This window comes from Drosophila santomea, chromosome 2R (genome assembly GCF_016746245.2).
Source record: "Drosophila santomea strain STO CAGO 1482 chromosome 2R, Prin_Dsan_1.1, whole genome shotgun sequence".
NCBI lineage: Eukaryota > Metazoa > Arthropoda > Insecta > Diptera > Drosophilidae > Drosophila > Drosophila santomea.
The window spans coordinates 827,597-899,685 of record NC_053017.2 but is presented as its reverse complement, the minus strand read 5'-3'; the positions used below and the strand labels follow the sequence as shown (position 1 = coordinate 899,685).

At 38.2% G+C, this 72,089-nt stretch overlaps 1 protein-coding gene across 7 annotated transcripts; it reads right to left on the bottom strand.

The window, feature by feature from the left end:
• Positions 1-18,976: 18,976 nt before the first annotated feature.
• On the bottom strand, positions 18,977-55,288 carry LOC120445602 (probable chitinase 10). 7 transcript variants are annotated; one of them, XM_039626103.2, is made up of 9 exons: positions 54,745-55,288; positions 54,167-54,225; positions 38,224-38,273; positions 34,572-38,156; positions 34,335-34,520; positions 32,534-32,813; positions 31,103-32,482; positions 30,858-31,044; positions 18,977-20,375 (listed from the first exon to the last, which is right to left on the bottom strand). In XM_039626103.2, exons 3-9 carry the CDS (start codon positions 38,251-38,253, stop codon positions 19,079-19,081), a joined length of 6,945 nt encoding a protein of 2,314 aa, XP_039482037.1. In that variant the 5' UTR covers positions 38,254-38,273; positions 54,167-54,225; positions 54,745-55,288; the 3' UTR covers positions 18,977-19,078. The 7 variants fall into 7 exon arrangements, with proteins under 7 accessions (XP_039482037.1, XP_039482035.1, XP_039482039.1 ...); XM_039626101.1 differs by having other exon boundaries at positions 54,171-54,225; positions 54,921-54,980; XM_039626105.1 differs by having other exon boundaries at positions 31,103-32,473; positions 54,171-54,225; positions 54,921-54,980.
• Positions 55,289-72,089: the final 16,801 nt, after the last annotated feature.

Below are 72,089 nucleotides of genomic sequence, written 5' to 3'. Positions count from 1 at the left end.
GTTCACTTAAGGCATAAGTCTCGACATACTGCAGCAGTCTGTGAACAAGAACATTACTTCGGCAAATACGCCAAGTACCGAAATTATCTGGAGACCCATCAAATCTCAGCTCGTTCATCAGACGTATCGAATACCTGTTGAACTTATACCCTTCAAACGACGCTCGACAGAAGGCGGTAATATTTGGAGCCATCAAACTTCAAATTGTCGGAGATGCGGAAAAGGTTACCCAATTTGGAATGCACAACGAATGGACAACTTTAAGAGACGCCCTAATCACGGAATTCAAGACTCAGACGCCCCTGGAGGAACTACTAGGAAGATTGTATCGCACACCTTTTAAGGGTAACTTACGTCTATTCTGTGAACAATTAGAAGATAAGTCCAGTGTAATTATAAATAAGTTAGCATTATAGAATGACCGAAATAATATGGTGGTTTATACACAAGCAATGGCAACCACAATAAAAAATACAATTCAACGCTCACTCCCTGATAGGTTGTTCATGACCTTAGCGAGGTATGACATTTCAACCGTTCAAAAATTAAGGCAAACCGCCCAACAAGAAGGTCTATACGAAGACCCAATTTCAAAAACATTCGATAGTCAGCCAAAACTTAACTCAAATTCACCTAACACCTATAAACATACAAACATTAACCAAATCAAAAACACTCACCCCAACCAACGATTCATTCGCCCCTTTATTCCATTAAATCCCACACAGACCCAAAACACTAACGTAAACAATCAAACCCCTCTTAGACAAATTCCTCCGACCAGACAACAGCAACTTAATCAGTACAGAAATTTATACAACGGATTCAGAACAGACTTACTTCAGGACCGTCAAAACGACACCCGAAACTACTATCAGCCCCCCCAACAACCAAGAGTGCCAAATAAGCGTTTTAGAGAAAGCAGCGAACAATCGCGTATGCAGACAAATGAAAATTTTCACCAGCACGAATTAGATTACGATAACGAAACTGAACACTACATTAATAACGACGAACAGTTCCACGAAGATCAATTACAGAATACTCAGACAGAATTGTTTACAGATCAGCAATATCAACAAGCTGAAAATTTTCCAATACCAGCCTGCTATCCCACCAATACATAGAGATCATGTTTAATAACCACAGATATAGATGCATAGTTGATACTGGCTCTTCGATAAACTTGATGAGCTCAAACTTTTTCAATCTTCAAGTTAAAGATAAACAAATAACTGTCCGAAGTATGACAGGCTATTCTAAATAAAATAAATATGTAGAACTTCCAGCCAACGGTCTTTTTCAACAAACGCAAAAATTCTATATTCATTCATTTTCACCTTATTATGATATTCTGTTAGGAAGAAAAATACTAATAGAGAATAACGGTTTAATAGACTACTCTCGGAAAGAAACAATAATTAACGAAAGAACATTCATTCACAAAGAACTAGATCCATGGGATGAGAACTCTTCGGAAAACTTTAATGCACTCTTACAAGAAAACAACTTTACATCAGAAATAAACTATGCCATGGACAACAACATAGACTCAGAACACACATACAGACTAGAACATTTAAATAGTGAAGAAAAATACAGACTTACAAATTTATTAAAAGAGTTCAATGACATTCAATATTCCAAAAATGAAAACCTTACAAATATAAAAAACTCTCATGAAAACCCAGTTTACAAAAGACCATACTCGTACCCGTTTTCCTACGAAGCAGAAGTAAATAAGCAAATTGAGGAAATGTTAAAACAAGGCATTATACGCGAAAGCGACTCCCCTTATTGCAGTCCATTATGGATCGTCCCCAAAAAGATGGATGCCTCTGGCAAACCGAAATTCAGGTTGGTCGTGAACTATCGAAATCTAAATAAAATAACAATAAATGATAAATTTCCGATTCCTAACATGGACGAAATACTAGGCAAATTAGGAAAATGCCAGTATTTTACTACAATTGACTTAGCAAAAGGCTTTCATCAAATCGAAATGGACCCTAAGTCTATACCAAAAACGGCGTTTTCGACCAAACATGGTCACTATGAGTACACTCGCATGCCATTTGGCTTAAAAAATGCTCCTGCAACCTTCCAACGGAGCATGAATTACGTCCTAAAAGACCTCATAAATAAGCATTGCCTTGTTTATTTAGATGATGTGATCATCTATTCAACATCTCTGAACGAACACCTAGACTCACTGAGGAAGGTTTTCGAGAAACTTAAAGAAGCCAATCTTAAACTCCAATTGAACAAATGCGAATTTTTAAAAAAGGAAACAAATTTCTTAGGTCATATTATAAGTCCAGAAGGCATACGACCTAATAAAGAGAAAGTTAAGGCAATCGAAAAATTTGCTTTCCCAAAGACACCAAAAGAAATCAAATCTTTCTTAGGCTTATGCGGATACTACCGTAAGTTCATTCCAGACTTTGCAAAGATTGCAAAACCTCTGACAATATTTCTAAAAAAAGGAGCTAAAATAGACACAAGAAACGAAGAATACAATAAATCATTTGAAAAATTGAAAACACTCATAATGAACTACCCAATTTTGATTTGCCCTGATTTCACAAAAACATTTCAAGTCCCTACTGACGCTAGCAATTTCGCCATAGGAGCCGTGTTATCACAAGACAATAAGCCAGTAAGCTTTGCAAGTAGAACATTAAATGATCATGAACAAAATTATAGCACTATTGAAAAAGAACTACTAGCAATCGTTTGGGCAACCAAATATTTCCGCCTATATGGAATCCCCTTTGAGATTTTGAGCGATCACAAACCCCTTGTTTGGCTATATAATATTAAAGAGTCTAACATAAAACTACAACGCTGGCGAATTAGACTTAGCGAATATAATTTCAAAATCAAATATTTAGAAGGTAAACTTAATCATGTAGCAGACGCTTTATCTCGCGTCAAAATTGAAGAAAACATGGTAGGCGAAGAAGAAAATATTTCAACAGCAGCAACAATACACAGTTCATCAGAAAGCAACGAAACCTACATTGAAATTACAGAAAAACCCATAAACTATTTTGCAAGACAAATTGAATTTATAAAAGATAGCGTAGACCAAGTAGAGACAACGAAATACTTTTCCAAAATAAAACTGACCATCAAATACACTGGCATGACTCCATTCCTAACTCTCATTCGGGATATTAACTTTATCACATTCCTTACTCTCATTCAGGAACCGTTTCTTATTAGTCTCCTTACTCTCATTCAGGATATAAATTTCACTTTTTGCAACACTAGAATTGACCATATTTATTTAGTCTACGATTACATCTCTTGCGACAATGAATTTTGTATTATTTACCCCCTATTTTTTAACCATTGGGTTCATAACCAACTAAAATAGTTTTGTATGACTTTTCATCAAATTTTCTTTTTCTATTCCTTACATGCACATACAATGTAGTTAGCCGGCGCGCCCAAATGGGCTGAATTAATAGAAAAGAAGGACACAAAGGGGCTCCAAGTTTCCCCGTATGCCTTAATAAATAAAAATTATTATTACTAAAAAAAAAAAAAAAAAAAAAAAAAAACTGTTGAATATTTTTAAATATTTTTAGAAGAGTTTTCTATTGTGCCATGCTTCATACGGGGGTTTTCAACAATTATCTTGGGCTCTAGTTGGAATCCTATTAATAAAAATAGGTGGCTGTCAAAACAGCCTCTCCCTAGAAGCTCTTTTCTAATTTAGCACTATTAACCATGTTACATGCTTTTTTAGTTATCGTCCTGATCATTCTTGCTTCTTTTGATAAGCCGTTCAATTGCGGTGTATACGGCACAGTCAAGTGATAACTTATCCCTTTCTCTATACAATATTGACGCACGTCACAAGAAAGGTATTCCCTACCATTATCTTTTTAAAAATTAACAATTTTAAGGTTGAAATGCGCCTTACTTTTTGCTACAAAATCCCTAAGCATTGTAGAAACATCAGATTTGTGTTTCATTAAATATGTCACACAATAATGTGTGTATTGGTCAATAAATATAATGTAGTAGTTTTTGTCGTCAATCGAAACAGGTGTTATCGGGCCACATACTTACGAATGTTTACAAACAGGGATCTACTTATGTATTGTTTATTTTTATATTTTTCAAGACGCAATCTTTCTTGTTTAACGATATCTAGAAGATTGTTGTCACTAAACAAATTATTTTTTTTATATTTAGCAATTTGCCTTTACTAATGGGACCTAATCTCTCATGCCATAACCGATATTCATTCTTTTTATTTTCCATTTAATGGATAGGCTTTAAATTCAAGAATCGGGGTATTGAACGTACCTGAGTTTTCAGCAACAACAGATCCATTTTTGAATATTTTCACACCGTTATTGCCAAACAAAACGGTCATGCCAGCCTCTTGAAGTCGCTTCACAGATATTAAATTTTCTGTAACATCCTGGCAATAAAGCACATGATCAAGCGTGATTTGATTTCTATTGTTGAGTCCAACAATTCCACGATTCGTTGCATAAATAAATTCGCCATGTTTGGCAACTGCAATTTTTATATGCGCCTCCAGGTTAATGCAATCCAAGAAAAGTTTCTCGTCATTTACGAGATGGTCGGAAGCACCAGAATCCAAAATAAATTTAACTTTTTCTTTGCCAGTTTGGATTTATTGTTTTCGAAACGATTTAACATAAACGCGGAGCCAGGTTGGGTTGTAGCTGTGTTTGCTTGCTTGTTATTTTCTTAATTTTTATCATTTATAATTATTTTTAATGAATAACAATATTTTTGACCTTCCTTTTCACTGTAATAACACTTTATATTAAATTTCCCTTTTAAAGTAGTTCGTAACTGTTTAAGATTTGTACTTTTTTTGTTGTTATTATATCCCACTGCATTCATCACTTTCCTACTTGTGTCCCTGCTATCGTTTTTAATCACGATTTATCACGTGACGGTCACCGCAAGAGTCACGGTATGTCACATAGGGGGGGAGGGGGTCAAAGTAGCCCAAAATTAGCGTCACGAGGTTTATGGACGGCCCCTTTACGAAAACTAAAGTAAGATTTTCCTTAGCTAGGGTCTCAATCGTGTAGCGAAGCCTGAAGAGTACATAAGTAATTAAAGGATGGTGCCTGAAAGTATGCAGCGAATTTCTGTAACAAGAGCATCTGAGAGTAGGCAGTACTTTTAAAGTAGCATTTTTGTATCTCTGGCTTGACTTCGGATAAAAGCTTCGAAGATTAAATAATATCCGAAGCTTAGCTTTAGGATAAGGCCATAAAACTGCACTTTGGTGCATTTTTTCTTAGAGCGATCTTTTCTATTCTGATCGTCAAAGCGAAAAGAAAACTCTAGAGCCTTGGCAGTCTGTGGAGCAGCAGGTTACAGAGAGTATAGCTGTGCAACGATTTAACTCGACGCTGAAAATTGTCCTCAACTCCCACCTAAAAGTAGGCAATCAAGCCCATTCCCCGATTGTCCATTGGAGCACCTTTACACCTCTGGTCCATCGGAGCACCTTTACACCTCTGGTCCATCGGAGCACCTTTTGCACCGATTGTTTGTAGGAGCGTCTCGGTGCCACAAGAGCACCACTCTGCGCTTCTTGCCCATAGGAGCACCCTTGGCTGCAAGTGCCTGAGGGCTCATGTCAGCCGGGCAAAAGTGACCTAACCTGACCTAACCAGTCCAGCACTTAATTATCCATTCTTCTTAATTTAACTCAATTCAACAAAATCAAATGCGACGAGAAAACTAAAAAGAACCAACAACAAAAAAATGATTTAATTTATCGAGCCGCGCCTAAAAGTCTACCTTGATGTTCCTGCATATGCAGAAGGGAATCTAAATCTAACGCTATCATAGCAATGAGCTTTTAGGGCAAAGCAAGAGTAGTTAAATTTCAATATAAAACGAATAAATGTTAAATAATTTTTAGTTAGGGAAATTATGCTCAGCTCATGTTATGAAAAATGTTAATATGTAATCTTAAAATGGGCAGCAGCAACAAAACACCAAAAATTCAACTATTTCCTCGGAGGAAGATCGATCTTTCGTCGATGGAATTTGAGCGCGGTGAGTCCGTTCCTTTTATGAACTTATTCTTTTTCTTTATATTTTGTGCATGCATAGTATTTCAAAAAATTATGTTATTACATGATCTGCAAAGCATTCCCTCCACAATTAATACAAACTAAAAAAATGAATACAATGAATTCCATTTACACAAGAAAGTAAAAGTTATAAAAAAAAAAACAATTGATAATGAAGCGTTCAGTTAGCCAAAATATGATAAATTAATTTAATCTTTAAACAAGCATTAAATGAAATAATATTTGATAGCTCTCTCTTGCTCTATCGTTCCTATACTCGATATACTCTAAATTTAAAATTTTTTAACTATACTTACTACATACTTAACATTTATAAAACACATATGTAAAACATTCGTCATAGAAAAGAATTAGTTTAAGCTACCCCCTCATTCAAAATTATTAATGGGTTTTTAGTAGAGTTCCCTAGGCTTGTCCGATTTTCTTTTTTCGCAGATATTACCGTGATGGATGACGCCCGATGCTCCTCTGCGCCGGTCGGAATCTATTATGAGATGACGTTCTGCTAAGTTATTAGTTTGAACTCATGCTGATGGTTCCGCTGTTGTAGGGGACAAAGGGGTCACCAGAGCCATGCTCTCAGATGGGTGACCGTAGGTACGGTGGGCACTTGCGACCACAATAACATCTGTGGCTTCCCTTTCACCAATTTCCTGTCCGTTTGACGATCTTCTATCATCTTCTTCTCCTTTTATAAGCTCTTCCGGTTCTCTTAACTAGCTTGTTTATGTCGCAGAACGTTCATTCTGATCTTAGTTATAATAATTTAGTGTATCCGGTATGAGATCTGTGCAATCAAGACCTTGCACGTTACAGTTAGTAACGTATTATTACATTATTATCATTGAGATTTACTCTTTGAGATTCATCAATCAATATATTCAAATATTCTCTCGTTTCCTTTCTTCTTCTTCTTCATTTTCAAATTCTTTTCAATTTCTTAATTCCGTAAAAAAAAAATAAAAGTTGTTTTGCCTAGTTACCTTTATTTGCTTTGGAATACAGTAAAAACGATTATCAGTCGTATTATGTCCACAATTAAAAGTTTTTAGACAAAGATTTCCTCTGCTATGCTTTAGTGCTCAGGTATTACTAAGTTTGCGGAATACGGAAGAAAGTCTAACTTAGGTTGACCTGTCGGCCCAAAATAAGATACTGCATTATTGGCACAGCAAATCTGTCAATTACTTCAATTAAAATGTTTGAATAATCAAGCACTTGGAATATAATTGCGTTGCTTCCGAGCGTTACTCTATCCGTGTTTGTAGTTCGATTGTTTTATTTTGAGCCTATCTGATTCGTTATGTTGAAAGCTGGAATACAGATGAGTATGTTTCGAACGTCCACTGTCCGCGCAACTAACGACTATTACCCTTCGCTTTCTATACTTTTATCGGCAAGAAAAAATGGTAAAAATTAAATGTTAATCTCCTACTATACGCGAAACATTATGCACTGAGCTATATTTTCATATAAAAAAAAAGAAAAATTTATTAATTAAAATATCGTTTATTGTTGATTCCTTTCAAAAATTAATGTGTTCGCTTTGATTTTGGTTTTCGAGTTTTGAGTTTATAAGTAACGGTTATAAATATCTGCAACATGGGGCTCGACCGATCCTCCGATAAAATAGCCTCTGAAGCAGAGCCAAAATCTGTATGTTTGTTATGCGAGACTCAAATTAATTCACTTTCTGAAATATATAGAACATGTTGTGAGCACGATTTTCATAAAAAATGCATTGCAGTGCAGACGCCGTCTGTCAGCCTGAAGGCTGTAAACATTCCCAGTGTTCCTATTGATGATAATAGGGCTTCCACCTCAGCGAATGCTGCAAAATCTACTAGCAATAGAATAAGTTAGTTACAATGGAGCGCAGGCTTCTCAACACGCTGTCTGCGAAAAAGAGTGAAGTCGTACAAAATACGGTCCTTAGGCAACTTCAAATAGTACTCGAGCATAAGAAAACCCTCGATCACAAGAAAACCCTTTAGAGCAGTTAGGTTCTTTCTCAGCAGTCGAAACACAACGAGCTCAAAACGCAGGATCTCCCTTTTCAAATAGATCCCATAATTCAGATCCACTAAATCGTCCTGATAAAGTTGTCCGCATCTTAAACGGATGGAAACTTAAATTCTCAGGTCCTGGTTTCTTAACAAGCGATAATTTTATTTATCGTGTAGAAGCCCTTACCGTGCAGACTTAGACGGAAATTTCTCTATTTTGTGCAAAAACGCAAGCGTGCTATTTGAGGGTAAGGCCAATGAAATTTATTGGCGCTATCACAAGTCTGTAAACGAGGTTAGATGGGATCAATTGTGTGCAGCTTTGCGTTTGCAATTTCGGCAAGAACGGGATCGAAGAGCTTATCCGAAGTAGGAAACAGAAAGTTAATGATAACTTTGATAGCTTCTTTGCTAGCATATCCGTACTGCTAGACCAGTTAGAGCAACCATTATCGTCTCAGAAATTGGTACGTCTCTTCAAAAACAATTTAAGACCTGAAATAAGGCATAAACTATTAAATGTAGATATTTAAACCGTATCAGCATTAAGAGACATTTGTCGTCGACGTGAGATCTTTTTAGAAGATGTAAAGAGTTCGCAAGGATATATGAAAGGTAAAACTCTTCGACGAGAATTTTCGGAATTGGGGCAGGAAGAAATCGTTGTTGAATCCGATTCAGATTCTCAGGCGGTCGAAGTTTAAGCATTAACATTAATATGTTGGAATTGTCACCAAGAGGGACATAGGTACCAAAATTGTTTAGCTGAGAAATGAGTTTTTTGTTACGGTTGTGGTGCAACCAACACCTACAAACCAGATTGTATAAATAGTTAAAAAAACTCCAAAAGCTGCATGCAGAAGTCGCTACCCAAACCGAAGACTTCGAGTGCGCAGCGAAATCAGGAAACAATGACCGACCGAATTAAGGTAGCTCTAGATACACCACCAGATTTACTTATATTACCAGATTTACGCACAAACACTGACTTAACTCTTCTTCATCAGAAAATCAAAAATCAGCTGATTGTAGCTCACAGCGCATAATAGGTAAATTGAAACTAAATGTAGAATATGGAAAACAAGAAAAATCCCTGAATATGTACATAGTTCCCTCGCTGCAACAAGAGTTATATCTTGGAATCGATTTTTTGAGGATTTTTGGCATATTTCTTAAAGAATTAGAAATCGCCGAATTAAATTTGAAGGATAAAGATGTTCCCAAGTCGGAGGTAGAACAACATGCCTTAACTACAGATCAACAAGCAAAACTCCAACTGGTGATCAATTGCTTTCCCTCGTTTTCGGAAGAAGGTTTAGAAAAAACCAATTTAATAACGCATTCCATTGACGTAGGCAATACTAAGCCGGTGAAGCAACGACATTTTCCGGTCTCTCCAACTGTGGATAAGGAAATGTACGCAGAAATTGACAGAATGCTTAGTCTTGGTGTAATAGAAAAGTCAGATAGCGCTTGGTCTTCACCTATTGTAATGGTGACCAAACCAGGAAAGGTTAGGATTTGTTTAGACTGCCGCAAAATCAATTCGTTTACTGAGGAGGACGCTTATCCACTTCCTCAGATAAGCGGCATACTGAGCCGGTTGCCAAAGGCTGAGTATATTAGTAGTTTAGATTTGAAAGACGCTTACTGGCAAGTTCCACTAGAGCAGCAATCCCGCGATAAAACTGCCTTCACAGTACCTGGTAGGCCACTTTACCAGTTCAAGGTTATGCCTTTTGGTTTGTGCAACGCTACCAGCACCATGTCTCGTTTGATGGATAAAGTGGTTCCATTCCAACTCAGGGATGAGGGGTTTATCTATTTAGAAGATTTGCTCATAGTTTTCTCTAGTTTTGAAAGACATCTAGAAGTTCTCAGAGAGATTGCTCTCCACATAAAGTGCGCAGGATTGACGTTTAACGTTGGGAAAAGTCATTTCTGCATGCGGCGTGTGCGTTATTTAGGTCACATAATTGAAGACGGCGGAATTCGAACTGATCCTGAAAAGGTGTCGGCGATTACACAGTTCCCCATTCCTAAAACCCTTCGGAGCTTGAGAAGATGCATGGGAATGTGTGGGTGGTTCCGTAAATTCGTTCATAATTTCGCAATACTAGCTTCCCCGTTGACCGATTTGATGATATTGGAAATGGAGGAGTAAAACGCGAGGCGATTTAGTTAAAGTTTAATAATTGTTTTATTTGACATAAGCGTGACAGCGTTGTGAGTCGTTCGGAAGTTAACACAAGAAGAAAGAAGTTCTCAGAAAAACAAAAAGAATAGATTCAATATCAGTGTTACCAAATTTCAGTATATGGTTGTTGCCAAATTAACATACACAATATTTTTTAGTATTTCAATACCCTTCTCAACAACATATTCAGAAACAATTCATTTCAGTTATACATTTTAAATGCTTGTTTTTCTGTAGGTTTTTTGTTAATATATCTGATAACATGTCATTTGTACATATATATTTTACATCAATTTCCTTTTTGGAATAAAGTTCCCTAACATAGTGGTACTTTATGTCGATATGCTTACTTCTATTATGTAATACTGGATTCTTAGCTAAACATAAAGCACTCTGATTATCGCAAAAAATTAAAATTGAGTGATCTATCAAAAAACCCATTTCCTTCAGAAACTTTTTTATAAATACTTCTTCTCTTGCTGCAATGGACAATGCAACATATTCGGCCTCCGTGCTGGATAATGCCACCAGACTTTGCTTCTTGGACTCCCAGGATATTGGACCAGCTGCGTTTATGAAGACATATCCACTGTAGGATTTACGATCCGATGTGTCATTTGCCCAATCTGCGTCGACGTAGCCGCATAAGCAAAACGAAAAGCGGTACAAATTGAGATCACGAGAGGTGAACTTTGTAGAAGGTCAAGAAGTTTTCAGACGCAATTTTAAACAAATTGGCTTTGCGACTGGTTACAACTCGAAATTTGGTCCGTCCTTTGTAAAGTCTCGAGTAAGAAAAAAAATTGGAAATTCTTACTGTGAGCTGGAAGATATGCAGGGCCGAACGCTGAGAAACTATCACGCGAAAGATATACGACAGTCATAGTGCTTCAGGCGGTATCTGTCTAGGGTATCTTCGAGAAATACCCTAGTCAGATTGTATCGGGGGGCCTTTGTAGCGGCGCCTGAAGAGTACATAAGTAATTTAAGGATGGTGCCTGAAAGTATACAGCGAATAACAAGAGCATCTGAAAGTAGGCAGTACTTTTAAAGTAGCTATTGTGGATCGTCGGCTTGACTTTGGATAAAAGATTCGAAGATCGAATAATATCCGAAGCTTAGCTTTAAGATAAGGCCATAAAACTGCACTTTGGTGCATTATCTGACCGAAAAAAAGCACACCCAGCGTGGTTTAGCCGTAGCTTTTTTTCTTAGAGCGATCTTTTCTATTCTGATCGTCAAAGCAAAAAAACGTCTTTTGTTAAGAAAATTAGGAAAAGAAAATTTTTGTATATACACGTGATTGGAAAAATTCCTAACCCAAAGTGCAAAATCAAATTTTACCAGTGAAGAGTTTAAAAGAAAACCAAAAGCCTTCGTCGCCCACCTAAGTGAGAATTTGTTTTAAACAAAACCTATGGAAAAGGCAAAACAAATTAAAAAAAAAAACCCTAGAGCCTCGGCAGTCTGTGGAGCAGCAGGCTGCAGCGAATATAGCTGTGCAACGATTTAACTCGACGCTGAAAATTTTCCTCCACTCCCACCTAAAAGTAGGCAATCAAGCCCGTTCCGCGATTGTCCATTTTAGCACCTTTACACCTCTGGTCCATCGGAGCACCTTTACACCTCTGGTCCATCGGAGCACCTTTACACCTCTGGTCCATCGGAGCACCTTTACCCCTTTTGCCCATAGGAGCACCTTTTGCACCGATTGTTTGTAGGAGCGCCTCGGTGCCACAAGAGCACCACTCTGCGCTTCGTGCCCATAGGAGCACCCTTGGCTGCAAGTGCCCGAGGGCTCATGTCAGCCGGGCAAAAGTGACATAACCTGAAAGTAAAATTTTCTTCGGCACACGTGGAGATGGCCACCTAGGCATTCGCGGGACCAGTCCAGCACTTATTAATCCATTCTTCTTAATTTAACTTAATTCAACAAAATCAAATGCGACGAGAAAACTAAAACGAACCAACAACAAAAAAATGATTTAATTTATCGTGCCGCGCCTAAAAGTCTACCTTGATGTTCCTGCATATGAAGAAGGGAATCTAAATGTAACGCTATCATAGCAATGAGCTTTTTGGGCAAAGCAAGAGTAGTTAAATTTCAATATAAAACGAATAAATGTTAAATAATTTTTAGTTAGGGAAATTATGCTCAGCTCAGGTTATAAAAAATGTTAATATGAAATCTTAAAAACACAAAAAATTCAACTATTTCCTCGGAGCCGGAAGATCGATCTTTCGTCGATGGAATTTTAGCGCGGTGAGTCCGTTCCTTTTATGAACTTATTATACCCGTTACTCGTAGAGTAAAAGGGTATACTAGATTCGTTGAAAAGTATGTAACAGGCAGAAGAAAGCGTTTCCGACCATATAAAGTATATATATTCTTGATCAGGATCAATAGCCGAGTCGATTTGGCCATGTCCGTCCGTCTGTCCGTCCGTCTGTCCGTCCGTATGAACGTCGAGATCTCAGGAACTACAAAAGCTAGAAAGTTGAGATTAAACATACAGACTCCAGAGACATAGAAGCAGCGCAAGTTTGTCGATTCAGGTTTCCACGCCCACTCAAACGCCCACAAACCGCCAAAAACTGCCACGCCCACACTTTTGAAAAATGTTTTAATATTTTTTTATTTGTCTTGTAAGTTTCTATCAATTTGCAAAAAAACTTTTTGCCACGCCCACTCTAACGCCCACAAACCGCCCAAAGCTGCCACGCCCACACTTTTGCAAAATGGTTTGATATTTTTTATTTTTTGTATTAGTCTTGTAAATTTTTATCGATTTGGCAAAAAACTTTTTGCCACGCCCACTCTAACGCCCACAAACCGCCAAAAACTGTCAGTGTTGAAGACTCTCCTTTGCACTTCCACTAGCTGAGTAACGGGTATCAGATAGTCGGGGAACTCGACTATAGCGTTCTCTCTTGTTTCATTTTTGTATTGGTCTTGTAAATTTCTATCGATTTTCAAAAAACTTTTTGCCACGCCCACTCTAACGCCCACAAACCGCCAAAAACTGTCAGTGTTGAAGACTTCTTCGCACTTCTACTAGCTGAGTAACGGGTATTAGATAGTCGGTGAACTCGACTATAGCGTTCTCTATTGTTTTTTTTCTTTATATTTTGTGCAAGCATATTATTTCAAAAAAAAATTTTTTTACATGACCTGCAAAGCATTCCCTCCACAATTAATACAAACTAAAAAAATGAATACAATGAATTCCACTTACACAAGAAAGTACAAATTATAAAAAAAAAAACCAATTGATAATGAAGAGTTCAGTTAGCCAAAATATGATAAATTAATTTAATCTTTAAAAAAGCATTAAATGAAATAATATTTGATAGCTGTCTCTTGCTCTATCGTTCCTATACTCGATATACTCTAAATTTAAAATTTTTTAACTATACTTACTACATACTTAACATTTATAAAACACATAATTAAAACATTCGTCATAGAAAAGAAGTAGTTTAAGCTACCCCCTCATTCAAAATTATTAATGGGTTTTTTTAGTGGAGTTCCCTAGGCTTGTCCGATTTTCTTTTTTCGCAGATATTACCGTGATGGATGACGCCCGATGCTTCTCTGCGCCGTTCGGAATCTATGATGAGATGACGTTCTGCTAAGTAATTAGTTTGAACTCATGCTGATGATTCCGCGGTCGTAGGGGACAAAGGGGTCACCAGAGCCATGCTCTCAGGTGGGTGACCGTAGGTAGGGTGGGCACTTGCGACCACAATAACACCCGTGGATTCGCTTTCACCAATTTCTCTTGTCCGTTTGCCGATCTTCTATCATCTTCTTCTTATATTACTACTTTTACTTTTGAATCCTTTTATAAGCTCTTCCGGTTCTCTTAACTAGCTTGTTTATGTCGCAGAACGTTCATTCTGATCATAGTTATGATAATTTAGTGTAGCCGGTATAAGATCTGTGCAAGCAAGACCTCTACCCCCAAAGCCGACGAGCTTGAGCCGGAGCCCCGCCAGTACAGATCGTCCGTAAAACACATACCGTTGCCCGTTACAATCGCAATTTTTACCCTATTGTATAACGATGGCAAGGTCAAAAGTAAGTGAGACACTGTGTCCATCTCTTCGATTATCGCTTCAGACGCTTGCAATTCACTCATCAACTCATCGGACGTATTAAAATGAGAAAGCCGTATCTTTTAAAAAATTCAATTCTGCGAATAGGGCTCCGATTCTAAATATCCACAAGGAATACTTTTCCGTCAAAAGACTTTATTTTGCGTTTCGTCATTTTTATTTTTTGTGTAAAAATGCAGACATAAATATGTATGGCGATAATATATCAAAACCGATATATAAATAAAATACTTTAATACAAATTTTAAGTTCCATTTATCTAGCCGAACCCCCTTTGGTTCTGGAGCGTGAAACGTAAGACTGCGATCTAACTAGGACTGGTATGCGGTGCTACGCATTGTTGATGTATCTGCTGTGGAGTGGCCATTCGTCTGGGCTCCCTTAATCGATGCATGCGAAACTTGTTCTGCTCGGGGTGCCTTGATGCCTTAGAAAGCTATCCGTGGGATTTCTTGGTAGTCCAGGTGGTGGTGCCATTCTTGGTTGTTCCGTAAGGGTTTCTGCGGCTTATTTGAGCGCTTGTTTCCAATTGCGTATCTCTACTTTGTCTCACTAAATCCATCAGTTCTCTTTCCCGCCTGTCGGTAGCATTAGCTTTTACTTCTTCTAAATAGTAAAAGAAATAATAGGCGCGATCACTCTCTACTTAAGTCCAATATTTTATAAATAGTCAAATTAATAATGACATTAAAAGATGAAAGTTATGCCAATTTAGGTGCCCTAATCCTTAAATACAGAAATCTAATTTGTCGAACCTAATAAGGCTATTCCTTAATAAAAACAACAAATCCTTGCGTTGGGGGTCAATTCTGTTACGTCGGCGTATCAGTGCCCGGGTCCTGAGTAAGGACTAAGGCCGAGGGAGAGGCATCCGATGTTCAGGCACCAGGTTGCCAGCGCAAACTCGTCGATTTTCGGTTGTGGGATCTTGGTAAGCCCCTGACCCCTCCAAGTGCCTGTAAAAGTTCGTACCCGTCGTCAGCAGTCCTCACTGCCCCACAAGCTGTAGCTTGATCGTAAAACGATCAGGCAATGTTTTGGCCACATTCCCTCCCTCATGCGTCCGCATGCCTGATGGACCGTCGAGCGCCGCGCAATTAGATCCCATTTTGTCAAGGCTGTCCGTAAATCGTTATGTCATCTTTTGTGACCCACTCCACTTCTCGCTCCACGTCAGCACCCCTTTTGGAAATGTTTACCTACTCATTTTGATATAGTTTTAGCGGTGAGTATCGAATTCATCGCCGGACAACGGTGCGCGTCAACCAAAATTGTTGGCTATTTACGACTACAAACGTCGCACTGAGGGCACTTGTCTTTGCATATCAAAAACAAGGCGGATACTCGCCGCTAAAAAGGTATTATTCTTTAAACAATATTGAAAATTAAACCTTTAATCTCAATCAATAAAATACATTGCCTAAAAGAGTCTAACAATAAAATATTTTTTGAACCTGCCACCCTGTTACCCTACCACACCCGCTATGCACTAATAGTGTTGCGGAATACTTGATACGATCCTTTCCAGCTGTCCTCCGCTGCGCTTGGGAGAGCCTAGCTAATTAGAATAAGCTTCAGTGTAAAACCTATCTTCGCCGAATAAACATACTCCCGGTCGCGCCCGCGCATTTACGAAAAGTCAAGTGTTCGCTTTCTTTTTTTTGAATTTATGTGGGATAGGCGAATGACTACAAAAAAAACTAATACTGTTTGCAGTTAGAATATTTATTTGAAGATTGTTTTTTTTTAACTTTTCTATCTGAGTCTTTTTTTTTCTTTTCTTTTATTTAATCACATTATCCTAACACTTTAATAATGTGTGCTGCTTAGGTAGTATGATGATAATTTTAAATGTTTTAAGTTAAGTGTTGTTTTTAATTGATTTTTTTTCATTGTAAATCATTCTAGTTGTCATTAAATTTCCATCCTGTCGGTTTTACTTTATTTAAAATTAATAATTTACTCTCTATGATTTCAGTTTTCAACTATACTTTCTTTCAGATTTTATGATGATGGGAAAAATAAATCAACATCCAAGTTTAACAGAAAATTTTTTACTTTTTAGCTTGGCGGCCACGAGGTAAAATAATGGTGCCAAAAAAAATTCTTTATCTGTAGAGAAATTTTGAAAGGCCGTACCCGTGAGCTATAAAGCTTTAGAGCTTCAGAGCTGTGCGTACTAAGTGCAGAATATTATGAAAAACTTAATCCGAAAACATTATGTAGTATCGTATAATTTAAAGCTGGGCTTACGAAGTGAAAAGCGGCTTAGAAAATTAGTCAAAACCCAAGTATACGAGGGCTGCTATATATGTATATATTGGATAAAGATATTTAATATATATTTTAGATAGAGTTTAGATCGAGCGCACTACACATTGTATGCGAACATAAATACACGCAAATGTTATATAACTAAGGAAATGAAAAAGGTAAAAAGGAATGGGACTAGGTGGCTTTTCTATAGGACGGCGGATGTGACTTGGAGAACGCAAGAAAGAGAATATTTTATGTTATCGTCTTTTGTTTTTTCTTATGTAAAATACAACACATTAGATGAACATTGATCAGGGGAACGAATTTTTTTTTAGTGAATGGAATTTTACTTCAGGTTTTAATTCTGCAGACACAACTTGAGCCGGTAATCCGGACTTAATATTCCACTGATGCATTAAACTAATCAAGACAACTGGAATCCCTGGTTGTGAAACCTTTTCTGACAAGTCCGAATTTCTAGCGGTCTCTAGCTACACACCCTCAACCGCGAATTCATCGGATTGCTGCAAATCTTTTTTAGCTGCCGATCTTAGCAACAATCGAGAGTTTGCTTGGTGTATGTTTGGTGTTCATCTTAGGTATATTGATTGAAAATTAAAAACAAATTTGCTTTGGCGTTATAGTGCATTATAGCGTTATAGTTCTGAAACAATCGCGCATAGACGTTGCATGCTATATCTCAAGTTCATAACTATAATTCCCAAAGTCATCTTTTTCTTTTTGTTCTTTATCCAATTTTCACTCAAAACTTAATTTGATAACAGTGACCTTATTTTACAGAAAATTTCCATTATTCGCTAGGGATATTCTATAAAAGTTCCCTTAAAACCGATAAAAAAAATGTTTGAGAAGTTGATGCTTTGAGCAAAAGCATTTGTTTTTTAGTCTTTAGGCTGATAACATTTTTGCCTGTTCTGGTTTTTAATAAAGCAATTGTATACAATTGTATGCAAGAAGTCGAAGCAAGAAGACAAAAACACTTATTTCCAAATATTTTTAAATTGACATCAGATGCTGGGCAGCACTAGTAAATTTCTAACGGGGTATTGTAAAATAAAAGCACTCGTATAGTTTTTGACAGATTTTTGCTACATAAATTTGACCAACAAAGAATGGCGAAGATGGCAGATGTTTAGCGGTAGCTCAACCGGCAGTAGGTTACTCTTATTTATAAAATAGTAAAAAATTGGAACTTGTAAGTATTGTAAAATAAAAAAAATCAGGAAAACGTTATTGGTTGATAATTTATTGATAATAAATTATAATAGTTTTAACTCTGTTAGTAGTATTATATTCAGAAAATCGATTCATTGCTAAGATTCATTAAAAGATAAGTGTCTGCGTCTCAATGCTTTCTTTTCTTCTGCACCCAAATGTATAGGAAATATAAGGGCTTGTCACATTGTGAAAATGTTTGTAGATATTTAAATTTAAGTGCACAAATGTAAGCTTACCTTTTTCCATCCAGAGATGTCATCTATAGACTTTCATCATTAAGGTGTTTGGTTAATGCAATCCACTTGACATCTACCTTTCGCCTTTAACAAACACATTTGCTATTTCTTTCTTTTCTCCCATAAACATTAGGAATATGTTATCATGGGCTAATATTTGTGTGCTGTTTGAGAATGTATTCCCATATAACATAATTAATTATAAATCAAATATGATTATAATTAAATATTTTATGATACAGTAATAAAGGAATTTTATAAAAATGTTATTTCTATGCAAAGCTAACGCAAATTATTTAAAACAAAAAATTAAATTTCGAGTGCAAATACGCGTACTGAATGAGTTAATGGGGCAATAATAACAGACGTATAGTCCAAACCGTTTAAATATTTTCGAAGTAAGTCTGAAAACAATCCAGATATATTTTTTATCCCTGGTTCAAGCCGGAACCTCGTTCCATCATATCAACCGTTATGTTTATGGATATATGGATCTATTTAACTTTTACTTATATATGGAAAATATTTGATGTGGACCTAACCGAACGTTATAAATTAAATCTTATAAATTATGTAGTATAATAATTTATTGATTCTTACATATTTAAGTCCTTCGCAAAATAAATGAAACGGACTTGCCTAAACTGTCATACTCAACTTGTACTAATATTATTACGAATTTTATTGTGTGTGCTGCAAAAGGTGTGGTGTCACAAAATTTTGTTTTCTTAGAAAAAGAGCAAGCTTAAGCGCTTTATCCCAATTTTTATGTTGCTAATTAGCTCATCGATTTGAATGCGATCGAAGCGTGCGTAATGTTTTAAAACTCTTTATTTAAAAAGTTATATTTATAAATATGTGGTTTTTTAAAATAAATTAAAATAGATTACAAGCCAAGCTTGTGTGCAAAAATTATTAAGTACAATCCTCAGCCTTTTGTCCAGAAATGCCTAGCAGCTCCTGATTTAGAGTTCGGAGTAATGGGTGCTTGCCACAACCGCAAAGGCCACGAAAGTCATCTAAATCGAGAGCCCAAATCATGCCACCACCTAGCTGCATGTTCTTAATAAACTGAGCTTTTCTTCGAATAGTTGTCACATCATCGTATGATATCCACTGGTTGCCACTGTATGCATAGGATCCGAATATTCCTTCTTTATCCCTCACCACTTCCCAGTCACCATTACCGACTTTTTCGCAGATTTCATAGAATGCCAAAAACCCATTCGCTCTAGTAAAGGTTCCTGCCTTGCCCGGACCCACTGTTTTATCATTTAAGGACCGGCGGTTTTGGTCAGCCAGCGTGAACGTCTGACCGTACATTGGCATTCCCATAATCAGCTTTTCCCGTGGAATACCTCGTTCCAACCAGTAGTGGATGCTGAAGTTTCCATTAAGATATAACTTTGCGTCGTCACCCATTTTGTGAAAGAGCGGGGATGCTTGGCCAGTCCGCATAACCCAGTGCCCGTGAAAGTCGTACGTCATGACGGCCACCCAGTCAAAGTGTGGAGAGAGCTCAGACACGTTGTATCCGGTATCAATAACCATTTTACTGGGCGAGACTGCTGCCGAAAGAATAAGGCCTTTTTCCTTAAAGGCTTGGGACAGTTCCTTGACAAGAGCAACAAATCCTTCCTTTTCCGCGGGATTACCTTTGTCACAGTCCACTTGCCAACACACCGGGAACTCCCACGCTAGGTCCAGACCCTCAAACCCGTATTGTTCCAAAAAACTTAAAACACTCACGACAAAGCGCCTCCTGGATTGTGGATCAAGTACAAGGCGTGCGTACTTGCTGCCCATCGAGTCATTCCATCCACCGATGGCTAACATGACTCGAAGGCCTCTTTGCTTGTATTTTACAACACGCTCATAGAAACGGTTGTCAATATCGGTCCAGGAGTCATCCGTTTTAATGGTTAACGAGTTGCTGTCGAGCACCGCGAAGCCGTATATGATGTGGGTGCAAAAGTTAGCGTCTATATCCTCAGGCACATACTTGCCGTGGGACGGGCGATACCATGCCCAGTTCGTAAAATAGCAAACTACTTTGTATGCGTTATTGGTAATTGAATGCTCTGTGATGGCCCTTGTAGGACTTGGGCGATTTATCGATGGTTCCAAAATTCTCTGGTCTGTTTGCAATGAGCATTGGACATTGGTAGGCCAGTCGCAGTAGTTTTTATTCCATTGAAGTCCCAGAGGGCAGCTGAAAAAAAATATCGATAAATACAAGATAATTTTCATTCTTTATACTTTTTACTCTATGAAGCAAACGGTTAATGATATAAAACCCGGTATTTCGTTACTCGTCCAGTAAAAGGGTATACTACATTCGTTGAAAAGTATGTAACATACAGAAGGAAGCGTTTCCGACCATATAAAGTACGTATATTCTTGATCAGGATCAATAGCCGAGTCGATCTGGCCATGACCGCCTGTCCGTCCGTCTGTCTGTCCGTATGAACGTCGAGATCTCAGGAACTATAAAAGCTAGAAAGATTTAGGATGCAGACTCCAGAGACATAGACGCATCGGAAGTTTGTTGACTCATATTGCCACGTCGACTCTAACGCTTTTGAAAAATCTTTTTATATTTTTTTCACATTTTTGTTAGTTTTGTAAATATGTCTCGATTTTCCAAAAAACTTTTTGTCACGCCCACTCTAACGCCCACTTTTTATAAAGACTTTGGCATAATATGAATTTAAATACATGCAGACACCAAAGTCACTGTTTCCGGAATACGTTTATTGCTTATCACTTTTTTAGTGTACAGGCTTAAACAATTTTTAGCTTCGGGCAGAATTTAAAGGTAAGGACGTTAAAGTTGTTTAAAGCATTTTTTTATTTATTGCATCTGCTTCTTAAGGAGACTAATGATAAGTGTATGAAATCTTAAATTCAAATTTAAGTAGCAGTAACAACTTAGTGTCTCTAATAGTTACGTTGTTGGCCGGTTTGCCAGATGTTTTTGATGAAGTGTTAATTTTGAGTGCTTGAATATTTAATTTTTTACGGGTTAGATACCAAGTTCTCTATGACTGTCGATTCAAATATACCGTAGTGCCTCAAATATACTTATCAGGACTTTGGATTGAAGTTGATGTTACTGCTACTTGCGTAGATTTGTAAACAGGAAGTTCAAGCAGAATGGTGATGTTTATAAGCAAATAGAGGCTATAAGCCTTTAGTTTTATGTATGTAATGTAAGTCGACGGTCTAGGTGGACGCCAAAGTACGTTATATCGATGGCTTGTAATATTTGCATGTTATTTAAGGTTAGTAACGTCATGAAATATCTTACTGCAGTATTCCCGATTTGCAAAGGCCGTTCGTTTTTCTGTAAACTTGCTCTATAGCTCTATAGTGAAAGGCAAAGCCGGGATAGCACTCTGCGCACTTAAAAAGGCGATTAAACTCTTTATAGCCTTTTTTGAGACACCAGAATAAGATCATTGGTCTATAAGGCGCGGGTATTGCATTTATATAAAAGTTAGAAAATTAAGATTCAGCATGCAGACTTCCATAGACGCAGCACAAGTTTTTTGACCCATGCCCACGGCCACTCTTAACGGCCAACACCCTTTAAGCTCCTAAAACTGTCACGCATACACTTTTGAAACATTTAAAATTTTTTCATTTAATTATTTTTTTCCCTATTTTTATCAATATTCAAGATAAATTTCAAAGTTTCTTGTTCGCAATGTCGCTAGCTGAGTAACGGGTATTTGATAGTCGGGGAACTCGACTATAGCGTTCTCTCTTGTTTTTCTTTTGGACACAGCGCCTAGTGACTTTTTGGATTTTAATGGGTCTGAACTGGTATGTAACCAGCTAATAATATACGCGCTTTTACAATTATTATATTGCGAGAATAATTTAAGGTCACTATCGAGAAGATTTTTATAATCTGTCTGACTGCCTGGTTGCTTGTGTGGTAGCAAACGAAAGATTTAATGATGATCAACCTGCTTTCGCAAATAAAACTTCTGGAGTCGTTTGTGATTCAGTATTTTGTAATTTTTGAATCGAGACGTTGACGCACGTTGCATTTAACTTTTCAGCTCCTCGTTAACTGTACTGCCTTTGTACTGTGCAATGTGGTTTCCTCCAGTTTCCATACTTTATAATTATAAGGATTTTCTTGTTAACAGAGCACAGTTTTGAGTTTCGGAGTGTCCACGAGCTACACAGGTATAGAGTGCAGTAAAACCTGGTCGACATACTTCTGGAAATTTGATGACAGCACTGGCCCGAATCGCTTGTGCGGATCTTTAACTGTAATTTTACGATTCCAGAAGTATTGCAGTTTGTATATCGAGTGAACTTCGTATTGTTTACAAGGTTTTGTTAGCCGCTTCTAACTTGACCTTAAAGGTGTTTTTTTTTCGAATACATTATGTTCCTCACAGTTTATGCAGAAAATTATGACTCTGTGATTTCAGAGAGATTCCCATCAGGTTGAATACCTTTCAGCACAACGTGCAAGCGACGAATCTGGAAGATCTTTAAATTTAAAATATGAATATTATTCCTATAAATGATGAAATTTGTGCACTTAAAACACTGAAACTAGAGACCATTTTTTTTATCTTAACATAAATTATTGAAATTTTTAAATTAAATATATTAATGGGTTTATATAAAAACAAGAGAGAACGCTATAGGCGAGTTCCCCGACTATCTGATACCCGTTACTCAGCTAGTGAAAGTGCAAAGGAGGTCTTCAACACTGACAGTTTTTGGCGGTTTGTGGGCGTTAGAGTGGGCGTGGCAAAAAGTTTTTTGGCAAATCGATAGAAATTTACAAAACTAATACAAAAATGAAAAAATATCAAAACATTTTTCAAAAGTCTGGGCGTGACAGCTTTGGGCGGTTTGTGGGCGTTAGAGTGGGCGTGGCAAAAAAGTTTTTTGGCAAATCGATAAAAATTTACAACACCAATAAAAAAATGAAAAAATATTAAAGCATTTTTCAAAAGTGTGGGCGTGGCAGTTTTGGGCGGTTTGTGGGCGTAACAGTAGGCGTGGCAAAAAGTGTTTTTGGCAAATCAATAGAAATTTACGAGACTAATACAAAAATGAAAAAATATCTAAACATTTTTCAAAAGTGTGGGCGTGGCAGCTTCGGGCGGTTTGTGGGCGTTAGAGTGGGCGTGGCAAAAAGTGTTTTTGGCAAATCAATAGAAATTTACAAGACTAATACAAAAATGAAAAAATATCTAAACATTTTTCAAAAGTGTGGGCGTGGCAGCTTCTGGCGGTTTGTGGGCGTTAGAGTGGGCGTGGCAAAAAGTGTTTTTGGCAAATCAATAGAAATTTACAAGACTAATACAAAAATGAAAAAATATCTAAACATTTTTCAAAAGTGTGGGCGTGGCAGCTTCGGGCGGTTTGTGGCCGTTAGAGTGGGCGTGGCAAAACGTTTTTTGGCAAATCGATAGAAATTTACAAGACCAATACAAAATTGAAAAAATATCAAAACATTTTTCAAAAGTGTGGGCGTGGCAGTTTTGGGCGGTTTGTGGGCGTTAAAGTGGGCGTGGCAACATGAATCGACAAACTTGCGCTGCGTCTATGTCTCTGGAGTCTGTATGCCTAATCTAAACTTTCTAGCTTTTGTAGTTCCTGAGATCTCAGCGTTCATACGGACGGACAGACGGACATGGCCAGATCGACTCGACTATTGATCCTGATCAAGAATATATATACTTTATATGGTCGGAAACGCTTCCTTCTGCCTGTTACATACTTTTCAACGAATCTAGTATATCCTTTTACTCTACGAGTAACGGGTATAAAAATTAAAATAAACACCGTGTATCCAGAAACTACAAATACACCATGGCAGTTTCGAAACTTTCGGAAACCCACCTAAATCAAATAATAAATCAAATTAAAGAACTGAACTACTACGATGGCTGTCTGGGTTTGTTAACCAGGTCGAGCAGCTACTCAACTTATACCCAACCCAAGATGCCAGACAAGCACACGTTATCTACGGAGCAGTAAAACGGTTACTAGTGGATGCAGCATTGGAGGTCGTGACCCAAGAAAGAGTAAATACATGGCTGGATACAAAGACTTCCCTGGCGATGGCATTCAAGAATCATAGGCCCTAAATAACACTTATAGAATAGCTGTAAGATACATCATACCCCGAAGGCATATGTAAGTTCATCGAGAAGCTTGAATCGCAATATTGGATTATGTTTGACAAGTTAAAATTTGAAAGCGACCCTGTCGATAAATCAAATTACACTGAAATGTTAAAAAGAACTGTTAAATCTGTAATAGATAGAAAATTGCCGGATAGAATTTATATGTCATTGGCACGCAAAGATATTGATACTATTTATAAATTAAAACAAGCTTCAATGGAGGTAGGCCTCTATGACGCCAGTCCAGGAAATCAGCGTTCTAATAGATCAGAAGAGAACAGACGCAGGAACAGGGGAAATCATAGTCAAAGCAATAATCAAAGATATTACAATAATAGAAATTACAATCACAGCAATTATTATCCTGGAACGAATCAGAATAACAATACGCAACCTCAAAATTCGAATCAACCTACAATAATAAATAAATAAATAAATAATAAATAAATTTAATAAATCAAAATCAGTATTCCACTCGTCCCATACCGGTTAATCAAAGGGGAAATTGTTACACGTTTAGAAGGGAGTTAACACAAGGCCAACAAAACAATCCTCTTAACAATTCCCTTAATTTCCAACCTTCAACTTCAAATAATACTAACGGTCAGATTCCGGTAAAAAGACAACGCGAGAGTCAAAGTGGCCAAAGCAGAATGGATGTAAATTTTCATCAAACTGCCTCGGACACTCAAGTGACACAGGAGGACGTACCAGTCCCCATGTAAGAATAGGTTATCATAACAAAATTTACAAGGGAATGATCACAGGTTCATCCATCAATATCATAAGGGAAAATTTTGAAAATTTAGAAGAAAAAGAAGAAGATCTAACAGTGTATACCATTAAAGGGGCAATAAAATTAAAGAAAAGCATAATAATGAAACCCACTTCAGTATGTCCGTCTGTTCAGAAATTCTTTATCCACAAATTTTCCGACAATTATGATTTCCTGTTTAGTCGAAAGTATCTAGAGGATACGAAAGCTAAGATAGATTATGATAACGAGACGGTAACTTTAGGTTCAAGAACCTTTAAGTTTGTGTATGGAGAAAGGAAGGGCGAGACCGCAGCTAAATGCCTCGACCCACAGCAAAAGGATGATTCTGCTCCAGTGGAGGAAATCAATCCAAAGATGCAAAAGGTTAAGACCGCACCTAAATGCCTTAAACCAAAGCATCAACAACAGAAGAAGGAGACCGCATTACCAAAATGCCTCACTTCAAAAGTTGTTAGTGACACAGTGGACAATGATGTAACACATCTCGATCCCATGTCCGTTGACAACGATATAGTCAACTTCGCGATCAACAATGAGTTACGCGAATGTAACGAGTAAAGACTCGAACACCTAAATGTAGAGGAAATTTAATGTTTAAAGAAAGTTCTATACGAATATAGAGACATTCAGTACAAGGAAGGCGAAAATTTGACCTTCACCAGTACTATTAACCATGTCATCCAGACTCAGCATGACGATCCAGTTTACCGTAAACCCTATATGTACCCCCAAAGTGTTGACCAGAACAACAAAGAAGTCAACAAACAAATCAAAGAAATGATAGAACAAGGGATCGTTCGCAAATCGAAGTCCCCTTATTGTTCTCCTATTTGGGTGGTCCCCAAGAAGGCAGACGCCTCTGGGAAACAAAAATTTTGGTTGGTAGTTGATTACAGGAATCTAAACGAGATAACTGTTAATGACAAAATCCCCATTCCACGAATGGATGAGATATTGTATAAATTGGGTAGATGCCAATATTTTACCACCATTGATCTAGCTAAGGGTTTTTACCAAATCCAGATGGACGAAAATTCTATTGCAAAAACAGCTTTTTCAACTAAGCATGGGCATTACGAATATACACGTATGCCTTTTGGCCTAAAGAATGCTCCAGCTACTTTTCAGAGATGTATGAATAATCTTTTAGAAGATTTGATCTACAAAGATTGTTTAGTCTATTTGGACGATATTATTGTTTACTCCACTTCATTGGAGGAACATATTTTATCTCTAAAGAAAGTCTTTGAGAAACTGAGAGAAACAAATGGCATTAAACCAAACCCAAACAAAACTAATGCAATCACAAATTTTCCGTTACCTAAAACACCTAAACAGATAAAATCATTTTTGGGATTATGTGGGTTCTATCGCAAGTTTATTCCTAACTTTGCCAAGATATTGACCCTCAAACTAAAGAAAGGTGCTGTAATAGATATTTAATGTAAAGACTACATCGAATCATTTGAAAGACTAAAGGTTTTGATAACTTCAGATCCGATATTAATCTACCGCGATTTTTCGAAGCTCTTTTCTCTAACAACCGATGCGAGTAATGTAGCTATTGGTGCAGTGCTATCACAGAACCATAAGCCCGTTTGTTATGCCAGCAGAACGCTGAACGAACACGAAATCAACTATGCTACCATTGAAAAAGAATTGTTAGCTATAGTTTGGGCGACAAAATATTTCAGGTCATACTTATTCGGCAGGCCATTTGAAATAATGAGTGATCACAAGCCATTGGTATGGCTGAATAATATCAAGGAGCCGAACATGAAATGAAAGGTGGAAAATCAAACTTAATGAATTCTATTATAAAATAAAATATCTTCCAGGCAAAGAAAACTATGTCGCGGATGCTCTTTCCCGCACAAAGATAGAAGAAGTCATGGTTGGCGAAGTCGCAAACAGCGCAGACGCAACTATAAATAGTGCTAATGAAGATAATTTAAATTATATATCCATAACGGAGAGACCAATCAATTTCTTCTCTAGGCAAATAGAGATAGAAAAAGCCGACAGTGACACAAGTGTAAGCCACTACTTTCAAAAACTAAAGATTAAAATAATCTATAAAGAAATGACACTTGAACTCGCCAAAACCCTCATTAAGGAATATGTATGCACCAAGAAAAGCGCAATTTACTTCCCTTATGATGAGGATTTTCTGATCTTCCAGAGGGCATTTACCGAAATCATAAGCCCTAACAATTTCACAAAACTATTGAGATGTACCACGAAGCTAATTGATATACTAACTTATGCGGAATTTAAGGATTTAATCCTAAGAAGACATAAGGTAGTTTTACATCCAGGCATTGAAAAAACCATTAATTGGTTTAAAGAAAAATACTATTACCCAGATAGTCAAAATTGACATTTGAAACAACACCAGAAATATTTAACACAAGGGAAAAATACGTGGTAGATTTTTATCTCATGGGTAACCAGGTCTTCTTATCTTGTATTGATATTTATTCAAAATTTGCCTCACTAGTTGAAGTAAAAAGTAGAGATTGGCTACAAGCGAAAAGAGCCATTACCAAAATATTCAATGATATGGGAAAGCCACAGGAAATTAAAGCGGACAAAGATTCAGCTTTTATGTGCATAGCTTTGCAAAGCTGGTTAAGATCCGAAGGCGTACAAATTTCTGTAACAACCAGCAAAAATAGTGTATCCGATATAGAAAAATTTCACAAGACCGTAAACGAAAAGCTAAGAATCATCGGTAGTGAACAAAATATCGAAGATAGGTTAACAAGGTTCGAAACAATCTTATACGGGTATAATCATAAAACTAAACATAATAGTACAAAACGATCTCCGGCAGACATTTTTCTATATGCAGGCAACCAAGACTTTAATGTACAACAAACCAAAATCGATAAGATCGAATATCTTAATGAGAATAGGCATGATTTTGAAGTTGATATAAAATATAGACAGGCTCCACTATCCGCTCCACTATAAGGATTAAAATCACCAAAAGACAGGAAGGATTGGAACAAGTGTACAGTAAACATTTTGAGGAAACAGGCGGCAGGAAAATCGTTCATTATAAATCAAAATTCAAGAAACAAAAAAAGATTAATAAGAGCAAATATGATAATTCTACACCAGCCAGAGAAGCGCAAAGTACGCAATATATTTCTAATAATGCTTAGTTGCATGTTACCACTTATCTCTATGGTCAAATGCAGCAACATCGAAGTAAACCCAATAAGTGCGAAGAATGGATATCTTATATTCCAAACCGGAACGATGGAAACTCCAACCAGCTACGAATACCACTATTTGAGTATAAACATAACAAAGACAATGCTTATGTTCGAAAATCTAGTAACTGAAGCAAATGACTATCCCAATGTACCTCAGATACAATATTTAGTCGATAAACTAAAACGGGAAATAAATGGATTAAGAATTATTAACAGAACCAAAAGAGGTCTCTTGAACGTAGTAGGGAAGGCATATAAATACTTATTTGGAACATTAGATAAAGACGACAGGGAGGAGTTAGAGGAAAAAATTAATAACATGTCAGAAGACTCCGTTAAAACCCATGATCTTAACATGGTTATCGACATAATCAACAGCGGTATAGACATAATTAATAGGCTTAAGGTGGAAAAAGAACAGAACCAACAAATTGCGATACTGATATTCAACCTACAGCAGTTTACAGAATACATAGAAGACATCGAGTTAGGTATGCAATTAATCAGATTAGGAATCTTTAACCCAAAATTACTAAAACATGATTATTTGAAACACGTAAATTCGGAGAAAATGCTAAAGATAAAAACATCAACTTGGCTCAAGACAGACACAAACGAAATTTTGATTATATCCCACATTCCTAGCGAGGTCACTAAAGTTCCGATATTTCAAATAGTTCCGTACACAGATGAACATAACTATATTCTAACCGAGCAAATATTCGATAAGTTTTATGTATTCAATAACCAAGTATTTCATAAAGATACAGATAAATTAATATTCGACAAATGTATTGTTGGACTTATTAAACAAGAGCAAACTCAATGTAAATACATTAAAACCCAAAGAAATTTCCAAATAAATTATATAGAACCAAATATACTTTTAACATGGAATATTCCTGAAACAGTTGTCAACCAAGATTACAAACAACAAAATATTAATATCAGGAAACAACATCATTAAAATTAAAAATTGTACCATGCAAATAGATGAATTCCTAATTTCTAATAATGTAGCAGATTTTACACAAACAATTTATATCACCAACAATGTTACACGTTTAGAACCAATAAATCACTTAGAAACAAAAGAAATTATAAAATTGCATGTAAAACACTACAACTTTTTCCAAATTATATGCATTACAACTTTTGTCATCATGATAATTAGTTTGACTCTGTATTTAGCATATAAGTTGAAAAATATACCTAAGAAAATTATTGTCAAATACTGTAAACAAAAAGAAGAACATCCGCACATTGAAACTAATGTCAAGGAGAAATGTCACCAGAAAACAATGTTATGATATATCCAAATTTAACGACCTGAGGACAGGCCAAGTTCAATGATTGGGGGAGTGACATATCCATAAGTCCCTAAGACTTAAGCACATGCCTACACACTAATACACATACAACATGTACACCCAAACACACCCACACACCCTACACAACTCTAGATGTACCCAACAGATACCAGATACCTGATAAGTCACCCACTGGTAAACTAAACATCCGTTGTCTTATTTAAACAATCTATGCTTAAGCCCTCGCAATCCCGAAAAACAGAAGTATTAGATTTCAATAAACAAAATTATAAGAATCTAAGAGCACTTGTATCCAAGAGCTAATGCAATTGAATCCAAGAGAAATGCAAAGACAATTAAAGTCAGCAACTCCAAAGCTTTCTCTCATCATTTGATCAGAACCCTAAAGTCTAAAGTCCATATTAGAAAAGCTCGAAACCGAGGCTTGAACGTCAATCAAATCAGAGTAATTATCAGAGTTCAGTTTGAGACCTAATTATAATCGGTCGGTGTTCTTCTCAACTAAAAATATTGTAATCATTCAGTAAGATAAAATTATATTTTTTTTACATATGAGTATTGCGATTATTTAATTATATGTACTCCCAAACATAGATCCATACTAATTTGGCCAAAACGAACAAAGACGAAAAATGCATGACCGCGAAAACTTGGAAAATAATATAAAAGTGCAACAGAAAACAAGAATACACAACTAGTTAGTTAGTCAATATAGAGAGAGAACGCTGTAGTCAAATTTCCCGACTATCAGATACCTGTTAGTTAGAAATTAGCAAGAAATTTTTCTGGCATATTTATAGAAATATGAATAAAAATGAAATAAATAAAAAAAAGAAGTAAATGAAAAAAAAAATAAAAATGTTTTAAAATTGTTGGCGTGACAGTTTTGGGCGGCTTGTGGGCGTTAGCAAGGGCAAGTTGTTGGGCAAATCGGTAGAAATGTACAAGACAAATACACAACTGAAGAAATATCAAAGCATTTTCCAAATGTGTGGGTGTAGCAGTTTTGAGCGGTTTTTGGGCGTTAGAGTGAACGTGGCAACATGGGTCAAGAAATTTGCGCTGCGTCTCTGGAGTCTGCATGCATTTATCTCTAACTCCTAACTCTCGAGACGAACTCAGCTAGTCGGAAACGCTTTTTTCTAAATATTACATACAATCTTCTTCTTAACAATGTAGAGTCGAAATACATACCTACGCTCAACGTGCGTTCCATGCTCGCATATATAGTACTTAGTGCAATCGTGTTCGTGCGGCAAATAGTATTTGTTGTTGCATTTGATGGACATAAGATTTAAGGCAGAATTTTGTTTGACAGAATCGAGACTAGGTCTAGGTGGCGCATTTATGGTGGGCCTGAAGGGCGGATTGATGTTTGGCTCTGCGGAAATGGTACGGTATTAGTCTTGTTTTGTAGAATACTGTTAGAAGTTTCTTACTTTTTGTGCTTTTGCGTTGTTCAAGCCAACACTTTGGTTGAAGACCCCCAAAACCTCTGAGAACGCGATTAATAGCTTTAAGCAAGGGATATGACTCGCATCCGCAGACATTTTTGAAGTCGTCCAAGTCTAGGGCCCATATCATAGCTCCGCCTAGACCCATCGCCTTGATGTACTCGCTTTTATGCCGGATCATGGGTACATCATCGAATGAAACCCACTGATCCCCATGATATGCGAAGGGTCCCATACGACCCTTGTTATCCTTAACAACGTTCCACCTATGATGTCGAATTTTTAAACATATTTCATAGAATGCCAAAAATCCTCTGGCTCTTGTTGCCTCTCCAGCTTCACCACCGCCATAGGTTGGAGCATTTAATTGGTGGTTAGTAGTCTCAGCCAGAGAGAATGACTGGCCGTAAAGAGGCATTCCCATTACTAATTTTCGCCGCTCAGCTCCCTTTGATATCCAGTAGTTCATCGAAAAATTGGCATTAAAATTCACTGTTCCGTCAGGGTGGGCATACATTGGAGCTACATGACCAGTCTTCTTATCCCACTGACCGTGGTAATCATAGGCCATCACAGATATCCAAGAAAAGTAATGAGAAAGCTCCTCAACGTCGTATCCAGCATCGATGACTTTCTTGTTAGGGGACACGGCAGCCGACAGAATTAATCCCTTGGGCTGGAAGGCATAAAAAAGTTCCCGCACCAAAGCTGTGAATCCATTCTTCTCGTCTGCCGTCCCTTTTGTGCAATCCACTTGCCAGCAAACGGGATACTCCCAATCCAGGTCCAGGCCGTCGAAATTATATTCTTCTATAAAATTCAGGACATTGCGAATGAACCGAGATCTTGCCTCTGGATTCTTTACAAGTCGGGAGTACTTATTGCCTGCAGAATCATTCCAACCACCAATTGCCACAGTTACCTTAGCGCCCTTTTTTCGATAAGCCACAATCCGCTCATAAAACTTGTTGTCTAGGTCCGCCCAAGAGTCATGAGGCTGAATCGTCAGTTTTTCCTGACTCAACACGGCAAAGCCATAAATTATGTGGGTGCACAAATCTGCATCAATATCTTCCGGCAGGAATTTACCACCACTTTGCCGGTACCAAGCCCAGTTGGTAAAGTAGCAAACGATCTTAAATTTCGTGGGCAAATCAGTAGCTTCTATGTTTTCCACCTCAATTTGGTTGTTTGGGTCGACTATATCTTCTGGTAGAGGCTCTAAGAGTTCATGTTCTTTTTCATTGCTGGTCTGCATCACCGCTTCAATAGACTGCACTTCGAGATTCTCTCCTTCAGACTCAAGGTCCTCTCCTTCAATGCCTGGGTACTCTATAGAAGTCGATTCGATAGGAACTATGTCATCTATAGGAATTTAGTGATACTGACACTGAAAAAGTTTACTATTTAACTTACGCGGTATTTCCCATAAACTAGGCGGATCCTTAAGCACTTTGTGGATTTCACTTAGCAAAGGATGCACGCCGTTTCCACACCGATTACGAAAGTCATCCAGATCGAGGGCCCACACCATTCCCCCGCCCAGGTTCAATGATCTTGCCAGGAGTGCTTTTTTCCGGACCATATCTGGGCTATCGTAGGAAACCCACTGAGTTCCCTTGTAAGCATAAGGCCCTATGCGGCCAAATTCATCATGCACCACCTGCCAGCCTAGACGATTAACTCGTTCGCAGATCTAATATAAAGCAGTAAAAAGAATATCTTGAAATTCTAACTATACACAATTAACAATTAACAATTAGCATTCAGAACAAATTGTCATTTAAATATTCAAATGACAAAAAAAAATTGTTTTTAGTATTCTACCCATAGGATTCAAAAGAAGCCTGCTCCAGAAAACCGCAGCTATTGTATCCATCTTAGGCTTAGCAATAATAAACTTTAAAAATACCGTAAAAATATCAATAGATATTGCCTAAATAAAGTAAAATAGTTATACGATTTATTTGCCTATCAATAGAAGTTAAAAGAAAAACAAGAGAGAAAGCTATTGTCGAGTTCCCCGACTATATGATACCCGTTACTAGTGGAAGTGCGAAAAGAAATTTCAACACATGACCGTTTTTGGCGGTTTGCGGGCGTTAGAGTATGCGTGGCAAATACATTTTTGGCAAATAGAGAAAAAATTTACAAGACTGACAAAAATGTGAAAAAATATTAAAACATTTTTCAAAAGTGTGGGCGTGACAGTTTTGAGCAGTGTGTGGGCGTGAGGGTGGGTGTGGCAAAAAGTTGTTCTGCAGACCGATAGAAATTTACAATATCGTTTCCTACTAGAGGTTTGTAGTACGAGTTTACTTAAAAGTACAACATAATATAGGTAGATACATATGTAATATATGTGTAAATAGAATAACACATTAGGTTAGGTTAGGTTAGGTTTATCCGACGCACTTAGACCATTAGATTTCCATTGTGATACCGTGTATGTTACGTGTATTAACACATTAATACTAGAACATTTTCAGATGCTAGAAATTTAATTAATTTAACAATTCTGATACTATAAACAAAATTATGTTTCTGCATTCAGTAATTGATAAATCCATATCTTTCTATTTTTCTATGTCTTGTATTAAAAAGCAAGACAAAAACAAAAAACCAATAAATTTGACGTCGCCCATGCGGCGCACAGTTAGCCGTCTCGGTTATTCCGAGTACTCTGTCGCGAGTACTCATTTGTGCATTGCTTCGCCAAAATTTTTTACTCATGCCTTTACCACATTTGCCAAATCCGTTTTACTTAATGTCTCACTCAGTCAGTCAAAACTTTGAGTAAGAGTACCAAATGCTGCTTTGACTGTTTTCATGCAGACCTCTGCTAGCGACGTCTGCGCTGTGTAAGTTTGTTTCAAAACGTTACCCACGTCCACTTCCCCTTTTGAAATAAAGTATATATAATTTTGATCAGTATCAGTGGTGTGGCCATTTCAGTCTGTCCGTCCGTCTATCTGTCCGTCCGATAAACGGTCGGTAATCATAATGTAACTGCCACAGGCTCCACAAAGCTGTCACGTTCAAAATTTAAGAAAAGATTAAGTATACATCTTTTTGTATTTTGCATAAAACTAGCCAATAAAGTTTGGAATTCCTACTAGATATTTAACGAATATCTGATAGTTGAAAAAACGACCATAGCTTTTTTCTTGTTTTCTTATTATTTGAATTAAGGTAAATGTTTTAAAAATTGGGTTACCTCATAGTAAGCAAGAAATCCAGCTGCTCTGGTGAATTCGCCGGCTACACCTGGTCCTGGGGCTTTGGCATTTATGCCACAGCTGTTGTTATTTTCTAGAGTAAATGACTGGCCGTATAGCGGAATACCCATTACTAACTTTCGTGAAGGAGCTCCTTTTTCTATCCAATAGTTTATGGAAGAGTTCTGCCAAACAAGGAATTAAAAAAGTATTTACTTTAAAGTTCCAGTGCTTACCACGTTAAAATGTTCAAAGTCATCATCGGGATGATGATACAGAGGTGCCACATGCCCTGTTTTTTTATCCCAATGCCCATGGAAATCATATGTCATGACAGCGATCCAATCAAAATAGCGAGAAAGCTGGGGAATGTCGTATCCGGCATCAATGATTTTCCTGCTAGGTGATACAGCAGTCGACAACAATAGTCCTCGAGGGCGAAACGCTACAGACAGCTCTTGTACCCAAGCGGTAAAACCCTCCTTTTCCTCGGTAGACCCCTTGTTGCACTCCGTTTGCCAGCAGACGGGGTACTCCCAGTCTAAATCAAGGCCCTCGAAGCCGTATTTTTCAATGAACTCGAGGGCGTGGCGCACAAAACGGGCTCGGGCCACTGGACTTCGAACTAGGCGACTGTACTTATCACCTTGCGAATCGTTCCATCCCCCAAGTGCTAAGCTCACCTTGATGCCCTTGCTTTTGAGGCTGCTAACCCTCGTATAAAACTTGTTTTCAACGTCGGCCCAAGAATCATGTGTTCGTAGTATAAGTTCGGAATGGTCTAACACTGCAAACCCATAAATTATGTGAGTGCACAGATCCGTGTGTATGTCGTCGGGAGTAAAACGACCTATTCCTTTGCGGTACCACGCCCAATTCGTAAAGTAGCAAATAACTTTGTAATAACTATCAAGAGGTTTAGCGACGGGGTTTTCTGTCGGGTTCGTTGGATGCGTAAAATTGGGAGGCTTTGAGATATCGTTCATCTCTGCCTCTCCGCTGCTCTCCTCTCCTTTCGGATTGCATTTTGCAGCTGCAGGCCAGTCGCAGTTCCCAATTACTTCATTATAGTGCAGCCCAGGTGGACAATCATTAGCCTGTAGGCGATTCCATAGGCAGAAGAGATATTTCGAACAGTTTCCCGGATATGGTACTCGCTTTTCGCCATTGCACGGGTCCTCTTCGTTGGCACTACTCGATTGGATTATTTTTAAATATTTTTGGCTTGTAACGCATTGCACGTTCTCAGGCCAGTCACAAAGCTTTTTGATGCCGTCCCAATGCAAGTCTCCGCCACATTCACTGGGTACTAGTGCTTTATTAACGCAGATGTAATATTTCCTGCAGTTTCTGTGGGGGTAGTACTCCCCTTCATTGCACTCCAATAAAGTTGGACGCAAATATTGTGGTCCGCTTGAGGTGTTACTGACGGGATGATGCACGGAAGTCGCTAACGGTTTCTTATTAGGCTTCAAAGTCGTCTCCGGCTTTTTAGACGTTTGAGTCGGTTTTGGATAAGAAGTGCTTAGGTGTTGATCGAGCTTAAGTGAACATTGGGCGGATGACGGCCAGTCACATCCTTTTGCCTCGTTGTTCCAGTGAAGACCGCCTGGACAAAACTGTTGCCGTAACTCTCCCGCAATAATACAGTGATAGTAAGCGTTACAATTTTTTGAGTCAGCGTAGAACTCGCCGCTTTTGCAATTCGACGCCTGTGCCACTGGGTAAATCACTGCTGGAACGGGGATTGTGGTATGAGTGGGTCTTGCCGTAGTCATAGTCGGTTCGCGTGGACGTTCTGTAGATGAACTCCACCAATGAACGGTACTTGTGGCAGTGGTGCTTACAGGATTCGGATTTTTTGTAGTACTGAACATGAGGCTACTGCTGTCCTCCCAGCTCGGCAAGGATGTTGTATGATCGTGATTCTGTACCAATCCTCCAGAATCCTCGCTACTAATTGTTGTCATTTGGGGCGGTATCGGAGGGACCGATAATGTAGGACGTTCACAGTTTGGATGAGTGGGCGGGTTCGAGTCTAAGCGACCCAATTCTCTGTTAATGGCCCTAAGTAAAGGATAAGATTCACTGCAACATAGGTTTCGGAAGTCATCAAGGTCAACGGTCCAGGCTGCCACTCCGGCAAAGTTATTGTTAGCTGCATATCGAGCCTTCGCTTGGACACTGGTTGCGTCATCATATCCCACCCATTGGTCGTTTAGCATAGCAAATGGACCGAATGTCAGGTTTAAATCCCGATCACTCTTCCACTTGAACTTTGTTAGGCGCTCACAAATCTCGTAGTAAGCTAGCATTCCTGGCTGCTTTGTCAATTCACCGGCCTCTCCAGGTCCAGTGGCTGCCACTCCTGGGCCTGCAAGAATTTGCTGCGCGTGTGCCAATGTGAAACTTTGGCCGTAAAACGGAATGCTCAATACAAGTTTTTCCCTTTTGGCGCCCATTTTTAGGAGTAACTGCATGGTATAGTTCGTATTGTACTGCGGATACGTATCCGATGATAAGCCGTAAAGTGGACTCACATGACCCGTTTTCTTTTCCCAGGCTCCGTGGTAGTCATAGGTCATTACTGTCATATAGTCTACAATGTCTGACAAAGCGGGAAAATCATAGGCCTCCATTATAATCTCCTTGTAGCCAGAGATGGCCACTCCCAACTGAAACTTTGGATTTACACTATGAAACTCGGTGCGCAGTTCACGAAGAAGCTTGGTTAGATTTGGCCTGTCAGTCGCCGGTCCCCTTGAGCAATCGCTCTGCCAGCACTTCGGGTAGTTCCAGTCTAGGTGCAGCCCGCTGAATCCATGACGTAATAAAAAGCTGCTCACACTTGATACAAAAACCCGTCGCCTAAGGTTGTCACTAACTAAGCGTGAGTACTTGGAACCGCTAGAATCCGTCCATCCACCCAAGGCGATTAATACAGGAACTCCCAGCGATGTCACCCGACGGTAGTATTGGTTATCCAAGTCCACCCATGAATCAAATTCTCGAATGGTAAGGTGGTCGGTATCTAGGGAGGCGAACGAATAGATAATAACAGAGCAGAGATTAGGGTCAATCTGCTCAGGCACAAAATGAGCTTCACCACTTCGGTAAAATGCCCAGTTCGACATGTAACAGAGAACTTTTGTAGTCACTTTGAAGTCATTCCTGTTTACCAATCCCAAAGCCCCATAGGACTGCTGATATGGCAGGTTACTGTATCCTAATACACCGTAAGACTGCCGCTCTGCGTACCGATCAAGTTTATCGGGTTGCTTAACCGGTTTGATGTTCATAATATTAAGCAACTCCTGATGCGGTGAGCCGGCTCGGTATGACATCGGATAAAAGTCGTCTGAGTTTCCGGGGGCAATAAAAGCAGCGTACTTATTGGAAATGGTCCAAGGATTTAAATTTACATGTTGTGTTGACTTTTTGCTTTTCGGGTCTACACCTTCAACATCCTCGCTAGCACTATTATAATATTTTGTGGAAAATCCCATGTGTTCCAGCCCATCTTCATCATTTGGCAATGACTCTACAGCATCACGTACAAAAGAACGTATATCAGAGTTCTTTCTTAGCTTAGAAGTGTTGCTCTGATATGGCGTTGGAATACTCTCCACAGCATTCCGCAGTGGTAGAAAAGCGTTCCCAAACTCAGGTTTTGCACTGTTACGGACTAGGAGTTTTGTGTTGTTATCCAAAGGTATGCTCTCCACCGCAGAACGAATAAATGCACGCTTATAATTGGATTCCAAATGGACCCCCAGTTCATCAATGCGAATGTGGGCTTTTACAGCTATTGCCAAGACAACCTGTTACACAATAAGAAAAAGCAATTGGTTGGCCTAAATAACGTAAGGGATGCAGGAGATGACTTACCACAAGCATACACAAGGCATTGAGTTGCATTTTGAAATTTTGTATAGGATCTGCGAAAAGAAAATACACCTTATTAGACTTTGGGTACATCTTTTTTTATAAAGACCGTTTATACATTGTTTTTTTTTTTAATTCCTTCAATTCCTCTCGGGAACTTAGGGCTTCTACGAGAGCTAAATTTCTCGTATTAGTTTCAGTAATCGTTGTAAGTTTTTCGACCCATCTGGTAATTGGCCAGATGCGGCTTATCCCATGTGGGGCCTCGTGGTGTAGCGGATAGCGCAACTACCTCCTAACCACGGGGTCGTGGGTTCAAACCCCACCCGTGACGAGAGCATGGCCATACAAAAACTTCCTCTCTGAAATGCTTTTCTAACTCTTAGAAAGTATTCTTCCACATAAAAAATGCCTATTACAACAACTTTCGGCAACTTCCACTTGCCCCAACGCCCCACCCCCCCTCCTCACTACATGGGAGAAAAAAACGGGGGCACCCATATAGTACCAAGCTCACCCTGTGTTTTTCTGCGAACAGCAACAACACCCAGCAGGGCGAGCGCGTTACCAGATACCAGACTGTTCGCTTTTCTACGAATAACAACACAACGCCAATCCCCGATGGCGACAGGTGGCAGCCCCGCCACTGGGATACATTGTTTCAATAAAAAATTATTTCCTGATATTCTCACGCCCATAAACCGCCTAATACTGACAAGCCCACATATTAGACAAATATTTTATTTATTTTCGTTTTATTATTCTTGCCAATTTATAGCGGTATACAAAAAAACATTTTGGCCACGCCCACTGTAACGGCCATAAACACCACAATACTAAGCTAAGTCCACACTTTAAAGAAAATGTTTTGATTTTTTCGTTTTAGTATTTATCTTAACAAATTCCTACGGGATATGAAAAACAGTTTGGCCACGCCACTCTAATTCTCACAAAGCGATAAAAGTTGCAATGCACACACATTTGAAAAAAGTTTTATTTTTTATACCCGTTACTCGTAGAGTAAAAGGCTATACTAGATTCGTTGAAAAGTATGTAACAGGCAGAAGGAAGCGTTTCCGACCATATAAAGTATATATATTCTTGATCAGGATCAATAGCCGAGTCGATATGACAATGTCCGTCTGTCCGGCCGTCCGTCTGTCTGTCCGTCCGTATGAACGCTGAGATCTCAGGAACTACAAAAGCTAGAAAGTTGAGATTAAGCTTGCGGACTCCAGAGACATAGACGCAGCGCAAGTTTGGCGATTCATGTTGCCACGCCCACTCTAACGCCCACAAACCGCCCAAAACTGCCACGCCCACACTTTTGAAAATTTTTTTGATATTTTTTCATTTTTGTATTAGTCTTCTTATTTTCTATCGATTTACCAAAAAACTTTTTGCCACGCCCACTCTAACGCCCACAAACCGCCCAAAGCTGGTACGCCCACACTTTTGAAAAATGTTTTGTGTTGGTCTTGTAAATTTCTATCGATTTGCCAAAAAACTTTCTGCCACGCCCACTATTACGCCTACAAACCGCCAAAAACTGTGTTTAAGACTCTCCTTCTCCCTTCCACTAGCTGAGTAACGGGTATCAGATAGTCGGGGAACTCGACTATAGCGTTCTCTCTTGTTTTGTTTTATTATTTGTCTTGCCCATTTCTTTGGGTTTATCAAAACATTTAGGCTACGGCCACTCTAATGCCCACAAGCCGTGGTGAAATTTGGAAATTAAGAAATTGATATTTTTTGTGCAGGCGACATGATGATTTTTCCGCAGCGTAAAGGCATTATTATATTATTGATTAACAAGCTTACATCAACAAGCTAAAGAAACTTACAAACTTTAACTAATTGAGTGATCGAACAAAATGGTTTACATATTTTTGAAGTGGCTGTGACACAGCTTTTATACATGATAGGAATTGTAAAAGTTATAGACCTAAGCCGAATTGTACTCTCGCTGTGTTCCACCGGAAAACGGAGGTAATGCTCCGTCGTCAACCAATAGAAGCAGACAATTCAGGAATCAGAAAATGTTTGTTTGGAATTAGAAGATCAGCAGCAGCACAGTCGCAGGGTGGATAAAGTTTAACTCGAAACAATGAATAATTTTGGTCTGGAAATTAAAAAGCCGCAGAAAGTTTTCGAAAATGTTCACCGCCAAACTAACTACGTTGGTTCACTCTCGCGAAACAACGCCGCCAGAAGCTGCAATTCCGATAAATGCGAGAAAAGAATTCCTTTAATGTTGTGCACACAAACGGTAACGGAACGGTAAATGGAAGGTTTTTGGTGACAAAAGCATCGTAACCGAAATTTTAACACTGACAGTTTTTTGCGGTTTGTCGGCAACATGGGTCAACAAACTTGCGCTGCGCCTGTGTCTCTGAAGTCTACTGAAATCTCGACGTTCATACGGACGGTCAGACAAATGGACGGACATGGCCAGATCGAGTGGGCTATTATTTCTGATAAAAAATATATATGCTCTATATGGTCTATAGTCTAGTATACCCTTTTACTTTGCGAGTAACGGGTGTAAAAAAAAAATCACAGTTTTGTTTGCTTCGATTATAATTCTTTCTAATTCGGTAAACACCAGATTATTTACCATCGGCTTAAAATGTATCAATATCAGACGATTATATACGAGGGTCGTTTGATAAGTCCGTGACTTTTTGTATTTGCCGCGCACCTGCTCTAAATACAACACTGCTCCTGTCAGCAGTTATCGATTAACAGCTGACTGTAAAATTTTGAGAAAGCTGCGTTTTTTGGTTTGCGTTTTATAGGCATTGAAAGCAGACGATCTCGTGAATTTTAACGAAAATGGAAAAAAGTGAATTTCGTGTGCTAATTAAGCATTATTTTTTGCGTAAAAAATCCATCACCGAAACCAAGGAAAGACTTGATAAATATTATGGGGACTCTGCACCATCAATTTCAATGGTTAAGAAATGGTTTACTGAGTTCCGTTGTGGTCGTACCAGTACAAGTGATGCCGAACGTTCAGGTCGCCCAAAAGAGGTCGTCATGCCAGAAATCGTCGACAAAATCCATGGAATGATATTGGATGATCGGAGAATGAAAGTGCGTGAGGTAGCTGAGGCTGTAGGCATCTCAACTGAACGGGTACATCACATTTTACATGAATATTTGGACATGAAAAAGCTTTCCGCGCGATGGGTGCCGCGATTGCTCACACACGACCATAAGCGCAACCGTGTGACCATTTCAAAGGAGTGTTTGGCGATGTTCAACCGCAATCCAAACGAATTTTTGCGCCGTTTCGTTACCGTAGACGAAACATGGATCCACCACACCACACCAGAGACCAAAGAACAATCAAGACAGTGGGTTTCTCCGGGTGAACGTGCACCAAAGAAGGCCAAGATGGGTCTGTCGGCCAACAAGGTCATGGCCACAGTTTTTTGGGATGCACAAGGTATCATTCACATCGATTACCTTGAAAAGGGTAAAACGATCACCGGCGAATATTATTCAGAGCTTTTGGACAGATTCGATATTGATTTGAAGCAGAAACGACCGCATTTGGCGAAAAAAAAAGTGCTGTTCCATCAGGACAATGCACGGGTGCACACGTATGTAGTCAGCATGGCAAAATTTCATAAATTGGGCTACGAACTGCTACCCCATCCAGCATATTCTCCAGATTTAGCCCCCTGTGACTATTTTTTGTTTCCAAACATGAAGAAATGGCTCGGCGGTAAGAGATTCGGGTCAAATGAAGAGGTCATCACAGAAACAAACGACTATTTTGAGGGCCTTGAGAAAACCTATTATTTGGAAGGAATAAAAAAATTGGAAAAACGCTGGACTAAATGTATAGAGCTAAAAGGAGATTATGTTGAGAAATAAAACGCTTCTTTGACGAAAAAAATATATTTTATTCAAAAAGTCACGGACTTATCAAACGACCCTCGTATAATAATATAGGTAGTCTACTAACATGCGGAAACCTAATTGAATTCTTTACATTTTTATACAATTTCCAAACTCGATATACACCCGGTTTTTTGTATTCGTGGAGTAAAATAGTATACTACTAGGTGTTGGAATTAATTCGTAGTTTTATGAAAAATTGTTAAGTTAATACTCTCCTGGAAGCTACAGCATAGCGCAAGCAACGATAGATTTGATTTTCGTCGAGCTGATCAACTTCTCTCAACGCTACACTCACTGTCGACTGGGAGGCCGTGGTCTATTCTCGATAGACGTGGTTGCAAGGCACCTTAGATAAGCCACGTTCTGCTTTTAGAACCTTAGCTACATGTGTCTTAATTCTTTAGCGGTCTTTCTTCTTGATAACTTCCAGTGCTGCCTCACTTCTCTTTCCCTATGCTCTTTTCTTTCGGTCTGTCTGTTCTCTTATTTTGAGCCCTCTCTAAACTTTTCTCAACGCATTGCCGTAGCTACGCGCTAAACATACTTACATATATCGAATCGCCGGATGTGTATAGCTATGATACGGTAATGTGTACGTCCGAAAGTAAATTGAAGGAGACGCTGCGCAGCTATCGATTCAATGAAGTTAATTCATTTATAGATTTATTAATCGAAAATATCGACTACGTACTTCTATACTATTTATCATGACATATAAAATATATCCCATTTTAAGTATGCATTTTAAAGATACCACTTTTTTGTTGTTAGATGTTTAAGAAGTTCGGTGGGAGCTTGTAGAGTAAAAGGGTACACCAAATCGTTGAAAATATGTAACAGGTAGAAAGAAGCATTTCCGTCCCTAAAAAGTATAAGACAGGCGGTTCTCGCGGAGAGAAACTGCCGAATTGCAGGCCATCATTTCCGATGGCTTGCACGCGCATTGGAGGAACTGCTGATCGCGCATTGTAGAGTAAAAGGGTACACCAAATCGTTGAAAATATGTAACAGGTAGAAAGAAGCATTTCCGACCCTAAAAAGTATAAGACAGGCGGTTCTCGCGGAGAGAAACTGCCGAATTGCAGGCCATCATTTCCGATGGCTTGCACGCGCATTGGAGGAACTGCTGATCGCGCATTCCAAGGGCAATTGCCCGGAGCCCGGTCGGAGCACTCGCGGAGCGAGTGACTGACACCGGTTATCGGAATGCTGACCTGGCGCTTCGGAGACTGCGCTGCAGCGAGACAGAGGCCTCAAGCTAGGAAACGGGTAGCTCTTTAAGTTAGTCTAATTTTGTACTCCGGGGTTTAACAGTCTCGACAATTCAATTTAAACCCTCTCCCTAACGGGAGATATAAAGAGAATAAAGATATCAAATATTAAACTACCAACCAAGTGATTTGTTAACTGGCGACAACCAACTAACGATCCCAAGGGACGTGTTAAAAAGAGCGAAAATACAGCAACAACACGCGACTAAAAATAAAACAAGTGCAAAAGAACATTAACACATACAAAACTACAAAGGAGAACTACAGGTCTTCTCACACCAGAAAAAAGCAGCAGCGGTAGAAGCTACAGCAGCAACACCCATACCAGCGCGCTGCAGCGGTACCAGCGGCAACAGCAGCAGTACCAGAAACCAAAAGCCGTCGGTAAACAAGCCACGACGACAAAATAAAACAAGAGAGAACGCTGTAGTCGAGTTCCCCGACTATCTGATACCCGTTACTCAGCCAGTGTAAGTGCGAAGGAGAGTCTTCAACACTGACAGTTTTTGGCGGTTTGTGGGCGTTAGAGTGGGCGTGGCAAAAAGTGTTTTGGCAAATCATAGAAATTTACAAGCCTAATACAAAAATGTAAAAATATCAAAACATTTTTCAAAAGTGTGGGAGTGGCAGTTTTGAGCGGTTTGTGGGCTCGGCAAAAAGTTTTTTGACAAGTAGATAGAAATTTATAAAACCAATACAAAAATAAAAAAATATTAAAAAAAATTTCAAAATGTGGGTGTGGCAGTTTTGGGCGGTTTGTGGGCGTTAGAGTGGGCATGGCAGCATGATTCGGCAAACTTGCACTGCGTCTTTGTCCCTGGAGTCTGTATGCTTAATCTCAACTTTCTAGCTTTTGTAGTTCCTGAGATCTCGACGTTCATACGGACAGACAGACGGACGGACAGACGGACATGGCCAAATCGACTCGGCTATTGATCCTGATCAAGAATATATATACTTTATATGGTCGGAAACGCTTCCTTCTGCCTGTTACATACTTTTCAACGAATCTAGTATACCCTTTTACTCTACGAGTAACGGGTAAAAACATACAAAACAACAAAGGGGAACTGCAAGACTTCCCACACCATAGAAAAGCAGCAGCGGTAGCAGCGACAACACCTGACCTATACCAATGCATTGGCCATTGCAATGGCAGCAGCAGCAGCAACGGCAGCAGCGACGACAGCTGCTGGTGCTGCAGCAGCAAGGGGCCGTCGGCAAAACGCAAATCTAGACGATAAAATATGAACATGTGCTTTTTGTCTAAAGTGATTTGCCAACACAAAATAGCTAAAGAATAAATTCGTCCGATATTTAAAAACAAATTTAAATAAAATAGATGTAAATATTTATATTCACTGAGACCCACTGAGAAAAAAATATAACCAACGATATTTTTTCATGTATAGAGAGAATGACAACGCCTCGTCAGACGAGAAAGTGTTAGAAGAGTATAAGAAACTTTTAGAAACAAAAGTACAAAAACAAGCCAATAGGACTGCACACGCATTCTCGACGATAGGAATTCAGGAATTCAGCAAGTGTTACGAATGCAAGCAGAGCAGATTGCAAAAATGGAGGCCGCCATAGCCGGTGCGCTCCAAAGGCAGGGAGAGATATTCGAAGAGAAATTAGCCGCCATTGCGGGGGAGTTAAATTTGCTTAAAGGCAAAACTCCAAAAATCCAGATATACCGCGTAATTGAAATTTGACCAGGAAGCGAGTGCAACGAACCTCTCGACATGATAAAATCCGTCTCGGAATTTGACAGGCAACAAGAAAATTACGTTTTCTGGAGACAGGCCGCAGCTGCGGCATATTTAAACCTTACGTAGTCAGCAGCCGACATTACCAAGCTGTCGGAATTCTGAAAAATAAAGTTAGAGGCCCAGCGGCCGCCGTGCTAGCCTCATTTAACACTGTGTTCAATTTCCATGCGATAATAGCACGCTTAGACTTTACATACGCAAAAAAGACTCCGACACGTGTAATTAAATAAGAATTAAGTTTATCAAGACAGGGGGAATTACCCTTACTCAAATATTACGATGAGGTAGAACGGAAGCTAACGCTTCTAACAAATAAAACAGTTATGACACATGACGCGGCCACAGCAGCCGTCCTCAATGAACAACACAGAAATGACGCTTTACGTGCGTCACTGAAAATAGCCGTTTTTCCGGCACAACCACAGGACTTGCATCATCAAACTGGCTCGCTTAGACAGCAGTCTCGTCCGTATGTGGGAAACACCCAGAGCCAGCAGCCGCCACCAGAACCAATGGAGGTTGATAACTCAACTCGATACAGGCAGCCTGCTACTTGGCAAAGGGGCCAGTCCCACGGACTCAACAAAGAATTAACTTAATGCCAGAACAGGGGTCAGGAGAGGAAGACTATAACCAGGTGGCACATGAGAGGGTTGAACAAATAGGAGACGACCTCGACACAGACGACGTATGCAATTTTTTAGGGTAAGGGAGGGAAATCAAATTACTTATTGATACTGGCACTTCAAAAAATTATATAGCACCATGCCCAGGGCTTAAAGGCATTGCGGCAGTAGAAAAACCGTTTAGCGTTATGACAATTTATGACCATACAAGAACAATATAGAACATATAGAACAAAAGTGCCTAATTTCTCTGTTTAATGTACGGTCACATTTTGTTATACTTAAAGTTCTTAAGGACTTTGATGGAATCATCGGGCTTGACTTACTTAAACAAGTGAATGCAAGACTCGACCTTACCAAAAATATACTAGAAACTAGTAACAGGGTAGAAAAAATCCAATTCTCCAAAACCGACAACGTTAACCTCATCCAAATAGACGACAAGGACGTCCCACCGGCAATAAAAGCCGCTTTTGACAATATGATAGCAAACAAGAGAGAACGCCATAGTCGAGTTCCCTGACTATCTGATACCCGTTACTCAGCTAGTGGATGTGCGAAGAAGAAATTTCAACACTGACAGTTTTTGGCGGTTTGTGGGCGTTAGAGTGGGCGTGGCAACAAGTTTTTTGGCAAATTGATAGAAATTTACAAGACTAATACAAAAATGAAAAAATATCAAAACATTTTTCAAAAGTGTGGGAGTGGCAGATTTGGGCGGTTTGTGGGCGTTAGAGTGGGCGTGGCAACATGAATCGACAAATTTGCGCTGCTTCTATGTCTCTGGAGTCTGTATGCTTAATCTAAACTTTCTAGCTTTTGTAGTTCCTGAGATCCCGACGTTCATACGGACGGACAGACGGACATGGCCAGATCGACTCGGCTATTGATCCTGATCAAGAATATATATACTTTATTGGTCGGAAACGCCTTCATCTGCCTGTTTCATACTTTTCAACGAATCTAGTATACCCTTTTACTCTACGAGTAACGGGTATAAAAATTGTAGGGCCTTCGCCGACACAGATGAAGCCCTACCATACAACATAAATACAATGGCAACCGTGAAAACAGACGGAGAGCCGGTATACTCTAAATCATACCCGCACCCCATGGGCGTAACGGAATTTGTAAACGCGGAGGTTAAACAACTTCTAGCGAATGGCGTAATAGGGCCATCCCGATAGCCCTACAACAACCCGACTTGGGTTGTAGATAAAAAGGGATTTGACCAAAACGGGGTAAAAAAGAAACGGTTGGTTAACGACTTTAGAAAGTTGAACCAAAAAACCGAGGATGATAGGTATCCTATTCCTTCGATTTCGACTATGTTGTCAAATATGTGGAGTCAAAATATTTCTCAACGCTCGACCTTAAAGCGGGCTTTCACCAAATCGAGTTAGCAGAGAAAGACCGAGAAAAAACAGCTTTCTCGATAAACAATGGCAAATTTGAGTTTTGCAGATTACCATTCGGGCTTAAGAACGCCCCAAGTATTTTTCAGAGAGCTATAGATGACGTGTTAGGAGAAGGAATCTCGAAGATATGCTACGTGTATGTCGACGATGTTATTATTTTCTCAAAAACAAAAGAGGACCATTTCAAAGACATACAGTGGGTCCTCGGAGTTTTTCAAAAAAAAGGTACAAGCCATAAAGGAGTTCCCCGTGCCAAAAAACTCTTTTTGATCTCAGATATTTTCTGGGTTCAGCAAGTTACTACAGGTGTTTTATCAAAAACTTCGCGTCAATCGCAGGCCCCCTAACGGGAATCCTTAAAGAGAAAACGGGAAAACAAGCAAGTATCAGTCAAAAAAAATTAATATCAATATGACTGAAGAACAAAAAACAACATTTAAGAGGCTAAGAGAGATACTGGCATCAGAAGATGTTCTTCTTTCATACCCAGACTTTAAAAAACCATTCGACTTAACGACGGATGCATCTGGGTACGGACTTGGAGCGGTATTATTCCAAGACAAGCGCCCAATTACAATGATATCGCGCACGCTGCGTGATAACGAAAAAAATTTTGGAACCAACGAGCGAGCGCTTCTCGCCATAGTTTGGGCGCTTAACAACCTTCGTAATTACATATACGGTGTAAAAGAATTGCGCGTCTACACCGACCACCAACCACTTTCGCCATCTCGGACAAAAATCCTAATGCGAAGCTAAAACGTTGGAACGGGATTATCGAAGACTATGGGGCGAAACTTATTTACACGCCAGGAAAAGAAAACCTAGTGGCAGACGCGTTATCTCGTCAGAACGTAAACGCATTAGAAGACTCAAACGAGTCAGACGCATTATCTTGCCAAAGCAAAACGGTTTGTAAGGACACATACGAGTCAGACGCAGCCACAATACATAGCGAAGAATCACTGACCCATACCATCGACACAACAGACAAGCCAATTAATTGTTTCAGGAATCAGATCATTATAGAAGAAGATACAAATTCTTCAGTGAGTAACCGTATTCTCTTTAAAAACAAAATGAGGCACGTGCCTCCGACCGGGAAAACCTTATAAACACCATTAAAGATGTTGTGAATGCGGAAGTCGTCAATGCAATACATTGCGTCCAATCCTAGCATTTATTCAACACTCACTAATTGAAGCATTCCCAAATACCACATTTAGATATTCAAAACATGTGGTGCAAGCTATTACAGACAAAACGGAACAAAGGGAAATCGCCACAGCCGAACACAATAGGGTCCATCGCGCATCCCAAAAAAATGTGAAACAGATCTTGCGAGAATACTTCTTCCCAAACATGCTTCGCCTAAAAACGGAAACGGCATCTAACTGCAAGATCTGTTCTATGGCTAAGTATAGTCGACAGTATAGTCGACATAAAATCGGACAGACGCCAATTCCCTCTTATGTTGGAGAAATGCTCCACATCGACAAAATTTTCAAATTCGCCATTGTACAAGCAAATGCATCAAGGGCAATCGTGGACGTAAAGTAACCAATATTAAATAAAGCCAAGTTTTTTCCAAACATATAAACCATCTATTGCGACAACGAAAGGTCACTAAATTCAGAAACAATTAAAATTGTTGAGGAGGACTGATTTAACATTTCTATCACAAACGCGCCACCTTTACATAGCACTTCCAACGGACAAGTAGAACGGTTTCACAGTACACTCGCGGAAATAGCCCGGTGCCTGAAAAAGGGATAAACGACACTACAGAGCTAGTTCTATTATCAACTGCCAGGTATAATAGAACCATACATTTGGTAACGGACAAAAAACCAATAGAAATAATACACTCAACACCAGTAGAATTCGGGAAAAAAAAATCAGCGAGAAAATTCAACAAGCACAGCATAAAAGCTTGGAATAAGAGAGGACACCTACAGCACTCGACGAACATGACGACTTATGAAGACTACGCTGACCAGACAGAAACGATGACGAGGACATTTACGGACGACCACAGGGCAACGGCTATAATGACGGACCTGACACATATTCGCAAGTTGATCACAACCGTAAAATTTCACCATAAAAATACTAGGAGCATAAATTTAATGGGGACTGCACTAAAAGTTATCGCCGGTAACCCCGACTTTAGGATTGTAATTACAGATCTTGAGAATATTTTAATGGACCTAACCCTAGCTAAACTTAACGTTGCAAGTCCAGCGATACTGGACGACTCTGATATTGGCGAATTAAAAGACGGACAGCCTAATGACATTAGCGTAATAGAATAGAAGTAGCATTAATGTTTTCCAAAATTCTGAAACTTGACATTTCCTCATTAAATTTCCTAGTCCTAAGCTTAGGTGTAAAAAGATAACTGTCTTCCCAGTTCGGCGCCATAAAATATCCTAACCTGGTAGCTGAATGCCCGACACGAAACATCACCATCGGCCAATGCAGGACGACAGTCGGTGCGACTTTCTGCAGGGAGCTCCAAAGCGGCACCTGCGCCCAGCAGATAATTTCCGGAGCTATTGCTCACTGTTTCACGCTTCCGGGTCACCATAGTTGACCACGGCACCCTGATCATAAACGACGCCGTAACCGACGGTCAAGGACGAGAGCAAAAGGTATCAGGAACCCACCTGGTAACCTATTCCGATAGAGTGGCACTCACAGGAACCTGGTTCATCAACCACCTGGGAAACTCGAAAAAGAAACCCGCTGTCTTGGCCATGGCCACGGTCAACTTTACGGCCCACCAGAACCGGCAGAGTCTCTTATTTCTCCACGAGTTAAGTTTGAGGAACCTCCACCACATAGAGAAGAACTAACTTCAGGCTCCCTCCTCAGCAACTCACTCGCCGTACTCATCGCCTTCCTACTGTGCTCTACCGTCTAGCTCGGATACCACCACCTGAAGGTCAGGAGGCGAACAAAACTGGCACTGATGTGGAGCTAGCAGGTCACCGGGACGGCGACCACTTGAAAGGGGAAGAAGTTAGCACAGGCGGTTCTAGCGGAGAGAAACTGCCGAATTGCAGGCCACCATGTCCAGTGGCTTGCACGCGCATTGGAGAAAGTGCTGATCGCGCATTCCAAGGGCAATTGCCCGGAGCCCGGTCGGATATCGGAATGCTGGAGCTTCGGAGACTGCGCTGCAGCGAGGCAGAGGCCTCAAGCTGGGAAACGGGTTGCTCTTTAAGTTAGTCTAATTTTGTACTCCGGGGCTTAACAGTCTCGACATTTTAATTTAAACCCTCGCCCCAACGAGAGAGCGGATAATGTAGATATCAAATATTAAACTAACAACCAAGTGATTTGTTAACTTATATATATTCCTGATCAAACGCCCAACACTGTATTGCCATTTTCTATCGGTATGTCAAAAATTGTTGTCGCCCACTGTAACTGCCAAAACTATCGCTTCCCCGCCTGTGAAAAATTTGTTGATTTTAAAATTTTATAATTTTTTGCCTACTTTTATAGTTATGCCAAAGATGCAGATTTCAGAGACAAAGACGCAGCGCAACTTTGTTTCCTGGTGTTGCAACGCCCTATCAAACGCCCAACACTGTATTGACATTTTCTATCGGTATGTCAAAAATTGTTGTCGCCCACTGTTACTGCCAAAACTATCGCTCCCCCGCCTTTGAAAAATTGGTTGATTTTTAAATTTTATAATTTTTGGCCAACTTCTATAGTTATGCCAAAAATATTTTATTTTTTCTCAGCCGAAAGCCACTGCAGCTATGGCTGATACCTATCCTGTACCTTAGTTTTACAGTTGGGGATGGGGTGTTTCCCCCCTGGCCCGTATTCCCTGTCGCCGGGCCTGGACTTATGCTGTTGGTAGGCTGTTTCTTATTAACTGTTATTATTAACTGTTGTACTTTTGACATTTCAAAGAGCAATGGCTAGTTAGATTTTGCGTATGGATGCCTTTTTAAAATTTTCTATGCGCTTTAGCATTTCTTTAAACTACGATCGTATTTTACACTTTATGAGTGTTTTGCGTGTAAGTTTTGTGGTATTGTATTGTATGTGCTTTGTTCTTACTTGTTCAATAAAGATAAGGTATTTTGTCAATGGAATTGTGGTGGTTTTTACAATTAATTAATTAAGGGTCTACATTCTTTGTTTACGTGGGTGATATTGGAACAGTTTTTGCGTTTGCATTTTTGGTTTTCTTCAGTATACTAGATTCCTTAAAAATAATTTAACAGGTAGAATTTGGGTTTCGACTATAAGATATATATATTCTTCATCACGATCTCTAGCCGACTCGATCGGGCCATGTCCGTTTGACCGTCCGTCCTTCCGTCCGGGAACTTCGGGATCAATGGAACTATAAAAGCTAAAATATTACGACTAAACTGCCAATCCCTCATCGTAGAAAACTGCCCAATTTTGTTTTTCATATTGATATTTGTCCTGAAAACTTCTATGAACATGCCAACAAAGTCTGTGCCACTGTAACGCACAATATTTGCATGCCTAGCACTTAATTTTTTTTAATTCTATTATTATTATTATTATTTGTCAAAAGAATTTCGAAATTTCTTCTCGCACATTAACAGTCACATTAACAAAACTCTTTTACTTTCTGCAACATACATCGGTTTACTCGGTATACATCACTTTTTTGACATGAAAAAAAAAAAGCGAGAACACTATAGTCGAGTTCCCCGACTATCTGATACCCGTTACTCAGCTAGTGGAAGTGCGAAGGAGAGTCTTCAACACTGACGGTTTGAGGGCGTTAGAGTGGGCGTGTGAAAACGTTTTTTGGCAAATCGATCAAAATTTAAAAGACTAATACAAAAATGGCAATATATAAAAACATTTTTCAAAAGTGTGGGCGTGGCAGCTTTGGTCGGTTTGTGGGCGTTAGAGTGGTCGTGTCAAAAAGTTTTTTGGCAAATCGATAGAAATGTACAAGTCAAATTCAAAAATGAAAAAATATCAAAACATTTTTTAAAAGTGTGGGCGTGGCAGTTTTGGTCGGTTTGTGGGCGTTAGAGTGGGCGTAGCAAAAAGTTTTTTTGGCAAATCGATAGAAATTTATAAGACTAATAGACTAAAAATGAAAAAATATCAAAACATTTTTCAAAATTGTGGGCGTGGCAGTTTTGGGCAGTTTGTGGTCGTTAGAGTGGGCGTGGCAAAACTCTTTTTGGCAAATCGATAGAAATTTTCTAGACTAATAAAAAAATTTAAAAAATCAAGAAATTTTTTCAAAAATGTGGGCGTGGCAGTTTTGGGCGGTTTGTGGTCGTTGGAGTGGGCGTGCCAACATGGCCAAACCTGCGCTGTGTCTATGTCTCTAGAGTTTGCATTCTGAATCTTAACCTTCTAGCTGTTAAACTTCCTGAGATCTGGATGTTCATATGGACGGACAGGCAGACGGACATGGCCAGATCGACTCGGCTATTGATCCTGATCAAGAATATTAACACTTTATATGGTGAGAAACGCTTCCTTCTGCCTGTTACATACTTTTCAACGAATCTAGTAACTGATTCTAAGAAAGCTAATTGATATAGAATTATCAAATTAAAACTGAAATGATATGTTTAAAAAAATTTGTGTATACCGATTTCAGAACTGTATGATTAAAATCAAGATAAAGCGGTATAGTCGAGATCCTCGACTATCAGATACCCGTTGCTCAGATAGTGACAATGGAAAGGAGAAATTTTGACATTTTCTTTTGATCATCCATTTTCTATTGATTCTCCAGAGACATAGTTTGTCGATTCATGTTGCCACGCTCACTCTGACGCCCACAAACCGGCCAAAACTACCACCCCCTACACTTTTGAAAAAACCGACCAAAGCTGCCACGCCCACACTTTTGAAAAATGTTTTTATATTTTGTCATTTTTGTATTAGTCTTTTAAATTTCTATCGATTTGCCAAAAAACTTGTTGCCACGCCCACTCTAACGCCCTCAAACCGTCAGTGTTGAAGACTCTCCTTCGCACTTCCACTAGCTGAGTAACGGGTATCAGATAGTCAGGGAACTCGACTATAGCGTTCTCTCTTGTTAATCGTGAAATGCTTTACTCGGTAAACAGTGTACACTAATTGGTATACACTAATTTTTGTAAACATTTAATTTTGTTTATCTATATATAATATATAAAATGCTTTGCCCTCAATGACTGACTGATATATCACAGCCATGGCCAAACCACATGTCTTAGAGACTTGAAGTTTTTTTTTTTAAATCAGAAAAAAAATGTCTGATTCGTATGGGTATTTTAATTTTTTAATTCCACCTGCAACCTATTTTAAATGCAAGCTCGCTAAGCAAGCATTGAAAACGTTCAATGCGTGTGTACGCATACATACACAATTTTAGCGTGGGCAACTGAAAGGGAGCCAGAAAAAAAAGTTAGACTCGACTGCAAAGGGAGCCACGGCATTTATTTTTGTGTTCGCTGCCGTGCGAGCAAAGTCGCGAGTGTTGATGTTGTTTTGTTCCCGTGAACGAAGCAGTAATTTATATTGCGTTATTTGTCATACATACATAATAACGCTCCTTCAATTTACTCAACTCATACTGAATTGAATGTGTTGGCAACGCGCACATCTGTGCATAAAAGATCTGAATAGAAACCCTTTCTTATTATTCTTCGATCAATAGCGGGCCCTCTAGTAATTTGATAAAACTATATCACTTAACTCTATGGAAGTTAACAGTGATATATTAACAGTCGAAAAATTAACTATAAATACTATGCAATAAAATATAGTTTCGTTGTAAGTAATCATTAATTTTTTTAATTCGGTAAAGCCCAGTTTTTTATATATTAAGTATACAATTACATCAAAAATCTAATTGTTTTATCTTTTACAGTGCCAAACGTTATCCAAATAATTGTTTGTTCAAATAAAATAAAATAATGATGTCTTACTCACGTAATATAAATCCTATGTTGCCATTGCTGATTATCCTTGTTGCTTTGGTTCTTAACTATGAATAAATAAATTGTTCAGTTTTTTCTAAATAATTGTGAGCTAGGTCGAGTATTTCTGATTTATGAATCTATTTTTATTAAGCATAAGAGACTATTGACATAAGAATACTATTTTTTAACTCGTTTTGTTACCATACTAATATTTTTTCTTCAACTTATTTTCTTTTCAAAACAAATAATTATTTAGCTAATATAAACCGGTTTGTTTATTTGGTGTCAAATTATTTTAAATTATTCTTCGTGATCCCAGACCATTTACGACCGCGAATCCATTAATAACAAGAGGCAGTTAGAAGCGTATGGGTGAGTTAAAATAAAACCAAAATCAAAAAGAGGTTTAACAAGTTTTGAGTTACTGGGCAGGGAACCAAGTCGGGTTTCGGTTGTTTGTGAGAGTTCATTGAACGCTAAGAACTTTAAATAGTGTTTATATCCTCGTTTTGCTTTCACAATGTAACAACAGGGAATTCGAATTATTTCGTTTATATTTATGGTTGATCAAGTATTTTACTTACTTGTCTTCCATTACAAACTTTTATCTTGCTATTCACTTATTCACTATTTCTTATGTTCTTTACGTACGTCTGTAGACATTTTCGTTGGCATTAAGGTATCAATAAAAGTACACTTGCCATGGAGTCACGGGTATGAACTAAAGGCACACTTTTAGAAAAAATCTACCAATTCTTACTTTTCTATGCACGCCCTTACTCAGATGCTCAAGGCGTTAACAACCTTTCACATGTGCGATCAATGAAGAACTGTAGGTGGTTGAGCTGAGGAAGCTTCTATTTATACTTATACATTTAAAAAAAAAAAGAAGCGAATGACACCAGGAGAGCGAAACCTTACTGACTCCGAAGAGTTCTATATATCTTTCTCTGAAAGCTACTCACAAAGATTCCAAGTGTCGTATATTAACTGGATGTTTCCGTCCAACAGCTATGAGAAAGCGAGAAGCCAATATGTGGCAGGACTCTTTGTCAAGGCCTCTTATCATCAAGTTACATACTTATATTGACTAAACAAATAGTGTGATGATCTCTTTAAATAACAGCAAAGCTTTCGACAAATTAATGACTATTTAATTGTTTAACATTTCCTAATATGAATACATTAAATTTATTTTAAAGGAAAGAAGACGAGTTAATTTAAAGTTTTTATTAAAAAAGGTTGAAAGATTTATAAGAAGTTAAATCGATTTTATTATCAAAATATATAAAATCAATTTCTTAATTTTTAATTCTTACACGAATGCCTAAGAAGAGCAGAACCAAAAACACACCACACAACTTTAAATCGCTTCTTGTAGAGTCCATCTGTCCGCATAAACGCTGTGATCTCGGGAACTGTAGAAGATAGAATGTTAGGACTAAGCACGAAGATTCTAAAAACATAGATTCCATTTTAACGGTCACAAAAACCATAAAAAATATTCATTTTTTTTAACATTTTATTATTCGCCTTGCCAGTTTCTATAGATATGCTTATGACATTTGGCCACGTCCACTCTGACGCCCAAAATCCGTCCAAAACTGTCACGCTCACATTTTGTCTTTTTTAAATTTAATTGCCCATTTCAAAAGATGTTTCAAACATTTTTTGGACACGCTCACTCTGAACCGCAAAACGGTAATACACAATTTTTTTAGATAAAGTGATATTGTTTATTAAAACACTCATCTTAATAATTATAACCATTACTCGTAGAGTAAAAGGGTATACTGGATTCGTTGAAAATTATGCAACAGGCAGAATGAAGCGTTTCCGACCATTTAAAGTATATGTATTCTTGATCAGGATCAATAGCCGAGTCGATCTGGCCATGTCCGTCCGTCCGTCTGTACGTCCGTATGAACGTCGAGATCTCATGAACTACAAAAGCTAGAAAGTTGAGACTAAGCATACAGACTCCAGAGATAGAGACGCAGCGCAACTAAAAAAAGAGACAAAGAGAATATAAACAAGAAAGTTAACTTGATTCGATAATCAGAAGTTTAAATTTCCGTGCGATAATTATATATTAAAAAAAATAACCCGGAGCACGAGAGCATTTTATGATAAAAAAAAACAACGAAATTATGATTTTTACAAATATTTCCAATTAATATTTCGACAGTTTCTATAGGTGCTATATGAACTAGTAGTTAAATATTAATGATATTTAAACCTGAATTGTATATTGTATTGTAAGGTAAATATATTTTACTTCCGAATATTTCTACCCTGCAATAGAGATGATTTTTGACAGCGTTTCATGCAGATATGCCTAAGACCCTACTTTGTATAGAATCGTACATTACTGGTTATGCATATCGGCTCGGCTGTTGATAGTGATAAATTGCTTGGAATTTTCAATTCAGCCAAATAAGCATGCATGCTCTACAATATACAAAAATTTGTCGATTTAAGGAACCATTTAGACATGAGCCTATTTTTACCGGACGAACACAGGCAAGAATTTGATTGACATTTTGATACTTCATTAAAATTGTATAAAATTTTAGGTATTTGGTCTATTTCTTCTTCAATAATAATAATAATAAAGTCAATAATAAAGCCTTTTAATAAACCTTTCATAGCAGAAAAATGTTTAAAGTGTTGGCGCGTAAATAAATAAAACAATGTGTAATCACTTACTCTGGGTTCGAAAATTTAATTGGAACAAAATGACACCTTCGAACCAAAAATAGTAGAATAACGCCATACATATACATATACATACGTTTTTTTGCACACGATTTTTTGTGCTGGCTTTAGAGCTGGCTCCAATTCTCTCTTCATTTTTTATTTTAAAAGCCTGAAAGGAGTGCAACACTATTATTATCTTTGTAATTATTTTTATAAATTTTCAAACATACATACAGATGAACACACATACATCATAATCATATTAATGAAAAAAAAAATCAAAACCATAAATGTACAGTTATTGTATATATGAAATATTTTCTCAAAAAGTGTGTATCCACACGCTATAGTTTTGACCGCCATGGGAAGAAGGGCAAGCAAGCACGTACAAATGGTACATACGAAAAGAAGAACGACTAAAAAGATAGAAGCAGTAACGCGAAGTATTTTTGTTGTTCTATTGCGTTTCTGTTCGGATTAAGGCTTGTATTTTGCAAGTTGGTTGCACATAATTTATAATATGTATAATTTAATTTCAATTTAAATTTGCGTTTTTCTTTCCGTTTCCTTTTTCTTATTCTGCATTAAAATGTTTTAATGCAGTTATATGTACATATATTTTCTTCATATGAACATATACATATGTACATACATATGTTGCAGATCTTTACCTTTCCTCTACCAGGATAAATCGGTAAGGCTACTTATACTAAAATTTATAGACTTATTGTAGTTAAATAAAAAAAAATATGAAATATGTATTAAAGTATTTATTATTTTCTAGAAAAAATATTAAAAAAATGCTGATTTGCTGGATTAGTGAGGAGATTGTGCTAAGTAGTGCAAAATTAAGAAACTTTTAATTGTGTACATATTTTCGTAATTTTGCGCACAAAAATTTCGTGCTGCTCGTACTGTGGCTTTTTGACAAAGTTTTGAATTTAAATACATAGTGCTTTTATAAAAAGATATTCTCCGCCATATTTTTTTTAAAAAGATAAATTTTTTAAGGAAGAAAATGACACAAATGTAAGATGGAAAAAACTTACAATGCATCTGTTAATATAAAATATGGATTATATCATTAACTTGATTGCTTTAATAAAATGGCAAGCAACATTTACGTATTTGTTATTCGGGGTACTTAAAAAAAATGGAAGTGGAAAAAGCGTCTCTATGCCTTTTATATGTGTTACCGGAAAGTTGAAACACATAGAGACGCTTTTTTATTACAACATTAACATTGCTGAAAATATAGGTTTCGTTGTAATGGGTATTACTTATGATCAAGGAGGCAACAATAATGTACCTCATTACTTATGTGGTATACGCACATATCGAGTACACACTGTGTACCCATTGTGGCACTTAGTTGCAGTTTGTTTACGTAACCAAAAGTCTTAAGCATAAGTGGCTGGGCGTAGTATGACCACACACATGGTATGTGAATGGTCCAGTGCAGTGTCAGCATAATTATGCGTGAGAATATGTGCGCATACGATTCTCACGCTCGATCGCTACTCTCAGCGATCTAGTACATAAACTAAGCATATAAAAAAGCCGATCCTCTTCCGGCAGCGCAGTTGCACGGCATTAGGTTAAGATATACATATGAAAACCTTTAAATGTAAATCAGACCAAGAATGACGGATGACTAAGGCAGACGCCTTTTAACTTCCTTTTTTATAACAAACAACACTTTATTAAACTCAAAACCAAATGAATAATTATCTAAACATGGCGACCGCGACATAAGTTGGATTATACATCTGAATGTGCCCCGATCCCAGAGTGTAATTGTGATGCGATTGCCCCTGCGTTATTCAGATTCCTGTGAACCTGCTTCGGTCCCAATAGGAATGCTCCTGCACCGGCCCCCATCAGTAACCCGACAGCGTTTTATCGAACGCCCAACGTAAATTAAAAAAAAAAGAAATATCAAAAATTTTCTTCCACATTGTAATATTATGTATAACGTAAATTTAATAAAGAAAAAAAATGTATAGACTTAAGAAAAACTTTTGTAAATTGTAAGCCAAGCTGTTCCAAGCTGCAGATTTTAATTTACAATTTTAAAAATTTGTAAATCCACGCCAGTCAGCGATCAATACAATAATGGGTACAATAACTTAATTATAATCAGAACAATGGGTACAATGATCGGTACAATGCACAGTGGTTGCACTTGTAGGAAACCGCGGCCATAAATAGTTCCCGTTGAGATATCGTTATGAAATTTTTCCCAAAAATCTAAAAAAAAAATTTTAACATGTAGTAAACATGTATATTAGCCAAATCGGACGACGTTATCTTATAGCTCCCATAGTATTGCTAATATGCCGATGGTGTGCAAAAACACTTCCAGTTGAGTTGCAGGTCCCATAAATATAAACAAATTAAAAATCTCCAGTTCTTTCAATTATATATGTATAAGAAAAAATATATTTCTTAATAAGAATTTGAATGCAAAAACTTAACTAATATCAGTCGATAAAAAAAAAGAGATTTATTTTGTTTCACACTATAAACTAATGCGTATACTTAATGAGTTCAATTCGGGTGTTTGAATCTAACTGACTCGCTACTGCGAGGGCATTTCCTTTTTATAATGTAGCGCTTGTAAGACGCCGCAGTCTGCGTTGGTTAATGTAGCTGAGATTTATTCTTAAATCTATGTTTGACGCCTATAATCGCGCTAATCACCTCCGCGTGGTCATATCTCTTGACACTTCGGCAGTAGACCACTGCAATCGTACTTATCTGTAGTTGCCACTTATGCTGTCCCGTGACATGTTTATTGCAGCCCATAAATATAACATATTTATAGTTTGTCAACTTATCATGTCTAAACACATGTTTTGACATTCTCCGGGCGAGAAAAATTTACGGTCAGTAGTTGTCTCTCATTTATGCGTTGCCTCCGGATATAAATGACCATTATAATTATGATAATCGTTGTCGCCCTAGAGCCGAGTGTCCGCTTGCCGTGTGGAAAATCAAGTCATCAATGTGTACTTTGTTATTTTTTAGAGTCTTGATGCGCATTTTAAGATTTTGCAGTTCATTAGTGTTGTTGATAATCAAGTGCTTCAGCGGGACCACGTTCCATGTCTCTATAATTCGTAAACTGGGGAAGATAGACATTTCAGACGCTGTCGAAATTACTTTTTGAGGAGTAATTATTGTTGTATCCCCTAATATTGCTGTGCATCCTGCAAGTAGTTGTATAATGCCTTGATTGGGCAGTCTTATAACTCTATACTGTTCGTTGCATCTTATATTAGCTGGTTTATTCCGAAACAGTCTAAATAGCCAATGGTTGGATCCACTTATCTCTTTGATGAACGAATTCCCTTGGAATTCCATCATTTCGCATGAGTGCTTGGTTTGCTTGGTTTCAATGGAGATATTTCGCAAAAGTGATCATCTGCGTTTTTCCATGCCCAATTACTTTCGCAAAGCCATGTTGTCGAATCCTCTTGTCCGTTTGTTCCGTTTGTCCACAGTGGTATTGGGATTACTTCAAAGAGATCCGTTTCCTGATTGTTGAAAGCGACAATTTTGCTTCAATGAATAGGACATTATCCTTCAACATAGCTTGTGCCTTCATCAGTTTATAGATCAGTGGTAATTGTATAACTGAATTTCCACCCGATAACATTTGTTTTCGTCCTAATTTTTGCTTAACTTTTTAGGGCTCCTCCAGCATTTTGCTAGGCGCAATTAGTGTAGGATGAATTCCTCCTTCACTAATGTCCGTTATCATTGAGATCGCTGTTGCTTGTAGGCTTTCTGCCTCTTCAATCCAGTTTCGCACTTGATTTGATAACATAAGGAATTTAATTGACTCCTTATATACCAAAAAGTGCTCCTTCATGGTTTCAGCAATAATATTGACTTGTTGGGTCAGTTTTCCCAAATTCCGGTTTGCTTCTATCGTAGTTGCTCTTACTAATTCTTCCGTGGCATTGATGACCCAGGTCCGATTGTCAACATATTCCATTGGATGTTTTTCGTTTTTTATGATCGTTTGCATATTTTCCTGTATACTATTTGCATTTCCGATATCAAAGAACAATATAAACCTTTTCTTTCGGTTGGTACGGTGCCGTAGTATTTTGTCTTTTTCTTTTATGTTGTCAATTTTTGTCCGTATTGTCGTGCCGAAGAAATCGCAGTAGTCCTTGAAGTCTCCCATTTTTTCGCAAACCAAGCGGGATTTTTCCAGGATTGTTTTATGACATCAAAATAGGCTTGCATGTCATAATAAAACAATAATTGCCAACTGGATGTAGCGACTTCAATTTTACGAATTTTGTTCACCATAACTGCAGCTTTTGCGTCGATGTCGTAAATTTTCCCAAGTTCTTTGGGAACTTCTTCCGAATTTTTTGTCGCAGTTGTAGCTTGCAGCATCAATAAACAGCATAGCACAGTAGCTATGCTTCCAGTGCCATTCCTTTTGCCTTTTGGAACTCGCTGCCTAAGCTTCTTGTCCTTGCGTAGCTGCATTGACTCCGTTATAGATGGCGTTGCAGCTCCAGCTGGTTTTGCTTCGCTAACAGGAAGTTGACAAATCTTGTTTAGCGATCTTTTTACTTCCCCATCGCTTGTTTTAACCGTGACTACCCGGACTTTATCATCTTGTCCTTTTGTCGTACTAATGATTCTTCCCATTGGCCATCTTGCAGGGTGAGTGTTCTCATGTTTTATAAGAACCAGCTGTCCCTCCTTCAGATTTGGCTTTACTTGGCGTCTGTTGAAATGACACCAGATACTCCTCTTTCCAATTCTTCCAAAAATCATATCTGATGCGTTGAATAAGCTTCCATCTATCCAAAGAGCTGATTGTCTTACTTTCGTCAAAATGTTCAGGAGCTATAATTTGAGGTCTTCCCACCAGAAAATGACCCGGCGTTAATATGTCCTCACCATCGTTTTCGCTCCTTTCAGTGACTAATGGACGCGAATTTAGCAGTGCTTCGATTTGACATAGCAGCGATGCAAATTCTTCATATGTAAAGCTGTTTTCACCAATAACTCGTTTAAGGTTATGCTTAACTGATTTTACACCGGCTTCCCGTAAACCTCCCATGTGGGGGCTTCCCGGGGGAATAAAGTGCCACTTGATGCCTTCTTTTTCTAGTGTAGGTGCTAACTCATTATTGTTTTTAATGGCAGCTAGAATTTCTTTGTCCAATACTCTTGAGGCTCCCACGAAGTTTGTTCCATTATCTGAGTATAGGTTATCACTCTTGCCTCGTCTTGCAAAGAACCGTCGAAGAGCCTCCAGGAATTTGTCTAACGAAAGGTCGCTAACAGCTTCCAGATGTATCGCTTTTGTTGCCATACAAACAAATACACAAATGTATCCTTTATACGTTTTTTGACCTCTTCCCTTTAAGCAGCGAACGGTCCGGCGTAGTCGATTCCAGTATTTTGAAACGAGTAATAAGCCGTTACTCGATAAACTGGTAAATTTCCCATCAGTTGACTGGACATCTCTTGCTTGTATCGTATGCATACAATACATTTCCTATTTCATATTTCATATATCATATTTCATATTTACATATTTCTTTAAGGAATTTTGTATGCCAAATATCCAGAACTCTCTCTGAATATAAGTTCTCATAATTTTAATTCCGCCATGCAGAGTTTCTTTATGCGCATCCTTTGCAATTAACCAAGTAAAATGTGACATCCAGTATAATTGGATGTTTTACATTATAGGGTTTGTAGTCGTCCACAAACTCGAGGTACGCCATCACTATCCAAAAACGGATTTAGCGCCTGTAACTTACTCTTTGGGTCTAATGGTCTTTTGTTTTTGAGTAGTCTGACTTCGTGTCCAAAATCCAGCTGTTATTGTATCTTTACCACGTCAATCTTCGCTAGCTTTCCTCCACCGTAAGATGTGACGGCTATTGCGTTTTGCCTCTCAGCTGTGTTATGAAGCGTAATACATACGCTATTACTCTAAGAAGTTTGTCGATCGATGAATACTTCGATAAAAGATAGTTTTGCAGATATTCGGATTTTATCAATGTGGATACCACAACAATTTGCGATTCCTTTTGAGTGGGCCAGTGTTGTGCATCTATAGATAGCCAATTCGGCCCTCTCCACCAAATTTCACAGATTTTAAGAGATTGCGGTGATATCCCTTTTGCTGCCACGTCTGCCGGATTTTCTTCCGATTTAACGTAATTCCATTTGACATTGGGAATTAGTTTATTGATATCTTCCACTCTAGTTCTGACGAACTTATCTTTGCTGCGCTTGTTCTGTATCCAAGCAATAGTAATTTGCGAAAAACTCCATGCATGCGTTGTAATCTTTTGCTCCATATAGCCTGCACTTTCGCTAATAACTTTGCTAATAAAAGCGCAGCACATAATTCCCACTTTGGAATTGTAACTCTGTCGCCAATTTGTATACACAGCCGCTGCATATGCTTTCTTATAGACATTTTTCTAATTGATGCATTTCCGTTGGTTTTGCACCGCATATAAAACATTTCATAGAGGGCGTATTGCTTAACGCGTTGCACACTTTACCATCTACCATAGTAAGTTGAAGGGTATGGTTGATGAATAACTTTTTATTGAGAACTTGAAATTCAGCTTCTTCAGCTAGCTTCTCAATTTTCTTTTTGATGTATAGTTCTTCTTCAACGGATAGTGAGGCAGTTTCCTTTTTCAATTGAATCCTGACTGGCCTACAATAGCGAGTAGAAGATGGTCTCGGATTTTTCCATATTATTTTGGAGCTACTTTCAGCTATAAGCTAAAGTGGGACGTACGACGTTGCAGAAATACATCTATCATCGTCATTACAGTTGGAAAACTTTTGCTTGTATTCACTGTGACCAGTACTGCCATCAAAGCACCATTTTCCAGTTAATGTTATATTATCCTCCACACCATCCAGACAATTTTTTAATAACAGTATTTTGAAGCTGTAAAATACTTGTAGACTCTGCAGCTCCACTTTTGCATATGTTTCACCTACTGTTATGTCATTTGAGTATCTTGACTTCTTGAGTTTGAGAATTTTCTCATAGCTAGGCAATATATTGCGCGAAGCTTCATTATTCACAAACTCTCGAATTACATTGTATTGGTGTTTGGTTATACCAGTCTCCATTAAAAGCGATAAAACCTTTTCAATATCTGGTTCTGAAGACTTTAGGATCGGTGGAGTGTCGGATAAGCGTAACACAAAAGCTGCAGACTCATTGTGTTTTTCCAGCAGCGCTATCCGACGACGTTTCGTCCTTTTTGAGGACTCAGCAAAGTCAATTTTGGGACGTCCACGTTCCGCACTTGAAACCTTTGCTTGAGGAGGCTCAATTAACATGGTTTCACTAGTGTTCAGCCATTCGGATTGAAATTTAACAATTAAACCTTTATTGCGTTTGTATTTAGCCCAATAAGCAATAATTTTTTGGCAAATGTAATTCAAACAGTTTTCAAGAATCGTCAACTCAACTACGAGGCCCTTGTTTTTAATGGTTTCTGCTACCAAACGAATCACACTACGTGCTCTTTCTGCATTCTGCGCACCAAAGATCTAGGATGTGCAAACGCGAAAAAGTGCAGTTACAAGAAGCGTCTGTAGAAAACGGTAAGAAAAGTATGGGGAAACAAATAAGCAAAATTGATGACACAAACATTATTGACAAACACAAATGATGATTACAAAAGAAACATCACAAAAACATAGGACAAGCAGCAAAATACGGCGAAAACTTGACCTTGAAGACTGCAAGACAGCTTGAGTTCATTATTGTTTACTCGTATGTTTGCAAATATTTGCAGCTAGACTTACGATTTTTATTTCCTTAAAACGTTGACAAATATAGTGATAGCACTCATTAAGGGGGGATCGGGGGGCAATATATCTAAAAGTTTATTTAAACTAGGAAAATTACGTTCACATAATACACAAAAAAGGTATAATCCATAAAAAATTGACCAAATATGATAAATCAATTCAATGAATTTCACAATTAGAATTTATCAAATTAAATACCTGAAACTTTAAAATTAATTTTAAATAATTAAAATTGGACCTATTAACTTTGAAATTTACTTTTGTTGTGACGAAAAGCAATCAAAGCTTCGCTGTGCTGCAAAATTGAACAGTTGTTCTCCTTTTACACTATATTTTTAGAATGTCCCGTTAGAGTTAAGAGAAAACTGTTTTGCCATACACATATTTGGACATTTTAGAGACAATCTGGTTACTTTTCTTAAATATTTGGAAACATTTTTTTTTTCATTTTTGGCCTATGGGCGCAACCACTGTGCAATGGTCAGTACCAAAAGCAAAGACTAAGCAATCAAGGCCAAATCCAGAATCGTAGAAGAGGAAACTATCGTAGATTCGGAAACTTTTGGAGACATTGACGAAGACAATGTCATTAATATACAAGGCATAGGAGAAGGCGTTATCAACTCCAAAGGCCTTGCCTCTATAGAATTACAAAATTGGAGGATATATAGTTCCACACAGTTTTGATTTGGTTGACTCTAAAATTGCATTACAATGTAATGAATATGTAGGTTCGTATTTTATTAAACAATTTCAAGCTTGATTACAAACATGAAAAAGATGAATTTGTATTAAACCGAATAATATAAACTTCCCAATTTTATTGCTTATTACAAGCTCTTCTTCCATATTTTAACCAGCTAGATCCGAAGTTGTCTACATTTTGAGTCTCTATCAAACTACCAAATTGCCCAGACAACTCCAGAGAATAGGGAAAAAATGTTATTGGAACAACTGTCAACGAAAAATATATACAAAAACAAGTTGAAAAACTTATTAATGACCAAATAGTTGAGCCTTCAGTATCTGAGTATAATAGCCCACTTCTTCTGGTTTCCTAGAAAGCCTTACCAGGCTCGGAGCACAAAAAATTGCTTTCTGATAAATTACCTCTTCCTAGAATTGATGATATTCTGGACTAACTTTGTAGAGCTAAATATTTCATATTTCTTGACTTAATGTTCATTAAATCAAACTTGATACAAATTCAAGAAATTTAAGGTGTTTTTCACGCAATTACCTTTCGGTTTTAAAATAGCGCATTATTCTTTCCAGGCCTCCAGCTCTCTAAAGCATTCCTATACATGGATGATTTAATAGTAATTGATTGTTCCGAAAAGCATATGTGTTCGAATTTTACATATGTTTTCTATCTTTGCAGAACTCATAACCTAAAGCTACTTCCACAAAAGTGCTCTTTCTTTATGCACGAAGTGACCTTCCTCGGTCGTAGATGTACAGATAAAGGAATTCTTCTTGATGACAAAAATATAATGTCATTGAAAATTATTAAATCCCCCATGACGCGGATAGCGCTAGAAGATTCGTTCTTTTTGCAATTTTTATGGACGCTTTATAATAAATTTCGCCGACTATTCACGACACATAACGAGATTATGTACAAAAAATTTTCCTTTTGAATGGACAAGTGAATGCGAAAAGGCATTCTAGTACCTTAAAGAAAAGCTCATGCAACCTACCTTGTTGCAATATCCAGACTTCAGCAATAAATTTGGCATAATTACTGATGCAAGTAAACAAGCTTGTGGCGCGGTTTCAACACAAAACCACAATGGAGTTCTACTGCCCATAGCCTATTCATTAAGATCATTTACAAAGGGAGAAAGTAATAAAATCGTTACGGAACAGGAACTAACAGGCAATAGTAAATTTTTGACCATATTTTTATGGCAAACAATTTACGGTGAAAGCAGATCACAGGCGTTTAACTTATTTATTTTCAATGGTTAAATCAAGCTCAAAGCTGACAAGAATGCGACTAGAACAAGAAGAATACGATTTTACCGTCGAATATTAAAGGGGTAAAGATAATTTCGTGGCAGACGCACTGTCCAGAATAACTATCAAAGAACTACAAAATTTACAAAATCAAGTCCTGAAAGTCACTACCAGGCAACAAAGTATACAAAACAACGTCTACGCAGATAAAGAACAAAAAATGTTGCTTAGGCAAAATCTTGAAATAGCTTCAAAGCCCAACGTATGTACATATATAAAGTCCTTAAAAATTACGATGTACGAAAAGTAGTGGCCTTGCACTCGATTAAAAGCCTATGTTATTTCTAACAAGGTAATAAAATCATTGCAAGAATAAATGTTGGTGATTTGTACACTAATGGAGTTATAGTTTTTCCAAAGGCTTGAATCGCAGGCCGTTGTAAATAATCTAACTCAATTTAAAGTGGCACCGCATGAAAAAATTAAACAGGTTTCAATTGATTATTTCAAATTAATGGAAATTTAAAAAACTCTAAGACTAGCACTACTCAAGCCGGTGACCATTATAAGTAATGAAAATGAAATGAAAGCTATATTGACTACATTTCATGAGGATCCTATTCAAGGAGGTGATACTGGAGTTATAATCCTATTCAAGGAGGTCATACTGGGCTTATAAAAACTGTGGCTAAAGTAAAAAGACACTACTACCGGAAAAACATGACTCGTAAAATAAAAGAGTATGTTCGTAGATGTCCTAAATGTTATTTCGTAGCAGTAAAAAATAAGCATAGAACAGTTCATAAGGATAGATTTAAGATTCTTAATACTTAAAAATAATAATAAAAAGACAAATCCATCCATGGAATAAGAAAAGAACATACATATTTTTTTGTACTTAAGAGTAAATTTTTGATTTGGCTAAGATTTTTATCCGGTTTGGGAGCGTAGGCAAAAAGAAAATATCAAAAAAATAAAGGTTAAACAAAACAAAAAAAAAACTGTGGTCATCAATTGAAAAATGAAAAAAAAAGACGTACATATAAATATTAATATTTTATTCAAGAATATATACATATATATATATTGATATATATTAATATAAAATACCCGTATAGTCTAGTTGCCCGACTATCTGATACCCGTTACTCAGTTAGTGGAAGTGTGAAGGAGAGTCTTCAACACTGACAGTTTTTGGCGATTTGTGGGCGTTAGAGTGGGCGTTTTTTTGCAAATCGATAGAAATTTACAAGACCAATACAAAAATGAAAAAATATCAAAACATTTTTCAAAAGTCTGGGCGTGGCAGCTTTGGGCGGTTTGTGGGCGTTAGAGTGGGCGTGGCAAAAAGTTTTTTTGACAAATCGATAGAAATTTACAACACCAATACAAAAATGAAAAAATATCAAAACATTTTTCAAAAGTGTGGGCGTGGCAGTTTTGGGCGGTTTGTGGGCGTTAGAGTGGGCGTGGCAGCATGATTCGACAAACTTGCGCTGCGTCTATGTCCCTGGAGTCTGTATGCTTAATCTCAATTGTCTAGCGCTTGTAGTTCCTGAGATCTCGAAAATATTTCAACAGCAGCAACAATACACAGTTCATCAGAAAGCAAAGAAGCCTAGATTGAAATTACAGAAAAACCCATAAACTATTTTGCAAGTCAAATTGAATTTATAAAAGATACCGTAGACCAAATAGAGACAACGAAATACATTTCCAAAATAAAACTGACCATCAAACATGATCAGAAAATAAAAGAAAATAAAGATTTTACATACCATGTGTGGGGTCAAGGCCCGTATAAAATAGAACGCCTTTGTTATGAGATATAGTGAAATATTAAAAAGAACGAGACCTGAGCTGAAAGTTATTCTAGAGCGAGAGAACGTGTTTTTCCAAGAAGACGCCACCATATATCAACTCCGTGCAGCGGCGAAAACCATTATGGACAATAAGAAAGCAAACGAACGGGAGAAGCTGAACATGGAGGAGTCAAACCTAGAGCATTTGGAACTGGATAAGCTAAACCTGGAGGAGTTGAAAATAGATAAAACCTCGCCCAAAGTAGCCGAAAGTTCAAGATCGGGATGCGACGCTGGTGTTAGTTGCGAAATTGAACATGAGCAAGAAAGAGACGGCGATAGTGTGTTGGCGAGCAGTGACGAAGTGGCGGCGTCTGGAGAAGTTCCTGGTAGTGCAGCTGCGAACGTGCAGCGTCGTGTTCGAGTGGCGGCGTATGATGAAATTCTGGAAGGTTCTGATGTGGCGGCTGCGAACGTGCAGCGTCATGATCGAGTGATGGCGGACGTCGAGGCAGAAATACAACATTTGCAGCAAGTTGAAGAGCTGTACGCTGCGCGCAAACGAGTGGCTGATTTAGAAAACGCGTTGGGCCAAAATAAATCAGCTCAAAAAGACAACATTGATATGAGTGATTTGGATGCCCTAATTCAATCGTTTTCTGGAGACAATGGATACCCTGTGCTTCGTTGGATCGACGACTTTTCGAATATAATGGATATATATTGCGTGCCGGAGAAAAAACGTTTTATCTTCGCCAAACGTTTACTGTCTGGATCAGCAAGAGTGTTTATGAACGAAACGGCAGCTTTGGATTGGCCGAGTCTGCGAGCAGAGCTGATAGCCGTTTTTGACCTCAAGATTACTGCATTCGATGTGTTCAAGCAACTGGAAGCCAGGAAGAAGTTACCTGACGAGGGTGCTCTCCAGTATTTTTTCTCCATGTGCGGCATTTCGCGACAAGTAGAGTTGGCACAAGAAGATATTATTCGATTCATCGTAAAAGGCTTGGGAGATGAATCCGGAGATGCGTCTGCAATGGCTGCGAAACAAAATTATGATCTACGACAAATTCAAGAAGATGACGGCCCAAATTTCAAAGTCGGCGGAGAAAACAAAAGTGGTGACGCCCCAAGTCCGTGTGTCCATGCCCGATAACATTCGTTGCTACAATTGTAGGCAAATGGGACAAATGGCTAGAGAGTGCAAACAACCGAAGAGGCCACGCTTTAGCGTGCCAGCAATGCCCCGAGCGGAGGGTGTCAACCAGGCCGGCAGTGCTGCAGGATGAGGAGAAGTCTGGATCAGAGATATTGGCAGCGATTCAAAAAATCGAGATCTGAGGTTTGCGAGGTGAAAAGGGAAAATATATTTCTATCTTAAGTCTATTTGATACCGGCAGCCCGGTAAGCTTAATTCGTAAGTCATTAATTCCGAAAAATATTGTTTTAAGTTCAAAGAAATCGAAGTACTCTGGTTTAGGGGGACCTAAAATTTTGATTTGGGGCATTTTGAAAGCCTCTGTTAAGTTTTATGCGAAAACATATTCTATCCTCTTAAATATTGTTGATGACAAAATATTACCACTCCCTGTATTAATTGGTCGAGACGCACTGAAGGTAATGAACGTTCAATTAGTTCATAAAAGAATCAATAATGATACTTATAAATCTAAAGACTCTTCCCTTTTCACCGCTAAAATGAACAATACAAATAACTTAAGTACAGCTATTCATAATCCCAAAAATTTAAGTCATAATCACAACTCTGGTTTAGATAATGAAAATTCTGTAGAAATTTTGGGTACTGACAGTGATGCGCAGAGATTTTTGGCTGACATTGAGCCATCATTAGAGGATTCATTTGAGATAGGCTTTGAGTTTGGGTTGGAAATTGCAAATAAGTGTGAAAAAATTATTCAATCTCATTATTCTAGTATCCAATACGATTATAACACTGCACCTAGATATCGGATATCTATTAGATTAACCGATACCACTCCGTTTTACTGTTCTCCGAGACGTTTGTCTTATTTTGAGAGGGAGAAAGTAGCGGAAATCATTGATGATTTGCTTAAGAAAAAAGTAATACGTCCTAGCGCCTCACCTTATGCGTCACCTTTGGTCCTTGTGAAAAAAAAGTCTGGTGAAATTCGAATGTGCGTTGACTACCGTGGTTTGAACAAGCGTATCGTTAAAGATAATTTCCCTTTGCCCCTTATTGAAGATTGCCTAGAGTATTTGGAAGGGAAATGTTGTTTTTCTGTGATTGACTTTAAGAGCGGGTTTCATCAAATAGAGGTCGCAGAAAAATCCGTGCCGTATACAGCATTTGTTACCCCTCAAGGACAATATGAGTATTTGAGGATGCCTTTTGGATTGAAAAATGGCCCGGCAGTGTTTCAACGATTTATTTCAGAAACGTTTTCAGATTTTATAAGAAAGAAGAGCCTAGTAATTTATATGGACGATATTGTTATTGCGACTAAGACAGTAGATGAGCACCTAGAGATTTTGGGAAAACTTTTGAATCGTATTAGCGAATATAATTTGGAGATAAACAAGAAGAAATGCGTATTTTTGAAGAAGGAATGCGAATTCCTGGGATACAGTGTCAGTAAATACGGGATAAAGCCTAGTGAATCGCATTTGGAAGCCTTGAGAAATTTCCCTGTGCCGCAGAATGTTCATAGTCTTCACTCCTGTTTAGGATTCTTTTCGTATTTTAGACGTTTCGTCCTGTCATTTGCGCGTATAGCTAAACCCTTGACAGAGTAGTTGAAGAAAGGGGGTCCTTTTCCACTGAATGATGAGCAATTAAAAGCGTTTAAAGATTTAAAGAACGCTTTAGCTAATCCCCCAGTTTTAGCCATTTTCAGTCCTGGTCGAGAAACCGAGCTCCATACGGATGCCAGTGCCCATGGATTTGGAGCTATACTATTGCAGCGACAAGATGATGGAAAAATTCATCCTATTTCGTTTTACTCTGGTAAAACCACTGCGGCAGAATCCCGGTACCATAGTTTTGAGCTGGAAACACTAGCGATTATAAATGCGTTGCGTCGGTTTAGAGTATACCTTGAGCATAGACCGTTTAAGATAATTACGGATTGCAATTCGTTAGTGCAAACTCTTAGTAGAAAAGCTATTAATCCTAGGATTGCCAGATGGTCCCTTGAGTTAGAGAATTACGATTATTCGATTATGCATAGACCGGGTGTAAATATGGCCCATGTGGACGCTTTAAGCAGACAGATAGAAGTTGTCAAGTTGTTAAAAGATAGTGAGTTTGGCGATAATGAAGACTTGTTAGAAAACCTTGAGGAAACCCGTAGAGACAGCCGTAGAGACCAACTTGTTGAGACCGTAGAGACATCCGTAGAGACCAACCTTAGAGACAACAGTAGAGATAGCATAATTCAAAGCCTTTTAGAAATCCGTAGAGACAACCTTGTTGAGAGGGTGCCACTTGATGACCTTTGTGAAGATCCCTTAGAGAGACTTCGTGTTATTTTGGAAGAAAACCTTCGTGAAGAAGAAGGGGAAGAGAATGGTGGAATAAATTGTGAGAAAGCGGCCAGTAACTACATGAACGGTAGTAAAAAGGCCTGGGGAGATGATAAATTGGAGTT

Excerpts from the sequence above, each read along its gene's own strand:
- LOC120445602 (XM_039626103.2), bottom strand. The coding sequence starts at position 38,253 with ATGCAACTCAATGCCTTGTGTATGCTTGTG. Across the intron at positions 32,814-34,334 it reads GATTTCTTGCTTACTATGAG|ATCTGCGAACGAGTTAATCG; the intron begins GTAACCCAATTT and ends GCTTTATATTAG. Across the intron at positions 32,483-32,533 it reads TAGTTTATGGGAAATACCGC|ATGACATAGTTCCTATCGAA; the intron begins GTAAGTTAAATA and ends AAATTCCTATAG.